General features: G+C 46.7%; 1 protein-coding gene across 2 annotated transcripts; it reads left to right on the top strand.

Annotated features, from left to right (window-relative positions):
- The first annotated feature begins 15,929 nt into the window (after positions 1–15,929).
- Positions 15,930–70,392, top strand: Rcsd1 (RCSD domain containing 1). Of its 2 annotated transcripts, XM_051186163.1 has the most exons (7): positions 15,933–16,147; positions 56,216–56,317; positions 57,691–57,780; positions 61,739–61,810; positions 63,766–63,969; positions 64,668–65,357; positions 69,071–70,392. In XM_051186163.1, exons 1-7 carry the CDS (start codon positions 16,142–16,144, stop codon positions 69,101–69,103), a joined length of 1,197 nt encoding a protein of 398 aa, XP_051042120.1. In that variant the 5' UTR covers positions 15,933–16,141; the 3' UTR covers positions 69,104–70,392. The 2 variants fall into 2 exon arrangements, with proteins under 2 accessions (XP_051042121.1, XP_051042120.1); XM_051186164.1 differs by lacking the exon at positions 57,691–57,780 and having other exon boundaries at positions 15,930–16,147.
- Positions 70,393–71,877: the final 1,485 nt, after the last annotated feature.

The raw sequence follows: 71,877 nt of genomic DNA, 5'->3' as shown, positions 1-71,877 counted from the left end.
GGCAGCTTCCTGCTCATCTATCCTGCAATGGCTTGAAGACACCAAACAACAAGCACTGTGAGGGTGCATGCAATTCTTCACCATCTCAGATTTCCTGAAGGATAATGTGTTTGATGAGGGTCTGTTGTAGAATATTTGTTTATACTATGAACATAAGTCTTTGCCAAGGGACCTTCTGATTGGTTTAACAAAAAGCTGAATGGCCAACAGCTAAGCAGGAACAGGTTTGGTGGGACTTCCAGAGACAGGGAGGACGCTGGGAAGAAGACAGGTAGAGTCACCAGCCAGGTGCAGAGGAAACAGCATGGGCAGTATGGAGAGATGAGGTAATGAGTTATGAGAGCTAGTGGGACAAGCCTAAGCTAAGGCAGAGCTTTCATAATTAATAAAAAGTCGTCATGTTGTTATTTATATGGCGGACCAAAGAAAAACCCATCTACAAGGATTACGGTGAGATGGTGTTGTGAATTTCCTGTGTGAACATCACATCATAGGCCATCCATATGGGTCATCTTCCTAATGAGCCAATGATATGGGAAAATGCTCTTGTTCACAGTAGAGATTTGTCACTCATACTGGTTTAATAAAACACTGACTGGCCAGTAGCCACGAAGGAAATATAGATGAGGTTACCAGGCTAGGAGAATTCTGAGAAGAGAAAAGGCAAAGATGGAGTCGCCAGCCAGACACAGAGGAAGCAAGATGAGAACGCTATACTGAGAAAAGGTACCAAGCCACGTGACTAAACATAGATAAGAAATATGGGTTAATTTAAGTTGTAAGAATTTGTTAGTAATAAGCCTGAACAATAAATAGGCCAAACAGTTTATAATTACTATAAGCCTCTGTGTGTTTACTTGAGACTGAACAGTCACAGGACCAGCCTTCTGCAACTTGTAGAAACTTCTGTCTACAAGCCAGTCCTTGAACAAGCAAATTTCCTAGAATTGTAGAAATCCATAGCAGAAGACTATGCATTCAAGAGGCCTCACCAAACAGACTATGGTAGCCGGCATAAAAGTCTTGTATCTTGCAGTGGGGTGGTGATTGAAACACCACGCATACGTGCTTCAGGGAGGGTGAGAGGGAGTTGGGGATGGGTACAGAAAATGAACAGCAAAACTGTGACTACAGCACCTTGCTGGGAGTTCCGAGAAGACCCAAAGCCTCAGGAAGAACTTCTATTCATCAGCAGCTGAGCTTGGTTGGGTGTGTGGAGCAAGGGCTGCTCATTACGATGCTACCTGTGTTGTCTTTCTTAATCCTGCATTTCGTTATTAATTGGTATGCCAATCATTGTTATTCAGATCACCCAAGAAGGCTGACAAGGAGAACTTAAGGATTTGGTATATGCTGTGGCTTCAGCAGCTAGTCTCAATACCTAACTGAAGACTGAGATGGCATGCAAAGCCCAGGGCATTCTGCCTCTCCTTATACCCCTACCCAGTCTGATCCAGTGGCTCATTTCAGAATCTCCATGTTGGGAATTACCTCTAAATTCAAGCTATTAGACTGTATCACATCATGGGTGACAACTCTGATACCCCGTAGATGATTGACTGAAGTTGGCTTCATCTCTCCTAGCCAGGGGGCTTCAGTCCTGAAAATACACATCTTCATGAGACTAAACAGAGACTGTACACATTGGGTTGGGGGAATCTCATTTGGGCTGGAGAGATGGCTCTTGAGAGGACCCAGGTTCAGATCCCATAGCTTATGGCTTGGCATTATAATGGTTTGTTGTTTTGTTTTGTTTTGTTTTTAATCAATGTCATATCTGTTTTCTTAGAAATTTTTTACCCAGTGAGTCATATGCCTGCACAGAAGACTGACACTGATGGTGGCAATTTGTGGTCAGGCATATTCAAGAATTCAGTTTAACACTTTTCTTATTGCTGTGAGTTTTGGTTTTTAAAAGCCCATAGCATAAAAGGCATCTTCTTAACCATTAGTTTTGAGTGTCTAGAGATTAGATTAAGATGTTGTGTGGTAGCCCTCAAGCCTAGCACAGCAAACAGGCCTACAGTCTCAGCTCTTCAGGAGATGGAAGCAGAAGCTTCACTTGAGTCTACTGGTTTGAGTCTAGCCCGGGCAAACAGTGAGACCCTGTCTCCAAACTCAACGATGGAAGTTTATCAAGTGTTTCTGTTGGCTAAACAGAGACTCTGTACCCATTGGGTGGGGGGAACTCTCATTTGGGCTGGAGAGGTGGCTCTTGGGAGGACCCAGGTTCAGATCACAGCACCCAGACAGTAGTTCACAACACCCTCTTCTGGCCTCCTCTAGCACACACACACATCCTGCACGTGCGTATATGTAGGTACTCACGCAAACACATAAAATAAGAATAAATAGATGTTGAGACAAACTAAACAAAAGCTTCCTTTGCCCAGCACTGGTGACCTCCGTTCTTCTGCTTTTACAGCTCTGAGTATTCTAAATACATAGCTGAAGGTATGTGTTCATTTTTGGCTACATAAGATTCATCAGTGTAGCATCCAACAAGATTTTCTGCTGCTTTGAAGCTGTGTGACGTTCCCTCATAGATCTATCTGTGGATGTTTGAGCAGCTGCCAGATATTGGCTACTGTACACAACGCTATAACAAATAAGATTGTAAATTTTTTTATTCTGTTTACAAAACATTGGGGAATTGCTGGATCACGTGATAGTATGATTTTGGATTTCTTTTTGCAGTGGTGTGGATGGAACCCACCACTTTCTGCGTACTAGACTAGTGCTCTACCATGGAGCTACATCCTCAGCCTTTGTCTTTACATTTTGGGGGAACTCCATACTGTGTTTCCCAAGGACTACATCATTTTGCATTTCCACTGGCAGAGCACGGGATTCCATCTCTCCACACACTCTGTAAGTGAACAGGGGGTGGGGGGGTCCCCTAAAGGTGCAGGCAAGCAGGGAAATGGACCATGAAGATATGAATGAAAACCCAGTTCAGATTGACATCGTCAACCTGGATCAAATCTTGGGGAGTCTTTGCAAGATATTTGATAACTCTATGAAAGGTGCTTTCTGATTGGTTTAACAAAAACTGTACCTAAATAGCTCAGTTGGGAGAGTGCTGGACTGAAGATCTGAACGGCCAGTAACTGGGCGGGAGAGAATAGGTGGGATTTCTGGGGAGAGAGAGGAACTGGAGAAGAATCTGAAACCTGAGGAAAGGTAAAGAGCCACCCAGCAGGATGCAGATTAATAGAAACAGGTTAATTAAAGAGCTGGTTGGGAACAAGCTTTAGCTAAAGGCCAATCTTTCATAATTAATAACGTCTCTGTATATATTTGGGGGCTGGAGGCCGGAGAAAGTCAGGTGAGAAAGTCTGACTACAGGAGTCTGGTGTGTGTGTGTGTTATTATTATTGTCAGCATATTTAAACACAATAGAATTTGGGAAAAAGTTTCCTGGTGTAATACAATCCCCAGTGCACAAGGAAGCGTAATTACATCAACACTCAACTCAGGGTACATGTCATTTCTTCCAGAAAGATGGGTTCCAGAGATAGGCTGCCTGTATTAGTTTAAGGAACCCCGGGAGGATGTGCCTGGTCTCAGGCATACAGATACTATAGAGGTCGTTCAGTCCTGGTTGTAGGAGCTTAACACGGCCTGGCCCAACAGGTAATGCAGATCACTGGGCTGTTAATCACCTCCAGTTCCCAGATTTCTGGATGGCAGAGCACAGGGGTTCCGATATCTCCACACCCTTACCAACTGGGGCGAAGTGGGCGGGGCAGGGCGGAAGGTCCCTGCAGACAGGGAGTGAACCAGGAAAGGTGAGAGTGAAAACTCAGATTGATTTTGACAACCTGGCTCAAGCCGCAGGGAATTTGATGGTGGGGTGGTGTTGTCAGCATATTTAAACACTACAGAATTTGGGGGAAAGTCTGTTCTTTGAGAAGCTAATCCTGTGCGTGTAACATTCCCGGTTTCCTGGAGCTCTCTGGGAACAAGGACCTTCGAGCTGTGCTCCCAACAGCTAGCCTTCTTTGTGTTTTGAATTGTGAGGTCATAGTTCATTGTGATTCTGATGTTTTTCTAATAACCAGTGGCATCAAACAGCCTTTCACACACTTGCATACATTCTTTAGGGAAATGTACACTCAGGTCCTTCAGATGCTTTTTAAACAGTGGGTTTTGTTGTGAGTAGAATTGTAAGAAAATTCTCTTTTTTGTATGTTTTTGTATATTCTCTTTTATATTTATATACGCATACATATGTATATGTAAATATGTATATAATTTTGTTTTTTGGTTTTCCGAGACGGGGTTTCTCTGTGTAGTGCTGGCTGTCTTGTAATTCACTCTGTAGTCCAGGCTAGCTTTAAACATGTCATCCTCTTCCCTGTGTCTCCTGAAGTTCCAAGTCTCTGTCACAAGCTAATTAATCTTTATATATAATGGATAAGGGTCTACCTTCATTCTTGGACGTATGAATATATAGTTTTTCCATTGTGGTTTGTCAGGGTTGACCCTTTCTCTACACATGTTACCAGCTCCGTTGTTGAAGGCCATTTGACATAGACATGTGGGTCTAAATTTGAACTCTCTTCTGTTCTTTTGGTCCAAGTATCCATTTTTAGGCCAGTAGTCATTTTGTTTTTTGTTTCTGTAGCTTTGTTATATGTTTTGAATTCAGGAAATTTGAGGCCTGCAATTTCTAAGATTTTTGGTAATGTGGTGTCCTTTGAAGTTCCATGTGAATTTTGCAAATATCTCTCTTTTTTCTTTTGTTGTTGTTTTTCAAAAAGCAATATTGCAACCTTGGTAGGAATGATATTGAATGCCTGAATAGCTTTGGGAAGAATGGCTGTTTTAATAGTATTGCATCTTCTGATTCATGAACACACAATGTCTTTCTATTTCTTTATCATTCTTTAATTCTTTCAGTGTTTTGTGGTTTTCTGTGCATGGTGCTTTACCTCCTTGTTAAGGTGATCCCTTCCTGGGCATTTTGCTCTTTTTAGTGCCATTTTAAATGACACCGTTTTCTTGCCTTCCTTCTTGGATTGCTTGTTTTGCACAGAAGCACAGAGTTTTATGTTATTTTTCTATCCTGCAACTTTGCTGCATTTATTACTTCTAGCAGTGTTTTCTTATGGAATCTTCAGGGTTATAGACACATAGAACCACGTCACCTAAAAACAAAGGTTTCTTCTTCCTTTCTGGTGTGTATGTTATCTCTTCTTGCCCATTGTTCTGACAAGAACTGAACACAAGTGGAAAGAGCAAGCTGGTTTATCTTGCTGCTGACTTTATAGAGAAAATTCTCAAGTTCTCACTGGTCAGTATGATGTTAACTGAAGGTTTTACCTTTCAAAATATAGGGCTTGGAGGCCAGCAAGATTGCTCAGTGGGTAAAGGTGCTTACCTCTAAGGCTGCCCACCTGAGCTCCATCCCTGGAGAGAACCAACTCCCTCAAGTTACCTTCTTGACCTCCACATTTATGCTGTGCCACATGCATACTCACACTCACAATAAGTAAACATAATTAAAAATAAAATCCAGGATTTGGGCTGAGAGTAAAAATGAATGCTTATGAACTCCAGCATTGAGGATGCTGAGACAGGAAAATCATAAGTTCAAGGCCAGCCTGAGCAAATTAGCGGGACTCTGTCTTAAGAAATAAAACAAGGCAAACTACACACAAACTTGGTGAAATATCAAATCTGGCAGGTGAGAGTTGGACAGTAGAAATGGCATGCTAGCTGAGGGTGAAGTTCACAGGCAGGGTTTACTTAGCATGTGTGATGCTCTGGTTTTGATCATCAAAATCAGAAAGGAAGAAACAGGGAAGGAAGGAGGGAGGGGAGGAGAGAGGGAGGAAAGAGGAGAGGAATGAAGGAAGGTGGGCAGGCAGGAAGCAAGCCCAGGATGAGCAGCTGACCAGCTGTCAATAAAAGATCTGTATCTGGATATATATATATATATATATATATATATATATATATATATATATATATATATATACACATACACACACACACACACACACACACACATATATATATATATATTTATGTGTGTGTGTGTGTATCTGATTTATCTTATGAGCAGTGTTTTCTCACACTTGGATTTGAAGGAACAGTGGTCATTAAGGCTTTACACAAGGAGCATATCTAACTGTATGACCTATGATAAGCCACTTTCCTGGGTGACCCTTAGAGCCAACATTGATACTTTACATATGTGCACTAATGGGACAGCTGCTACAATGCACGGGGACATTCTTCTTGGGTCTGTTGAGGGAGAACTTGGGAAGGGACAAATCCCTTCCCTAAAGTGAGGATGGCATAGAAATCTAATCTAACGCTTGAGGTCTTTTCTCTGTAGGCTCGAGTGACAGGCTGCCTTGCCCAATTGAGTCTTAACTCTGAAGAGCAGCAGAGCCGCCGCGCTCCAGGAAGACAGAAACATCAGCAAGTACTAAGACAAAAGTACAAGAACAACCACCGGAAGTGAAGAAACGCCACCCCCAACGGGCCCAAGCTGCATTTGGGAACTGCAGCTTGCTTTGTTTGGGTTTTGTTTATTTTATTCATTACCTGACAAGCTGCTTTGAGATTAAAGGACAGAGAAGATTCATTCACTCCAGTGCCAGCTGATTCCTGAGTGTAAGAGTGAATAGGGCACATGCTTAGTTACCAGTATAGGATGTGAAGGAGAGAAGACACACCCACATGTGAATGATAAGGGGTGAGCACTGCGAGGGAAGGAGACTTTATTTAGGTTTCCTCTTCAACCTTGACCGTCTCTCCTCAGTAATGATCCCGAAGTAGGACCAACATCTTTAGCTCATTAACTTCAATATTTCACTCCCTGCTGTTTTCTTAACATCCCCCTCCCTCCTTGCAAACCCTGGTCCCATTTGCTTGCTCCCATCCTGTTGTATGGCCTCAAATCTTGGTGCCAAAGTTTTCTCCATGTTTTCACTCCTTTGTGCATGGATGAGGGAGGAAAAGCACCAGACAGACAAAGTGATGGACCCAGGATGCAGAGCCAGAGAGGATCGGTGAAGCCTCAACACAGCTGCAGATTTAAAACAAAAAATGTCAAGGGAACAGAGTGTTCCAGCTGACTTAACTTCCTGTTGATAGTCTCTAGAGAGGAGGGGTGAGGCCTGGAGTCTTAGAATTGGAGTAGAGGGAGGGCAGGGGGCTGGTGAGGAGGGACTTGCTTTTTCATGGGTAGTCACCCAGAAGTTTGGTTCCCATCTGCAAGGCTGTTGACACTCATTTCCTGAGGCTGGCTATGGTTAGAGGAGGCGCTTGGAGCTCAATACGCCCAACCTACAGAAAAACAGGATGTGAGCTTCAGATCTGACTGAGCCATGAGATGCAAATTCCTCCCTGTCCCTGCACCCACCCCACTCCCCAGCCACTGCCACCCACACTATCCTTCTTTCGGCAGGAGAAACCATTCATCTCATTGTGTGACTTCTATCAGGGCCCCTGTGTCCTGTCCTTCCTAACTAGCCCTTCTGTGTGGGATCAGATGTAGTGCTTAACTCATTTCATCATGGTTTGTGTTTGTTTGTTTGTTTATTTCAAGGCAGGGTTTCTCTTTGTGTAGCCCTGGCTGACCTGGAATTCACCCTGTAAACCAGGCTGGTTCGGAACTCACAGAGATTGGCCTGTCTCTGCCTGCTGAGTGCTGGGATTAAAGGCACGCACCACTACCGCCCAACTTGTGTTGGGTTTTGATTTTAGGAGTTCCCTGGATGACTGATGAGAGTTCTCATCGAATAAAGGAATCAGGATGGTTGAATAATTCTGCTCTCTCAAAGAACTTGAGCCTCCAGTACTCACCTGGGCCCCTTTGCCTACAGGGCCTGCATTGGAAAGTACTGGATGTGACCCTTGCTTTCCTTTGCTCACCCTTTTTGCTTCTTTCTCTTTGTGGCCACTTAAAAGTCCTTCCCTGTGTGGGTGAAGGAAAAAGAAACAAAACAGAAACCAGCACACACACACACACACACACACACACACACACACACACACACACACACACACACCACCTATTTTCACAGGGGAACAGCAATGGCAAAATGTTACACATGTAGCTGACTCTCCCAGAGGAGACGAATCTCAGGCTTATGCCCACTCAAAGGCTGATGCGTTCCCTCTTTGAATACACACTACCAGCCTGCAGGCATCTGGAGCTGACCTCTGAGGAACACTCACATGCTCCTGCCCCTTGCTCCTCAAGACTCATAAGGTCCTTTCACCTGGAGTCTGTCCCCCACGTCATGAGCCTCCATTTTTCACTCCACCAGCCACATCTTGGTCCATTTCCTCTTCCTCTTGCCTCTGGGCTTTCCCGGACCAGTTCACCCTTGTCAACGGGGTCTTCTTTAGGACAAAGCAACATCCACCTGTCCACGGCTTCAGAATTATAAAATTTGATTGCCATTTCTGCTGCTGCTTTCTCAGATGAATGGAAGTCTTTTAAGTTAGGGCCCCCTGAGCTTGCCTCATGGTGCCTTCAGTGTAGGATGCCCATGGTGAGGAAAGTCGTAAGTGATAAACAGATGAGGAAATAGGGAATAAAATGAGGATATCTGAGTTTAGACAACATATTGCAACGTATCTTCAAAAAAAAAAAAAAAAAAAAAAAAAAAAAAAAAAACAAAATCATGCAGAGAACTTCAGCACCAAGAATTGTCAGTTTACATGGGGGAAGAAAGAAGAATAAGTAAAGTACTGATGTGTGGAAAATGTTAAGAAAGATAGACGATCCTGCTCACATTAGGAATAAGCTATAGCTATTTATCTGTGTGCTATTTAGTTCTTGGGAACCTAAAAATGGTTTCCAGAATGGGACTATTCAATATGACAAACTTTCTTCCAAACTGTGGCATCTCTCCTTCTCCTTCTCCTCCTCCTCCTCCTTCTTCCTCTTCTGGCATGTGTAAGCATAAGTAAAGAAATGCTTCTGAACTTAGAATGCTAATGAACCACTGTACAAAGTACAAAGAAGGAAAACTAAGCCTAGCAAAGACTTTCTTTCGAGACCAGGCTATGGCCAAGCACTTATAAAAAGTGAGTGAAAATCATAAGCAGGATGGATGGATTAGAACTGAGAGATGACCTAGGAATCATGTTGCTTATGAAGCCCCTGTGCTGCCTGGCCCTACCCTGGTATTAACCTTTCCTACCCCTGTTGTTGCTGAGGAGAGTAATTAGCACTCCCATGTGCCAGCACTACTGAGGAGTACATTTAGCACACCTATGTGCCAGCACTGTTCTGGGCATTCCTTACAACTCAGTGCAGTGAGTTCCCTTATGCCCATTTTATCAATGGACCCAAGAGACAAAAGAATGAAGTTTTTTAGTCACAGTTGGGCCAGAATGCTGGTGTCTGAGCTGACCCCCAAACTAGTGTGCTATTATGTACTCTCTATGTCACTGTTATTAGTCCATTTTTAGGGGGACATGCAAGAGCCAGATTACAAAACAAAGGAGCTATCTTTTTGCATGAAGCTAGTGTCCGTTCAGTCCTTAGTTCATTCACCCATTAAACTTGAAGTCAGCATTGATCATAAAACCCAAGAGAATGAAATATGCCCTTGTTAGTCTTGAACTTTTGATGGAGCATGAGTCAACAGGCAGTTACAAAGTCTTTCTAGTGTAGGCGAGGAAGGAGGTGGCACTAAGAAAGCTTTCCTACAGGAAGCTTCAACTGGGAACAAAGTAAGAATTCCAGGGACAGAAGAGAACTTTTGGAGGCCATGAAGCAATTCAGGGGACGTGATCAAATGATACTGAGGGTTCTTGGGGGGTTCGTTGTCACCCTGCTGTCTGTTTTTTGAGACTGTGTCTTGTTATGCAGCCCAGACTGACCTTGACCTAGCAACCCTTCTGCCCCTGCTTTCCAAGGGTTAAGACCAGGTGTTCTCTTGAGAAGGGGCTAGAAGTGTAAGTGTGGCCATGTCATGAAAGGGGACAAATGAGTCATGCAAAAAGTTCAATTTTATCATGAGGATTTCTGGGAGCCAGGCTCCCGTTTTAGAAAGATGGTTACTTGCAGAGTGCAAGGCAGATGAGGGCGATGATAAACAATGTTGGAGTCGAGGAGAACATTTGGGAAATATGCAGGTTTGGAAATATGCAAGCTTACTTATGCATAGTCATGGCAGCGACTATGACAGAGGGAGATGGTCACCTTGTAATGTCTCAGAGCTGTAATTTCAGGACTGACTGGTAAAGATGAGAACACAGGAATGTGCCTGGTTCCCATCAGAACACATGGATGGATAGAGAGACCACCACAGAACAGACAGAGAAACTAACAGGTTAAGGATGGAGGCTTTAGTAGACTTATGAGTACACTAGCACCAGGCCCCATCCCTCTATCCATATGGAATAGGGGCCAGGCACAGATAGTTTTTCAAGTCCCCTTGGGTCATAACCATTGGCAGCCAGAATTGAAGCTGGTGCACAAATGTTCTGAATGACCTTGGTCAGGCTTGAGTCAACTTGTTTAGTTGGCCAAATTCTACTCCTAACCCTAAGATGATGCCTCAGAAGGGGAAAGGAACGTCAGCTGAGACCTTCAGTTGCCTTTGGGTTAGTTTGTATGTTGTGTTGTGTTTTTTACTGCACTGTTCTTTAACCTGTTGTTTAGTCCTGTGTGCTGACTAGGCTCACCTTAGCCATTTTCATTCCCTGATGATGCCACCTTTAGCTGCTGTCCAAGCAGCCCTCCCTCAGAGCACATCAGCCTCCTTTTGGTTGGCCAGACTTTCTTCCATTCAGTGAAATCTCTTCCCGAAAATTATAAAAATGCAATCCCCAGCATCACATAAACCAGGTATAGTGATACAGGCTCTAATCCCAGCACTCAGAAGGTAGATGCTTGAAGATCAGGAGTTCTAGGTCATCTTTGACAACATAGTGAGTTCAAAGGCAGCCTCAGTGAGGAAAAAGTATTAACTCAATCCTCCGAGGCAGCACAAAGACTTACAAAGGTATATAATCTTATCTTTCCCATCTTGTCCCAGGTTATCCCTGAAGGCTGAGCTCCTTCTGTATTCACTGTCTGTCTCTGGGCCAGTATCACGAGGCCCTAGCACTGGGAAATGAAATGGCAGAACTGGGCCAGTCTATAACCCCCTTACCCCACTGCTATTTTTTAAAAATTGTTTAGTTCGAAATAATTTTTAAAATTCTATGTTGTCTTAGTTAAGGTTTCTATTGCTTCATCAAAACATCATTGACAAAAACCAAGTTGGAGAGGAAAGGGTTTATTTGGCTTACACTTCCAGATCACGTAGTCCATCATTGAAGGAAGTCAAGGCAGGAACTCAGGGCAGGAACCTGGAGGCAGGAGCTGATGCAGAGACTGTGGAGGGGAGCTGCTTACTGGCTTGCTTCCCATGGCTTGCTCAGCCTGCTTTCTTATAGAACCCAGGACAACAGTCCAGGGATGACACCACTCACAATGAGCTTGGCCTTCCTGGATTGATCAGTAACTGAGAAAATGCCTTACAGCTGGATCTCATGGAGGCATTTCCTCAGCTGAGGCTCCTTCTTCTCTGATGATTCTAGCTCATGTCAAGTTGACACAAAACCAGCCAGTACATATGTGTCTGTGTGTTTGTGTGTGCACACAATGAGGGTGTGGGTACCCACAGAGGCCAGAAGAGGGTGTGTGATCTCTGGAAATGATGTTGGAGTTACAGGTGACGAGCCAACTGATGAGGGTTCTGGGAGACAAGACCAATATGCTCTCTTAGCCATTTAAACTCTCTCTCCAGCCCAGTGATTTTTAAACTTGGAGAAAACTGCAAAACAAATACAAGGAACTTTCACACACCCTTGCTCAAGATTCCTTCTAGCTTTTCTAATTAACCTCTTCACAATTTTTGTATCATGCTTCTAGTCAAAGGAGCCAACTTAAAACTGCATGGTTAAACCAGTTGCCATGCGTCTCCAGCCCCCTCCAATCAGAGCCCTTCCTGGGCCTCTCCATAACATTGACATAGACTCTTCATGATTGTAGACCAGCCATTTTGAGAAATGCCTTCTGTGACATGAATAATAAAAACTCAGAGACAGATATTGGGGTTCAAGCTAAAGATCAGAGAAGCAAAGCAGCCAAGCCAGTAGCTCTTGCCTCTACCAAGCTGAAATGGCAATCCTGTCTCCACAAATCCTCAGAGACAACACTCTCTACGAATTCTCAGAGGCAAATGCTCTGAGTTCCTGTCTCTTCCTGCCTTATATTCCTTTCTCTGCCCACCATATCACTCCTGTCTCCACCTCTCAAGTGCTGAGATTAAAGGCATAAACTGTTACTCTTTTGGACTGATTCACTCTTGTGTAGCCCAGGATGGTCTTGGACTCCCAGAGATCCATCTGCCTGTCTCCTGAGTCCTGGGTTTAAGGTGTGTGCCAACACTGCCTGGCCTCTATGCTTACCTAGTATAGCTGCTGGGATTAAGAGTGTGTATCACCACTGTCTAGCTCTGTGGCTGTGGCTAGCTTTGTATTTTGATCCACAGTGGCTTTATTAGATCACAAACAATATATCCTTCCTATTGTTCCACAACCTTCCTACTGTTTGTGCAATGTTTCTTCCTGATTAGACTCAGGTTGATCCCTTTTGGTCACAGTATTACAGAAGCAATGGTATGTTCTGTGTCTCATCAGGCAGCACAGGGCGTGATTTGTCCCCTCACTAGTGGTATTTGGTCACTTGATCAATACAGCACCTGTGAACTTTCCCGAGTGCTGGGATTAAAGGCATTCTTGCCAGGCAGTGGGGGTACACACCTTTAATTCCAGCACTCAGGAGGCAGAGGCAGGGGATCTCTGTAAGTTCAAGTCTAGCCTGATCTACAGAGAAAACCCGGTCTTAAAAAAAATGTTTTCTTCTAGTTCTAAATAATAAAAGTAAACAATCAAGCCAGGAGTGTTGGTGGTACACACCTGTGATCACAGCACTGAGACAGGTAAGTCTGGGGCACAGAGAGATGATGCTGCCTAGTCTTTGCTATCAACCTGACAAAATCTAAAGTCAGCTGAGAAGAGTCTTAAAGAGGAATTACTTGGCTGGACTTGGTCTGTGGGCACGTCTGTGGGAGAATTGTCTTATTAATTGACCTGACCCACTGTGGGCAGCACCAATCTCTTGGCTGGGCTAGCCAAAGCTAGCTGAGCAAGCAAGCAAGGATAATGTGTGATCTGGACTGTGGATGTGATGTTATAAGTACTTGCCTTGATTTCCCCAAAATAATGGGCTGCAACCTAGAGTTGTAAGCCCGTAACCCTACCTCCCCTATGTTGCTTTTGGTCGGGTAATTGTATCACAGTGACAGAAATGAAACTATAACAGACACCCTATGTCAGATTTATAAATTAATTAATTAAGTGATCAGCAGGACAAGAAGACCACTTACACAGAGGTCACTAATTGGAGCCCCTTGCATTTCTGCTTGTAATCAATCAGTCTGGTTACCACGTATGGCTTTTGATGATTGTCTCTTCCATGAGGTCATTTTTCCCCTGGGACAGAGTACAGGTGACAGTGTAATCACTGAACAACTCTGCCTTATATTTCCATGCACACATCCTGCCGGTCTGCTTTGCTCTTTTTTCTCTCATCTTTCTACACAGTCATATTCATCAAACATTTGTTGACAATCTGTGTGGGAGGGCTGCCTGTATGCATGGGCTCCTCCTCTTCCACCCTTCCCTACCCCAAGCTGCATTTTGGGGACTCCATAGTCTCTCCTCTATTTCTTGCGTGGCTGGTGTAGATTTGCCGGGAGTATGTAAAGGGGAAGCCCAGGCTGAGTGTGGAGGAAGTGGGTCCCTCTGAGCCAGCTAGACCCTGGAAAGTGGAGAGAGAAGGACTAAGACAGCCACTTTCTCTTCTCCTTTGTTGTCAGAAGAGTTGGGTGTTTACCAGACTGTCTACCTCCAGTTGGCTTCTGGTGATATTCTACATACTGACTGATTGCTGATTTTCCATGCTCCATTCTACTCCTTCCCTGCTGGGACAGAGCTCTGGAGCAACAACCTACTTTGTACTTGGTTCCAGGAGCATGAAGAAGCTGTGGTGTTTGCTCTGGGGATCCTCTGTTCTCAGCTCAGAGGGCCCCATGCAGGGTGGGGCAGGAGAGCCGCTGTGGATCACCTTGGTGGCTGTGATATTATCTGGGCCTAACGGTTTCTTCTGAGAAGGCATTTCCGCCCTCCTGCCTGTGGAGTCGGAAAGACTCGTGCCTCTGTCTCTGAGTGGAAAGGAGTACCCAGCTCTAAGAAGAAGGGGAAAGTCAGCCTGACCTGAAGTCACACACCTGTCACTCCAATATCAGCGAGCTGTGGCAGGGGGATTGAAAATTCAAGATCAGCAAGACATTCATTCCTCTCTTGCTTCCATCTCTGTTCTAGAAGCCTCCTTGCAGCCGTGTAGATAGAATATGGAAACCCCAGAATGCCAGGTTCTAAATAAAAGTGTTATGGGTTGCTTATCCATCTGAACCCTGTGCAGGAAACTAAGCACTATTAAAATAGCCGCTCTTTCCAGAGCAGTGACTATACTGTAAAGATGCCTCACATGAAGATCAGATGAGTGGGTCTTTCTAAAGGAACACAACTAGAAAGCCGCAGACTAGAGCCTAACCCTTCATCTGCTTCTGAAAGCAGAGGTCTTGCCCCTATGCTCTCTGAGTTCAGTGAACTAGAGTCTGCCCTGACATCGTGTTTTGCAAAGTAAGATTTAGAAGGCCTGTGACCTCAAAGTCTACAGACCAACTGAGATGAGAAATAGTCAGGACAGCCTTTTGCAGCTTGGGCCAGTTCTCTGCTGGTTTTCGCTAGTGGTTTCTCTTGGGCTGCTTGTACAGGTGCCCCACCAATGTGCACCTGTCTGATGGTCCAGCAATGTGTTGTTTCTCTCTCTCCCTTGCATAGCAGCAGGTCCTGGCTTGGAGGACAAAGTTGAGGGATGCAGTAAGAAGATGAACAGGCATCCTTTTCAGCCAGTCCTCCTGAAGACATTTCCCCTTGGAAATGGGATCCAGAAGGAGCACCTAGAATTATAATCCAGTAGGAGGCAATGACCCTGGCACAGATTCAAAATCACTATATCCCTCCCACACAGCCTTTTTGCTGTCCCAAGAGCTGTACAAAGTGACCTCCCTTGGGGAGAGTTGCTAAACTGAGCCTTATGTAAATCAGATGTTTAGGACTGTGCCCTTTGCTATATTTAATAGGAATTTAATAGGAGAAAGGGTCCTTTAGCAAGCAGTCTGTGGAGCAGATATTCCCACAAACCCCAGGCATGCACGCATCAGGGCAGATGTGAAGAGAAGCTTGATGCTACAGGAAACTTGGAAAACCTTGCTTGGGTTCCCCCTCCCTCCTCCTCCACCTCCTCCTCCATCACAGTTAGATAACAGATCTACAAACTGATAGTTGTTTTCTGAAAACTGAATCCTGGAAGGTGGACAGGAAAAGAGGTGTCAAAACAAAGGTGTTCTTTTTAGGCTACTAAATCCAGGAGAGCTAGGTACGTGGTTTAGTAATAAAAGGAAGGACATGGAGGGGGGAAAGGATGAGGCTGGAAAAATGGTTATAAGAAGAAAGAAATGGCAAAGAGGAAAAGAATGAAAAGGCAATTCTAATTTGAGGGGCAAGTAAAATAAAGAAGGCAAGCTAAAAGAGGGAGAGTCGAAAATGTGCAAAGCCCGGGGTCCTGAGAAACTTCGCGAGAAAGGGGGCGCGGCGCTGCCCAGCCATGTTTGGGCAGATTAATGGAGTCATGGCTCGGGCTCTTGAGTCCTTCCCTGGGAGGGACAGTATCTGTTTAGATTTGTGTCTAAATTTAAACCCCGATCCGGCCTCCCTCTCTGCTCCCTCCATTCCCCTCCCCTCCTCCTGCGTCCCTCGGTCCCTCCCTCCTCCTCCTTCCTCGTTCTCTGGCGCAGGGCCCCTCGGCCAGCCGGGGCAGTCCCGCAGTCGAGCGCAGCCAGGCGCGCGCCGCCGCCCACTCGCTCTGTGCCCGCTGCAGCCCGAAAGTGGCCCGGGCTGGGAGCAGAGGGGACAGCGGGGATAGCGAGCTCCTGCCCGAGCGAGCTAGCGGGCGTACCCGCCGCCTGAGGGCTACCTGGAGGATATGGAGGTAAAGACCAGTGGAAACGCGGGGCTGGGGTGGGATTCGGGGTGGGGGCTGCGGGGAGAGTGAGGTCAAGGCGCTCCTGTCCAGGTCGCACAACAGGGACAGCCTGCAGCTCCAAAGTCACCAGACCAGCTTCAGAGGTTGGTCCCTACCCCTGCCTAGGAATGGTCTTGTCAGGAAAGGATCTCAAGTGGAAGGGGCGGCGGTGGCTGAGGAAGGGGGAACGGGGGGGGGGCGTCTCTTTTTAAGGATTCAGAGGTTTTGACTGTGCACATACATATTCTTTTAAAAATACAGTTAGGTACAGCTAAGGTCATAAACTGATGAAGGTGTGAGCCAAGAACCCCGAAACAAAAACCCCAGCAACCCTGACTCAGAGGCACTGAGAAAAAGCTGGTAGTTGAGGCTGGGACTGAGGGCATGGCTTCCTCTTCCACTTGTGGCTTGGCCTTTCAGATCAGTTGTCCTCTTGCTACTGAAGTGTCCCTTGTGCCTGGAACGTCTTCTTTCATAACTTTCTGAAAGACTCCCTTCAATGTCAGTCAAATAAACTTTTTCTGAGAAACTAGAGGCTCTCCAGGATATCCTGCCTTCTGAGGCTGTGTGCACCTTGGGGTGTGGTAGCCATTTCTGAGGGGGTGAGTCCCGGACTTAAGCGCTTCTGAGAGGAGACTGGGGACTTTCTCTGCACTTTTCTAACCTCAGTGGAACAGATGCCACTGCTTTCTATCTGAGGAGTAGCTTGGGAGTGTCCCTTCACCTAGCTACCTTCTCCACGCCTACAGACTTGCAAAGATGCCCTCCTTCAAATGCGGACCAGCTACAGGTGGGCTCCAAGGCACAGCATGGGCAAGGCCCCAGGTTCAAACCATAGTGCCACAAAAGAGAAACTGTGACCATTTATTTCATCTTAATCAACCTCAGCAGGACCTGGGGCTTTCAAAGAGGGGAAGCAAGGTGAAATACCACAGGCCTTTAAGGTGATCCCCACTCAAAAGGAAACTGCTCCTCCCTAGACCACGGTCTGCAGTGACCCCAGCACACAGAAGTGTGATCCTTTCCAGGCCTGATCCCACTGGCCTTTCCTGTCTATTTGCCATCTCTAAAAGAACAATAGGTTTGTCCTGGATATTTAGCTCAACCAGTTGTCATTAAGAAACAAGGATTGCATTCTGGGATTTAAGTACCTGGGATGCTGGGGTCCAAAATGGACCTTCTGTAGTAACATGTGCAAGTCAGAACTAGTGGATTAGGGTCGATAGACCACAAAGCATTGCAGGTGGGCTCTCAAGTCTACTCCAGACCCTGAAAACTCGAAGCAATAGGATTCTCTGAGCTGGCTACTGCCTCAGGACAAAGGAGGGAGATAGTTCAAGGGACACTCAAGCTACTGGTTGGGGACAGACCCACCAAGAAACAGCTGTACTTGTAAATTCCCTCCTCAGGGAGAACTCAGGGTGCTTTGGGTGCCAAACTGGGAACTTGTGGGATCACCAGCAGAACTGTGTGGACAACAGGACTTAAAGCGGGTTGCTGCTTGAAGGCCCAATACAAGTCCTAACTTTAATCTAGGGAAACACAGAGGGGCTCCTTCCACAGGGACACTTATTTCTCCCTCAGCTGAGGGAGACGCAGAGGGAGTCCATGGCCCTGAAACTACCAGCCCAGCAACTTCCTGTGTGGCTTGGTAAGCAGGAGGCATGAGAAGAGATCTCCCAACTATAAGCTGATTTATGCAGCAACTGAAAAGGGATTGGATGGAGATAGCCAAATGCCTGTGTGCCAAATGCTGGACCAACACAGGGAGAGATTGCCTAGTCAACCAGAAAGAATGCAGGGCAGATCTGCTTACAACTGTCTTTAGGTATAGGCTTGCTGTTTGGCAGCGACTGCTTTTGAAATTTCTTTGGCAAAACCCAAACAAACAAATAAACAAGCCAAAACACTGCAACAGCTAGCACTACTAAAGGACATAAAGAGAAAACAGGGCTGGAGAGATGGCCCAGTGGTTAAGAGAACTGGCTGTTCTTCCAGAGGCCTTGAGTTCAATTCCCAGCAACCACATGGTGGCTCACAGCCATCTGTAGTGAGATCTGGTTCCCTTTTTTTGGCATGTAGGCAGACATGCAGACAGTACACTATATACATAATAAATAAGTAAACAAACCTAAAAAAAAGAGGAAACAGAAGACAGAGGAAGTGACGATTCTCAGGATGTGAACTCCTGTGATAAGGCAGATTACCTACCTGCTCGTGAGTGGAGCTAGGGGCAATGAATCGGCCTCATGAAGGCGCTGCTTACTTTATGTGAGAAGAAACCAAGTCACATCATGTCCCCATATCAAGCATTCAAGCCTAATCTGTAGGACTTGGCTGTAGCTCTCTAACCCACACTTACCTGCTGCAAATGTTACGAAAATCTTCATATCACTGCATAATACCTCAGCCTACAGGGAACTCTCTGGAATAAACAAAACAAGGTGGCACTTGACCCCTGCCTCTCAAACACTCCCAATTCAATAGAGGGAATGGGACTCGCATATCCTGTCACATGCCACTCTTTGGTGGTGTGTGCTAAGTGAATGCTTCTGCAAGTATGCCTTGTACAGTCCAGGGCCAATGCCAGTCAGGAGAAGCCATGAGAAAGAGTCAGCAATCAGGTAGGTAGAGGAACTCAAGGACAGGTGCAGCTAGAACACACCAGGAAGGCAGGACAGTTGGTTGGAGGGGGTCACTAAAAGGAGAAAAGTGAAAGTAAGAAGATAAAGGCATGTGATGTAGGAGCCACAGGCCAGGTGGGTGAGCCATCGGGAGCTGAAATCTAAGCCACCCAGAAGACATTGCCTTTTCTTCATACAAAATCTCCTTGCCTAGCTATGCTCCTAAGTAGTACCTTCTTCCAATTTACCATTTTCAGACCTTGAAGGCCAACTCATGAATAGGCCTGGAGTCTGCTCTACAGACAATAGAAAACTGAGAGATGTGTTAGGTGGCAGCCATGATGTAGCAAGGTGCTAGATGCTGCCCATGAGTAAGCAAGGCACTCAGGCTGTGGGGCCCCTTTGAGACCTAGGATGTAGTCTGCAAGAAAAAGACAAAGGATAAAGAAGTGAAAGGCAAGGCCGTGTGCTAGAGCAGAAGCAGGAACCACGTCTGCTATTGCATAGCATGTGGGGCCCTGGCTTTGATTCCTAGCAGAGGGAGGAAGGAAGGGAGAGAGAGAGACAGAGACAGAGAGAGAGAGAGAGAGAGAGAGAGAGAGAGAGAGAGAGAGAGAAACTCAGTGTAGGAAGGGCTGTCTCCATGAACCAACATAGTATCTATCACAGAACCCAAATTTCCCAATAAAACTTGCTTGATAAATTAATAGCAGTTGTCGGTAGCACAAATGTTACCACCTTTGGAAGCCTTCCGGAGGCCCTCAGCCTCTACAAAGTACTTAACTAGCCCCACTGGGGCTGGCTCTCTGGCTCCCTGTTGGGAGGAACCATACATATCTGGGGCCTCATGGGCACCAAACATTGAGTGGATGTGTTATGGGAGATGAGAGCAATCAGACTTTTAAAACAGAGAGAAGGAGAAAAAGAAAAATAAAGGAAGGTGGGGGGGGAAACAGACTTTAGTATGTTTATTGGTTGGTTTGACAGTTCTGGGCAATAACTTCAGCACGCTGAGGCATGCAGACTCTTCAGATACAGAAGTGATTGTCTCTAGAAATCATAATGGTTAAGTTATTGTAGATAGGAAACCAGGGAAAACCCCCTCCTGGTCTTTGAGGGCACTAGCATGAATGTGTGCATACAGATAAATAATATTTTTTAGAGTAAGTCATATAAACTGACAATGGTGGCACACACCTTTAATCCCAGACCAGCCAAGACTACATAGTGAGACTGACCCTGAGTGTGTGGGGGTGGGGGGTAATCAAACTGAGTGTGATGATCAACCCTCTAATTGCAGCACATGGGAGCTTGGAGCAGCAGAGTCATGTTAAAGATCATCTTCAGCTGCAAGTGAGTTCCAGAGCTCACACGCACAAAACAGGGCTATCTTCTTTTCATTCTCACAATATCAGCAATATGAGTGTGTGTACGTGTGTGTACATACTGATATATGTATGATGTATTCATTTTGTATGCTGTCCTAATTCATGTATTTTACCTTGTTAAACATTTACTATTTTATTTTAGACCATTTTAACACATTATTTTTGTTTAATTAATGAATTATTGTTATTGTTGTTGTTGTATATATGCAGCATGAGTAGGGAATCCTTGAACCCTACACTGTCCATGTGGTAATCAGAGGACGACTTTCGGTAGTCAGTTCTCTCCTTCCAACCCGGGTCAACCCAGGTTATCTGGCTTTTCCCAGCAAGTACATTTACCCATTGACCCATCTTGTCTGCCCCTCTACCTTATTTTTATTTTATTTATTTATTGGACTGGAAACTCCAAGTCTTGGGAAGAAAAATAAAAAGATTACTTGGGGATGTCCCCGTGAACCTCGCTGGTTTTCCCCCAACCTGTCAACGAGTCACAGTGTGCTGGTTGAGGCTGGTGGTCATAGCGGACACTATTCAGCCTCTGAAGTGGGAGACAGGCTGGATGAACTTGTAGGCTCGCCCGAATATCCACTCCTCCCTCGCTCCTGCTGGGTGGAACCCTCGCAGTCACTCTGGCTCCACTTAGCAGACATCTTCCATTTGCTGGGCTGTGAGAACTGGAGTAGTTTGGGTAGGCACGCTGTCAGGACCCTGCCCTATCGCGGAGGGCTGAGAGCATTCCTGGAGGGGAGTTGGGTTTCAGATCCTGATCCACAGCAGGCTGCCCACAGCTAGGAGAGCCTGAGCCTGGCTCCCGCGGTTCCGTGGGAAATCTGAACGCTGGCAGCTCAGCAACAAGGTAATCTTATCAGAACCACAAGAGTTCCAGAGAACTCTCAAGGCAGCTCTGCCCTCCTCTAGTGACAGTGTCTTGAAGTTTGCAGAGCCAGTCTGGCCTATCTAATTCTCTAGAAAAAGGCACGCAGCTCTGAGAGAAACAAGACAATCGCTAATTCTCCAGCCTTACTGGGAATGAGCAAACCAGACTCTGAAGTATGCCCGGGCTGTGGTGCAATCGGACCTTTGGAAAGCAACAACTCGAGTTTCTCCTGTCATCTGGGGAGTAGAGTTAGCCCACTCAGTAAGAAGTCGGTCTCATAAAGTTTCATTGCAACAGCAGCATGTGGCTGACATCCACTTTCAGGATGTCAGGTGGACACATCTTTCTGTGATACCATGGGCAGAGCACAAATGTTAAACCACTAAACCACTCCCCTCAAATGCATTGCCTTAGGGCCCTCCTCCAGCACATCTCCCAGACAGACTTACCAGAGCCAGAGCAGAAGGACATTGCCTTTGTTCTTTGTCCTAGGGGGGTGGGCAGGGTGCTCCCCCACCTTTTTCCTTTTGTGGATTTCTGAATACTGGCTATGGGCATTTGTGGAGACTGACTGACCAGTGAAACCCATGAGGCTCACCAGTAAAGTCATGCATTTGGGTGGGTCAGATCCTGTTCCAGGAAGAGGGCTCCAGGTATTGCCATTTAACACTGGGTAGATCCCTAGGAGAGGTGAGGCAGACATGCAGGACCCTAACCCCTGTAAGAGTGCCATGAAATCCCATCCTTGGTGAACAGTAGGAGTCCCCAGCAGGAAACTCTCAGTTCTAGACAGTGGAACAAGAAACGAGCCTCTCAGAGCATCATAGATGCCCCTACCCTTTGTTTTGGATCTGCCTGCACCACCTCAGGGTCATCCTCCTGGCCTGTGGATGGTAACTGTGACTCTTTCTCCAGCTGAGTCTTCGATAATCTATTGGTGGCAGTTTACAAGATATTGATAGCAGTTTTTGTTTGTTTTTAATTTGTGTGTGTGTGTGTGTGTGTGTGTGTGCATGTATATACTTGCTAAAGTACATGTGGAGGTCAGAGAGGTCAACACTGTCTTCCTTGATTGCTCTCCACCTTGCATTTTGACAGCCTCTCACTAAATCTAGAGCTTGCTGATTCCGATGTGGGCCACCTTGCCTGACACACATACCCTTTTAACCTAAGAGCTGGGGATTGCACTACAGTCTTGGTGCTTACAGGGCTAGCCTTAACTCACTGAGCTATCACCCCAGCCCACACAGCTGTTTAATTAGGCTTAACCAACACATGTTGGTAACTTACTGCCTGCCAGGCACTGGGACTTTAGCTGTGACCACATCTCTCACCTTGCTGGCCCTGTAGGACCGGAAATAAGCACTTAAACCCTTAATTGCAGAACAGGATGAACATGCTTGCCCCACTGGAGGAGGGGTGACACACCCAGCCTGGGGTGGAGTGGGGGAACTTCCTGTGACAGATGACCACTGAGTTGAGTGTTGAGGGAGGACTAGGAGTTAACCAGCGGCAGAAAATTAGAAAGAGTACATTCCAGTCAAAGGCAAACAGCACGGTATGCGTGGGAACTAGATGCAGTTGGTTCCTGGAAGGTAAAAAGAGATAACAAGATTTGAGAGGGAGGACTCTTGAGGTAGCAGAGAAATGTAGAACACAGTTACTACCTTAAATGGGCTCTTTCGTATTTGGAGAAACAAGGTCTACAGGTATGACCAGCTGTGGTTTGATAAGCTGTGAGGTGTGTGGAGTTCTGTATAAGAGAGAGAAAACAGGCTTCCTCCCTAGGCTTCCCTCCAGGTGTTTCCTGCCAGTCCCTCATCTGGCAGCCTTCGGGCTTCGGTCCCAGTGAGCTCACTCCTGTCTGCCACTCCTACTAAGTATATCAGTTTGAAACTGGATCTTGGCCCCAAGGTCAAGCCCACCAAAGCCATCGTCAAGGCCCTTTTGCCTTGACTAGAGGCCTCAGAACACACACACACACACACACACACACACACACACACACACTTTGTCCAATTCCACCAGCAGCCCCACTCATTCCTCCCATCATGATTGCACACCCTGCTCATTCTGCAAAAACCCAATGTTTCTCCTAGTCTGCATCCAGACCAGGGATGAGCCAGGTGGATCAAAGAGCAACAGTAGACCACACACCCGTTAGCCCCACCCAGCTAAAACAGAGCAGCGGAAACGAAAGCCTGTGGTTGCTGTTGCACAATTCAAGACACCCACCGGAGAGAATATTTCCATCTTTTAAAATGCATGGAAGGGTTCCACCTCCCCAGAACCTCCCTCCCTGCTCGACCCTCACCCCCAATAGTTCATTCCAAACATATGAGCTACAAGGCCATTTATTCCAGGCCACGGCCCCACCCCCAACTCTCCCAGTTCTCTAGAATACATTCCTCAGCCTCAGGTCCCTGGCTTGTCATGCTTTTGAGATATGAATTGATGGATAGTGGGGAATTAATTCCGTGCTGCCACAGCAATGGCAGCATGGGCAACATTTAAAAACTGCCCTCATGGTGATTATTGCAACATGTTGCATACCTACTATATGCAGGTGTTTTCCATAAATTTATCTCTTTAATATTTACAAAAATCTTACTGCATCTGCTTTCTGGGTAAGGAAGGTGACGGTCTATGTTGTGGTCTGTGTTGCTGGAAAACCTGGAAGATGATCTCCACAAGAGCCACAAAGTAACCACTGTGGGGGTGGGGTCCTAGAGCTTCAATTCTTTCTCCTTCTTGACTTATCTTCCTACAGCTTGTCCTGGACCAGATGGCTCCAGGCTTGGAAATTTTTTTTTTTAAAGACAGGGTTTCTCTGTGTAAAAGCCCTAGCTGTCCTGGAACCCACTCTGTCCACCAGGCTGGTCTCGAACTCACAGATGTCCACCTGCTGGTATTAGAAGCATGCACCATCGCCTCCCAGCCTAGGCTTGAAAATTTTAAGACTTGGCTTAGGTGAATTAATTCTGAATCCTCATCTAAAAGACTTTGGGAAGGCTCCATTCTGTCTCTGGTGGGGACAGGGGGCACTGGTGTCAACATTATGATGAAAACGGAAGTAGAAATTTGGAAGCTAATTTTTGTTGTTGTTATTGTGAAGCTTTTTGAGACAAGATCTCATATAGCCCAGACTGGCCTTAAATTCATGATCCTCTTCTACCTCCCAAATGCTGGCATTATAAATGTGCATCACTTCACCCAGCTTAACAACTGACTTTTAGAGCCTAAGAGTTTGCAAAGTAAAAGGCCTTGAACAGTGTCTCCCATGCCCCTTTATTTTAAAGGTAGGGTCCTTAACCACCATGTATTGATGGCCACACTTGAAGTCAGTCAGTGGCTGAGTCAGAGCCCTGGGGCACTGCAGGACACAGGACACATCTGACCCACACACCTCACTTCACTCAGGTGTGCTTTGTTGTCCCTGTCTTCCAAACTCTAGTGTTTGGTATCCCAGGTCCTCCCAGCAAGCAGTGTTCTCCACAGGAGATGGGAGGAAAGCAATGTTCATTATAGTTATTTTAACTAGACTCAGAAGACCCAGAGCCAAGGCTAGAAAAGGCCCAACCCCCACCCATACCCCACCCCACACCCCACCCTCTGCCCGCCAAGAGCAGTACTGGGCCTCCCTCCCTGTGTTGTTTTCCACCCCGAGGGAGCTTCCTCAGGGACATCTGTGGTCCGCATTAACTGGCCATGGCCATGTCCCCCAGGGTGACCTGGCTTTGAATACTCCAAGCAGAGTATAGATGATTCTACAAGTTTTCCCTGTGGAAATGTGTGGGAGGCTCCGTGAGATACCTAATGCTCTGGGCTACTGTGGAATAGCACAGACAGAGAAGCCAGAGTCAGGGGCAATAGCCAGAGTGTGCATTTGCTAGGCCTCTCCTGAGAGATGGCCACGGCCAGGCATTAGCTGGACCACACGCCCTACAGAGGCTCCAGGGAACAATCCACTTCAGACCTCTCTTCATACCTGCTACTTGCTGGTTCCAGCTTGGGGCCACATCCCTCTTGGTTCTGTGTATTCCTTACAGAGACATGTGTCACAATTAGGACCCTCAGTAATGATTCAGGATGATGGTCTCCTCATTTCAAAACCCTTAACTCCATTTGCAAATATATATATATATATATATATATATATATATATATATATATGGTTGTATTTACAGGTTCCAGGGATCAGGGAGTGATTATGCGTTTGGGGAGCCACTAATCACCTCTTCAAAGAGGTAGGGGGACAGGGAAATCCTTGGTGTCAGGTTATAGTGTCTAATGAATATAATGAATATTCATTACCACTGCTGTGTGACTAATTTCTTACACCCTTAAGTAGCTCCTTTCCACTCCTGTGCCCTTTGTACCTAAACTGGTGCAGATTTAGCTACAACTCTTCATGGGAAAAGCTGCTGTTGGGAAGGGAGGGCCCTAGGGTGCAGAAGAGCATCTCCATGAAGCATGTTCATCTCCTCTTGACCTCATCTCTTGCTCTTGAAATTAGGTGATGGCTTAGCAGGCAGGCAAGAGCTGATCGGGAAAGCAGGGAGCAAGTGTGGCAAGACTATAAAATGTCATCGTGCCTGCTCTCACTCCATGTTCTCAGTCTTGGTTTCCAATTCACCCACCCGTTCTTTCACTCTTTTATCTAAAGACATATACTGAGCAGTTAACAGGTGGGAGCTACTAAGAAACAAGAGTTGCTTTCAGGGTCTCCACCACGTAGGGGTGGAGAAGGGAGCAGAAGCAGAGGCAAGACAGATGGTAGATATTTAAATTGCATGAACTCCAAGCCAGGTACGTGTTGCTGTAGCAAAGGCCACAGTTCTAGTGAGTGGAAACAACCAATGTTTTTTCATTTCTGACTCATGCTGTATGGTTGTCGCAGCTTAACTGGGGGCTCTGCTCCACCTTATCATTTGTCCTTCATCTGAGACCCTGAAAGGTGACAAATGGCCACACAGCTCCCCACAACCACAGGGGCCAGAAAGCACAGGCCTCCCACTGCCTCCCATGCTGAGAGCTAGAACTGCTGTGGGAGTTCTTCACAGCACTGACCCTCTCTGAGCTGGTCTGGAAGCAAGGCTGTGTCCTTCAGGCTGATGAAGGCGGGGATGCCAAGGAAGGTGGCAATTATATGTTCACTCAGTTCAGGCCCTGGAGACATGGAGAGCTCTGTGTTCAGATCTGCCCTTCCTGACTGAAGTGAAAGTTACTTTGCCAGAAGAAAGATTGTTCTCAGTGATACCAACTGTTCTCTGCGCTTGGGGAATGACTTAGGAAGGCAGTAAGCCTGGAGGGGAAGTCAGCAGTACGTACATACCCATTTCTATAGGAAAATATTGGAGACATGTATACTCAAGCCATTAGGTGCAGCTGTTTGGACAGTTTCATAAGCATTTTGGTCCTGGGACAGCCCGTTCCACAGAGTGTGCCATCAGGAGATGCAGTTTATAGTTTATTGGCTCTTGGGATTTGAAGAGCTCTTTGCCTATTGCTGCAACACAATGCTGGATCACCCAAAAGGCTGATTTTAGAGCAACCCCCACCCCACCTCAAACAGGGAACCTAAACCCTTTCCCTGCATGCAGTTACGTGACACTGATAATGACCGTTCCTTTCCATGACTCTTGTTCATAAGTCCTGCATTTTGAGCCCATGGAAGGGATTAATGAAGGTCAAAGGAACTTTGCAGTAAAGTTGCCAGAGACTGCCCTCTTGTCTTCATCTAATCATTAGACTTAGGGGAAGCCAAGGAGGGTGCTGCACCAGAGGGAGACATGGAATCTGAGTTTCAGGTTCAGGGGTAACAACAACCTCAGAGTCCACTCCCCATCAGTAAAGCATACCTCTTTACCATACAGACTGTTTTTAAAGGCAATATGATCATGCATGTCATAGATAAGATAATTGATGCAGTTGACCTGAAAAGCTACAGAGCTACAAATTCATGGTGGCGGTGGTGTTATTAATACTTAATAAGCTAATGGTTACAAAATTGTGTCAACCCCAAATAGGTCTTATAATATAGGTGCTAGAAGAGGGAGGGGGCAAAGAGGGAGACATGAGCGGAGCTTTGAGACAATAAGGCTTCTAATATAAGCAAGGACACTTTCACAGCATAAAAGTGGCTCTGGGGTCAGAAATATACATTAGTTGATAGAGCATTTGCCTTTCATGCGTAAAGACCGGGGTCGGTCCTGAGCACCACACACCAGCTATGGTGGTGCATATATGTAGTCCCAGTACTTGGGAAATGAAGGCAAGAGGATTGGCTTCACTGTGAGTTGGTAGTCAGCTGTCCTAAAACAAAACAAATCAAGGTTCTGGAGCCAGTAAGATGGCTTAGCCAGTAAAGCTCTTGCTGCCCAAGAGCTTTATGAATACGATCTTTGAGTTCCCATGTAAAGGTGGAAGGAAAGAACCAACTCCACAAAGTTGTCCTGTGACCTTTAAATGAATACTGTGGCATGTATGCACCCCCATACACATATCTTAGACATTACAATAATAACAGTAACAAATACATTCTAACCTGTGCCGTGCAAAACACCTTCACTACTCTCAGGAAGCTCTGAATATCTTGGTTATGGAGCCTAAGATGACAATCATACATACACAGCATGCCCTTGTCCCTGAAGGCAGGAATCACAGGTGTCCTGTGGTCACATTCGAGATAGCACTGCCCATCAATGCTAAAGAGCAAAGACCCAGGAGCCAGATGTCTGGGGTTCAGTCTGGTTTTGCCATTTACTAGACTGTGATCTCCTGAGCTCTTGATTTTCCCATCTGTACAGTGGGCGTCTTAAGAGCACACACCTCTGAGTTAATGTTAGTGAAAAGTGCCCGTGTGAATGGTGAGTCTTGAGGGGGGGAGGTTGTCATTTGGAAGAGAGCAGCCCCATTCGGTTGGTGCAGTTTTGGCAGGGACACCAGGACATCTGAGGTTCTCCTCTAGCCCCAGGGTCTGTGACAGACAAGTAGTTATCGCAGTCCACACACCAGCCCACCTCTCTGCACCACTACAGACAGCTGGCCCTAATGAGGATAGCAGATCAAAGCTGTAAGCTCCCAGGGTAGCTAAGGCCTGCCAGGGGAAGGGAGACTCCTTGATTTAATAAATGTATTTAGGGAAGGGGAGGGGAGGGGCAGCAAGTGTGTTCCATGCATTCACCCTGGAAGAGTGGGTAAGGGCGGAGACAGGGGATGCCTAAAAGCGCAGAGTGGCACACCTAATAATCTAGTAATTTAATGTCTCCCCTCATTTATTTATCTATTTACCTATTTATTTTTGAGGCAGGGTCTCACTCATATTTCAGGCTGACCTGGAACTTCTAGCAATCTTCCTACTTCAGCCTCTCAAGCACCGAGATGGCAAGCATGACCCAACCAGCCTGTCTCGCCTTTTCTATCACAATAACAGCATGTGCTGTGGCCATAACTTTTACAGTGTGAGGCACAACTGCAAAACCATCAGGCCTTTGCTTTGTTTTTCTTTCTTGTTCCCAGTGTCAAAGACAGACAGTTCAGTTGTACAGAGAGCTTTGGTGGCCTCAGATTATGATTTCCTTTTTCCTAGCTTATTGAAAAATGTCCAAGCTTTTCCCCCGCAGGAAGTACCTCATAGCTTCTCTGTGGATATCTGAATCATCCTCATGGTCGATCTCACACTTTGGGGCTATAACCAAGTGAAATGAAATTGCTTGAACATGAGCAGCAATGTGACAGTAGATCTGCTATTAGCTGGCAGGCAGGTAGCATATACAGCATGGCTATGCTGGACAAAGAGAACATAATTTGTAACTGGTGAGTTCTTTCTTTCTGGAAGTTTCCATTTAGTACTTTTGGATTACAGTGAGTCACGGGTAGTTGAAAATAAAGAAAATATAGTCAGGGCTAATGGAGATGATAGTCTGGCCCATCTCAGCTTCTGTGCACCCCCCTCCCCACCACACTCCACCCACCCCATCTCCCTGCTGGGAGGCCTGATGGGGAGCAGAACAAAGTGGGGTGCTGAGCCTTAGGAGCAGGGTAGGGGTGGGAGAGTAAGAGTCTAAATACTCCCCGTCCTGAGGCCATCTCTCCCTCACAGCTGACATCAATCAAGAACTTCTGACTAGATTTAGAGAATCAGATGTTTTCATATACCAACAAAGGGTGTTCTGATTTCTCAAATAGTCACACTACTTATATCTACTTATATTAGAAAGGATTTTTTTTTTTTGGCAAGATGAATTCAGGGTAGATTGAGCCACCCTGTCCAAAATATCCTCATTAAGGACCTTTGGTGTTTGCCCAGGACAGTCCCCAGGGGCAAGCCACAGCATTCAGTCCTTGGCACTTACTTGTTAAATATTATTGTTAACGATTTGAATGAAACCTAGAAAGAATCCAGATGACCCACAGCTGGGATACTTAATATGATATATGACACATTCAAGTTGAAAATGATTTATATAGGATGGGACACAGGGCCAAAGCCAACATAATGAAATTAAACAGAGATAAATGTGAAGTCCTCTGCTTTGCTTCAGCGTAGGACAGACCTGGCTTAGAAATACACATCTGCTTGCTCAGCCACTCTACAATAGTTTTGCAGCCAGCTGCACCAAGAATGCTGTCTGGATTCATGGAGAGAGTAAAATGTAAAGACAGAGAGCTGGAGGTTTAGTGGTGGCTGGAAGTGATGTGCCCCTAAAACGAAGCAAGGAATCGAGGGATCGGTGTGCCGGGGTGCTGTGAGTGTAGTGAGGCCATGGAGTGGGAGGACTTACGGGGAAATACATTCTCCATTGACGCAGCTGGAAGTGGTTTTTGTTTTGTTGTTGATGGTTTTTTATAAGCAAGTAGCAATGGTGAAGAGATACCGGCGAGAGACTGCAGGGTCTCCGATGTGTAGGGTGAGCACATGTGGCCAGTGGAGTGCATGAAGTGAGTCTGTGTGCTGATTAGAAAGGACAGCACGTATCTTCTTCTGTCTGTAATGAGGGTCCTGGAGGAGAGGTTCTCAAGGCCCCAAAGCCACGCTGACAGACTCTTAACTTCACCCGGTGTATTGGGGTGAAGAAAGGAGATTGGAGGGGCTGAGGCACTAGCGAGAGCTGGCCTTGGGATTGGGATGGCAAAGACATTGCAAACACAGGGGAAGGATGGAGATAGAACTCCAGTCCAATGCTTTTCTTCAAAAAAGAAAAGAAATGAGAAGGGGGAAAGTGAAGTGGAGGAGGGGAGGGGTGGGAGAGGGGGAGAGGGAATGAGGAAAAAGAGAAGGGGGAAGGAGGAGAGTAAAGTAAGCAGGGCTCATCCTCAGACTTTATTTCCACTGCACAAATTCTGCACCTATTAGAGTTTCCTATCCCACCCAGGTGACCCTGTGATCTGCAGAACCCTTTCTCCTTCCTCTCAAACTCCAGGATGGGGGCTCAGGGGAAACACCATCCTCAGGACCTCTGGGGGATGACCCAGAGGCTGGAGAGTGGCAACCAGATGGAGAGCTCAGTAGACAGAATTATTTGTTTATTATGCAAATGCCCTCTGAGTGATGTTGGTGGCTGTCAAGCTATAGTCTTACACAGCAGATAGTTTAGAAACCCACCATTGGATACTGGAAAGGTCCAAATGAGGCATTTTTCCATTTTTATATTCCATGGTAAAGTTGCAATGGGTGGGGAGGTTCCTTCTAGAACTTTCCTTAGTTTCTAGTCACTTAAAAAAATTAATTTATTAATAAGGGCCTGAAGTAGGATCATCTTGAGACTGAGGTCAGCCTGGCTAAAGAACCCAGGTGGGTCTCTCCACCTGTTTTGTTTTTATCTTAGGGCAGAGGTGGGATGAGGAGAAAATGATGATTCCACTAAATATAATTGCTTCCAAATTCATGTGCCTTTATTATTCTTAGACACATGGTAATCCTTTTAGAATTGTTATTGCTGTTATTTTATTGTCTGCATATGATTTTTTTTTTTTGCATGTATATGGGCGCCTGACAAGGCCAAAAGGCATCAGATCCCCTGGGTATAAAGGATCATGAGACAGCACATGGGTGCTGGCAACTGAGCATTTGTCCTCTAGTGCTCTCAACTGCTGATCTGTCCTTCTGGTCCCTACTTACCCAATTGTAATAAGCATATATGCATGCAACTGTGCACTCTGTCTTTTCATTTAAAGTGGTTTGCAAGACAATACACTTGTTCTTACAAAGCTGTGTTTTCATTCAAAATGTCTGTGTGATAGTCCGTTGCACAAATACACCATCATTTATTTTTATCATTTTTTTTTTCTATTTTCGGTCATGACATTTGCTTCTACTTTCTGCATGTTATAAATAACATAGCTATAAAAAGTACATGTGTCCTTTTCTTCTTTTAAGTAATTTCTTTGAAGCAATTTCCTGGAGTGGAATTATTAGGCCAAAGGATATGGATATTTTTATGACTCTTGATAATCATTGCTACATAAGCCCCCAGCCAGCCTGCCTTCCACACAGCCTAGCTATACCTGGTATACACAATTGCAGGCTCAGCAGGATAGACCAGGGAGGGAATGTAAAGTGAGAGGGACTCAGCTTACCCTGTAAACAGTACTGTCCTCCCAGTGCCCTGCTGTCCTGTGATTTGCCTCTCAGCTGGGAGGGGAGAGCAAGGCAGGGCAGGAAGGGGATGTGGACACTCTGGGAAATGAAGCAACCATTTGGTACTTCCTGCTGAAGCATCTGCAGATGGGCAAAATAACATACCTGTGTTTATGCGCGTGTGTGTGTGTGTGTGTGTGTGTGTGTGTGTGTGCGCGCGCGCGCGCGTGGTGAGCCTGCAGGCACAAGAACTTGATTTAATCAGGGATAGAGCAGATTCTCAGCACTGTGGTAATAAAAAGGGAATGTCTTCTAGAAAAGCCTTCACAGCTGCAGCCTGGTGTGGTCTGGGTGGGAGACGACAAACAATCACTGGCTCAATCATTCACTTGATAAATATCTGACAAGTACCCAGTATGTCAGGTTCTTTGCTGGGTCTGGACTCAGAGGGGAAATGACTTGGCTCCTGTCCTCCGTGGGAGGCAGGAGTTGCTGTCTACTGAGGGAATCAGAAAGGTATCACATGATCACTGCAATTTGATCAAGTGTCCAATAGATATGACCTAGGTATCCTGTCTAGGATAAGGAGCAGATGGGGTGTTTTGTAAGGAGAGGGGTTACTAAACTCAATCCAGAAGGACAGGTCAGGGACGGGTTGCAGAAGGATAGAGAAGGATGTCCAAGCTGGAGGGTATAGAGCATGACAGTGTGACATACAGCTGATTGCAGACCATGAGAGCAGCTTCAAGGCTTGAGCTGGGAGGATCCAGGATTTCTGCACAGAAAGTGCTGTGGAGTACACAGGCTAGCCTCAGAGGAAAGTCTCAGGGGCTAGCCTTAAGTCTGTGCCCTCATAGCCAACACACCCTTCCATATAGCTTGGATGTTCAGGGATGCACATCGAAGTCACAGAGCAATGGGGCTGGGAACTGTACAACCACACTGTTTTAGCTAAGCTCCTTGAACTGTGGCTCAGAGAGTGGGTGGAGATTCAAGGCTGTGAGAACCTTTGGGAGCTGCTCAGGCATCCAATCCCAAGGCCAGGAGAGCTGGACTTCAGCAAGGTTTGGGGAGGGAAAGGTAGGGAAAGAAGAAAGGAAGTCCTTCACTTATTGGGACAAGACTTTTCTATATGAGTCCTAGAAGACTAAAGATCCTGGGGAACACCCAGGTGCAACCTTAATTTTAAGGATGGATGAATTGGAATTCTTGTTTCCATAGCAACAACAGCTCACCCAGGGGTCTCTGGGCACACATGCATGTGTTGTTGTGAGTGAATTAGAGCAGAGCCCAGGGGTCTTTAAAGTCTAGTTTAAGCCGGTGGTACTAACAGAACTCTATCACTAAAGTGCTGTGGGATACTAAATCAGATATGCAAGGTCTGGAGGCTTTGCCAGGGTATAGTTTCCTCCCTGCCCAGCAAGCTGGGAGAGTTAAATGAGATAATACCTTCATAGTCAAAGATTTGGAAGAATACACGTGCAAAGTATTGTCACCACTGTTCTTTTAAAAAAGCCGAGAAATATCTGGAAGTGATTCAGTCCCTTAACAAGAAGCATGTGCCCCGGAGCATGGAAAGGTGTTTGGGAGTAGGGATAAAGCTGTGGGGCTTTCGCCTCCATTTGGGGCTCCGCATCCCCTCTCCTCCCCTTCTTATGGCTTCCCTTCAATGTTCCAAGCTGTTACAGATGAAAGGGTTGGGTAGGGTTGACAACTCTCTCAGAGGATGAAACTGAAGGTATCGAAGAGTGAATGCCAGTGCTTTCTGACTCTCCTAAGAAGGTTGAACGCTGGTGTGAGACATGCAGAGATACCTGTTGCCCAACCCTTAAGGTCCACTGCCATCCAGCCACAAACTGTCCCAGTCACCGCAAAGATCAATATCCAGGCTAGAGATCCCCTGTAGTTAAGGACAGAGTGAGAGAGGCAGACATCCAAAGTAATAGCCCAGCCAAGGGCTTTGCCTTTGTGAGTAGCGTTGGAGACTGGAGCCAGCAGAGGCTGGATCAAGAAGGTCTAATGTGGGAGGGGCAAGCCAACACACAACTCCTGTGCCAAGTGGCTCAGCCATCAGAACCTTTCTCCTCATAGTTCTGGAGCTGGAAGTCCAAGATGAAGGTGGCTGTGAGTTGTCCCTTCTGAATCTCCACTTCAGGGCTTTCGTGTGGCCATCTTCCCACTGTGTCTTCACATGCAGTCTGTATTGGTTACCTTTCATGAGAAAGTACCTGATACAGGAGGAAGGATTTGTCAGAGATTACTGTTTCAGAGGAATCCATCTCTCCTGGCAGGGGTTGAGGGTGGGGCAGATCCTCTCACAACAGCATTACAAAATAGAGCGAGACACAGGAAGGAGCCAGGGACTAGTTAGGCAGATCACCCCCAGTGATCTATTTCTTCCAACAAGTCCCATCTCCCAGAGTTCCCAACTCCCAAATGTCCTAAGCACCAAACATTCAACACAACACAAGGAGCCCAGGGAAAATACTTCATGCTCAAGCTACAAAGGTGGGTGTCTATAACATTATCTTTTTCTGTTTGGCTTCCTGTGTTAGCTCCTTCCTATGTTCCTTTGTTGCCTAGCATGAGATAGCAGGCAAAAAGACCACCCTTAGGGGCTAGAGTCAACTCCCTAGCCATTGCTACCGCTTCTGCCTGGCAGAAGAATGTCAAGGGCTCTGAATACCACAGCCCTTGGAATTCTTTGACCTCTGTGGCCTGGGGACACCTGTCACTCACCAGCTCCTGTCATGTGTGTCCCCTGCCACATCCTAAGGGCACAGACTCCAGGCATGGTTTCCATCAGTCACTTCCTTCTGGGTCGATAAACTGGTGACTCTGTGAATAACGCAGGGCAGAGTGCAGTGCTGTGGGCAACATTTTCTAATGACTGAGTTGAAGTCCTCCAGGCTGGGCTCTCCCTTGTCAACACCTGACTCTGCCCTCAAGGTATCGTCACGATGTTCTTACTGGGATTTTATTCCCCTGTGATTATTTTATGTGAGAAACCCTGCCTTCCCATTTAAGACAGAGAAGAAAGGAGTACAAACATGGGTAGGACACACAGGAGGAGCGGTAACATGAACCAGTGGCCCAGATGGTTCCTGTCACCCAGCCATCCTCAGTGCCTTTCCCAGAGGAGGCCATAGCGGGGTTATCAGGTCCAGGTGAAGGAAACTCTCCAGCCCTTGGCTCCCACCTCCTCTTAGCTTTTCATCCCTCATGGGGCTACTGTCCCTTTCTTATCATCTGGATTAGAAAGAATTTAAGTAGAAAAGTAACTAAACCTCTTCAAAGTTGAGTTCTCTCCATGGCTGGATACTTGAGGATATTTTCAGCCCCCAGGACCAAGGTGAAGAGCTAAGCAGTTGTCACCTGAGCCCATCTGGCTCCTCCCCAGAGACAGCCAATAGCTGCTGCCTCTGGTAAAGACAGTTTTCCCAGTGATTCTTTTTCCGATTATGAGAGGTGTGAACAGCCCCAAGGCTATTAAAAATTTGCCATTTTTGCCACTCTTGCAAGTCCTCTTCCAGTCTTTGCTGATGCTTGATGCTATACCCATCGTGCCCAGTTATTCTCCGCACTGGTTATGGATTTTCCAGCCATTTTTCTGTTGTTGCTGCATATCCATCTCATGGTGCTGGAAATATTGCATGTGTGTCATATTTAATGGGAGAATGATAGTTTATGACCTTTGTGCTCTATAGCTGATGTCAGCTCTTCTCCAAAACTTAGCATTCGGGTGGCTTCTAATTTTTCACCTTTATGGTGTGCTAGCACTTCTCTGCACAATTTTGTGTAAACAACACTCTTTCTCTACCTCCTTAGTATATATTCTAAAATTACAGCAAAGCACTTCAAACGTCTTACGATATTCTTCCAGATTACTGCACCAACAGAGGCAGAATGAATCACTGTGTAATGCTCCCAGCAATTTTTAAGGAACCTACTCTCACCTTAAGCTTTGGATTCTTACCACAATGATACTTTTTCTTTTCTTTTCTTTCTTTCTTTTTTTTTTTTTTTTTTTTTTTTTTTTTTTTTTGGCCATTCTGACAAGCTGGACAACAGTACTGCATTGCTTTGCATTTTATTAGTAGTGTTATTGGTGCTTTCCTGGGGGGGGGGTGCATGGACAGACACAGGACGGGACTGTGTGACTTGGTGTTTCCTGCTTGAGAAGTTTTTTTCTTCTCTGTTGCTTTCTAGGCTTGGTTTACCCAGACCTTCACACACAGAGACATGGGAATACCCTGAGGAGCCTTAGCCTCCTCTGTCTTCTTTAGACTCCAGCAATGGTGCACACGTCCAGATGTATGTTAGGAACTATAGGGAAAGTTTCTAAAACCTCCAAGCCTAGAAACTGTTGGAAAGAAAAGAAGAACTGAGCAGATAGAAGGTCTCAGTTAATACATAGGGAACCAAGACACAGTAGCCCGGAGCCTGGATCCCAAAGACAGAACTTCCCGGAACTGCTGCTTTGAAACCAACTGATTTTTGTTGCATATCTGTTATATGTCAGTCTCTCTTCTAGAAGTATGGGGAATCCAAAGTAGAGCTATGGTACCAACCTTCATGGCACATTTACAGTCTTAGTGAAAGGGACAGAGCTTCAGTGTGGCAAAGCAAGTTCTGGGAGAGCAGATGGGGGAGGGGTGGTGATGATACAACTCAGGGAGAAAGTCTGTGAAGGGGAGCGAGCAAGGAGCTGGACCTTGGAGAATGAAGACCTATCTAGGTGGGGCAACAGGTCCAAGGCATTTGAGGTCAGGAACAGCATGTGCACAGGGCCATGGAAATGCGTACTGTGTTGGGAGAGCTGGAAGAGGCACATGATGGGGAGCTCAGGGACCTAGAAAGAGGTTTCGCCACAGCTTTGGGACCATGGGCAAGTAATTTAGCCTCCCTGAGTTCCACTCCCAACATACCATCCATGTGGTGATCAAAGGGCATCAGTGAGGGTACCCTGGGCTCATCTTCATGGTTCCTGCCACATGCGTTAGCTGATACTACTGAGGAAGAATGACCTTCTCAAGAGGAGAGATGTGTTCTGAATAGGTCTAATATCCCTTGTCAGAAATGCCTGGGGCCAAGATTGTTTGTTAAGATAGATTCTGTTGTGTGTGGGTGTGTGCTTCTGAATGCAGGTGCTCACAGAGGCCAGAGGAGCTAGAGTTACAGGCTGTTGTGAGCTGCCCGACATGGGCACGCTGGGAGCTGAACTCAGTTCCTCTGGAAGAGTAGCAAGTGCTTTTAACCACTGAGCTGTTATCTCCAGCCCACAAAATTATTTTCAACAGCTGGGTGGTATCGGTGAAGGCCTTTAATCCCAGCACTTGGGAGGCAGAGGCAGAATAATCTCTGTGTTCTAGGCCAGCCTTGTTTACATAACAAGTTCCAGGAAGGTCAGTGATAAACACACACACACACACACACACACACACACACACACAATCTTACATTCTTTCAGATTCAAATATATGGCTATCTTGAGCTATTTGGGATACAAGTAAATTATAAAGATGAAATTCATGCAGGCCAATGATAAGAAAAACTGAAGCAAGAAAACCAGTTAGATGACCATCATCAGTGACCACAACTGAGTCAATAGCAGGGTGAGGGTCAATGGTCATGATGTCGTGGAAGCTAGGTCAGAAGTAAATGCTAAAGACAAAAGCACTAGGCTTGGTGATTTCTTGAAGTGAGACACAGAGGAGCCAGCATGGTCTATTTCTGGATTGTCACCCTCAATCCACTCCTGAGCTCAGCCAGGTCCTGCAGAGACAGCATCATGTCCTTTCTAGATAGGGTTGTCATCAACACCCTTTGTGACCCTAGGGACAGACTTCCTGGGACTGAGAAGACAGTGGAGGAGGGACACAGCTTACCTCTCCCCAAGAAAACCCGGTTATCTTCATTTTCCCTGATATGCCCTCCTGAAGAAGATGCCCCAAGCCTGGACACTGGGAACCTGTTCCAAGCCTGTCACTGATAGGAACCATCAATTATCAGGATGTCTTGGGCTGCTAAAATGTGTGGTCCAGGCACATCTCTGCCTGGAGAGGAGTGTGCTTTGCTGAGAGGAAATGCCTTGAACCAGATACCGCTTTGTTTGTTTTCCCTGTGAAGAAAAAGAGACCGTTTTTCCTCTCATCTTTTATTTATTTTTTGGGGGGCAGGCAGATATTTTTAATTCCTTTAGCTTCCCGCCGTGTACAGGTGTTTCCTATGGTGTTGCTATGGAAAGGGCAGATTCCATGACATAATCTGCTTTGTTCCCAAGGACTCCCAAATCCCTGCTAGGGCCAGTGTGGCTGCCTTGGACCGCCATTGGCAAGGTGCATGACTACAGTACTCTACTTACCCTGCACCCCTCCCACCCCAGACCCAAAGTTCCCACTCCAACCCCTCACCCCAAGCTGTCTGGAGGCACAAAGGGGAACCTCCAGGCCCAACAACACACTGGCTGTGGAGTCCCTGAGGACAGGGGACTGGGCAGAGGGGGGGAGCTGCCAGGCACCTGGTAAAGCAGGTCTTAACCTCTAACCTGCAAGACAACTCACCCATAACTTACAGGGCAGGTGAGACACTAAAAACATTTAAAAACAAGAAGTCACTCAAACCTAAAACTTTTATGGATAATACCATGTTTTCCATGTACCAGAGAAGCCTGGTGTGTGTGTGTGTGTGTGTGTGTGTGTGTGTGTGTGTGTGTGTGTGCGTGCGTGCGTGCGTGCGTGCGTGCGTGTGTGTGTGTGTGTGTGCTCAGAATGTTAGGAGGGATAATTGTTGTTAAGGGATAGGAGGAGGATTTGAACAAAGGCCTTTCATCTTGGTTGGAGTTTTATATTATAATTCTAGGAATTCAAGGAGGAAGAAATAATACCTCTGACAATAGTTAATACTAGGAATATATTACAAACATAAAAATTAAAAATAAATTAACATATTAAGGCATAAAACTATCAAATGTGGGTGGTGTATGTATGATTTAAAAAAAAAAAAAAAAAGAGAAAAGAAAAAAAACCTGGCTTGGCCAAATGTGGCATTTCCTGCCCGGAGAAAGTCTCTTTCCCATTCCCTCTCCTTATGCATTATAATCTTCAATTGAGAGTCAGATCGAATTGATGAGTAGCAGTGGCCACATTCATTTAGATGGGCATGAGTTGCCCACCCATTCCTTATGTCATTTGCCTGGTCTCTAAAGAGCCTGAGGTTTACTGTGTCTGCCTCTGCCCCATGATGCTTAGAGAGGCTGCGAAAGTCATTACCTCAGGCTCAGAATGAAGCGCATATATTGGAGAGATCCATTTCCCACCTATTTGGAAGTGGAGCATTACTCTCGGGATTGAGCTACATCCTTAGAGTAGTATCTTCTGTCCATACGAAGACATGTGGAATGGAAGTAAACCTTAAAAATGTGAGGTTTGCACTTGGAGTCAGACTCAGCAAGTCTTCATCCCAGTGCCATTGGTCCAAATGCATGACCATGAGAGATCACTTCATCTCTGTGATTTCCCAAAAGTAGTACCATGCACCTCCTAGGATGCAGAGAGAACTAAGAGCAGATGTCTGTAATGTATACACAGGAAGTAGTCCATCGATATTGGCTCCTGTCTTTTTTTCCTTTCCCAAACTAATGACTTCATGACCTCTGCTGAAGATGTAGTCTGTTTACTGCCAGGAATATGAGTTTATGCTGGGTTATTCAAGGCTCTTAGGAACTCAAGGGTATGGGGACAAACGGAAGTCACCTGTACTGCTACTTCTCTCTGGAAATCAGCTTCTTCTGAGTGGATGGTGAGGTCAAGTGGCTGTTTAATTGCTCCCAGGAGAAGGAAGAGGTAGTATTTTAAGATGTGTCTGAAGCTACTGTGAATTGACTTGTTTCCATTTTCTGAAAACCGCCTTCAGGGCATGCATATGTACACTTAGTACCAAAATATCTTTGTGCAGCTATTAGTAACTTCACCTCCTCCTCCCCTCTGGGCATGTATGCCCTTTCCGTAGACACCTGGGACTTGGAGCTGACATTTGAGAGGGTGTCAACTCCCCCACTGTGGTGTTTTCCAGGTTTTGTTCCCACGTTCAAGCCACACCTTCCTCAGAGAGCAGAGCTCTGAAATCTCATGTCAACAAAGTCAGCTTTTTCTTTCTATATTGGATATTTTATATTTTAATATACCTTGGACTTCATACATCAGCTCTGAGTGCTATCTGGTGACACATGCCAGCACACATGTGCTCGGTACATACCTCCTTACATGACAGGTAATTAGACCTACACCCTGGGCTTGTGCTTCATTTTAATGGTTTCCCTCAGATCAGCTCTCTTCCCCACAGCCCCTAGAAACCTCATGTATGCATTGCTGCAGAATGTCTGTGTCCATATAGCTAGCCAGTTGTGTGTGTTTATGCACATACATACAGATGCAGGTAGACACACATAAGGGGCAGCAGGTTTTACATAACTGGGACCATATATCGACTTCACTATGTCTGTGACAATACTTTTGTGGAAGTTCAGAATGTTCTTTCATTCCTTTTAATGGTTTCATAATAGCCTGTTATGTGGATAGACCGTAAACCATTTCCTTTTTTATGGGTATTCTCTTTGTCGCCAGTACTTTACTGCTGTAAACAGTGCTGCGGGCGGCCTCTGTGCCCATATACATGGACTTTTTACATGTCTAGGAGGTGGACAGAACATGAGACTGAGCCAGGAGGATTTGTATAATCTAGTTTAATAGATGCTGCCAGATTGCTTTGCCAAAACACGGAAACAACTCATATTTCTCCTCCAGCAATATATGAGGGCTCCCCAATAGGCTCTGGTCCCTCCACCCCCTCCTTCCTGCCCATGCAAAAGGTGCAGCAATCTCAGTGCTACTTAAATTCACACTTCCTTACAATGAATAAGTCTGAGCATCTTTTTATGTAGTCTGGTATTTTTACATCTGCTTTTCTGTGACTGACATATCTGTGTTCTTCGAACATATGTATGTATGTATGTATGTATGTATGTATATATACTGTTCTTTGTCGTGCCAACATGCTTTATATGACAGATGTTGCTTCCCTTTTGTCTGTGTTACAAGTTCTTTTCCAGATCTACTGTTTTCCCTTATTTGTAGTATTTGTATCTTGCAAGTTTTTAGGGACAGGGAAGATGGCTCAATCAGTAAAATGCAAGAATGAGGACCTGAATTCAGATCCTTAGTGTGCACTTGCACACTTTCTTCCCAGCGCTGGGGAGGAAGAGATGAGAGGTCCCTGGAGCCTCCTGGCTAGCCAGTCTGGCTGAATCAGTGAGCGCCAAGTTTAATGAGAAACCTTATCTCAAAAACTAAGGAGAGTGATCAAGACAGACATCCAACATTGACTGCTGGTCTCCCCATGGGTACACACTATGCATACATATGTGTGTACACATACACAAACAAGTATACATATACCACAAACCAGAAGATGTTTCAAAGGTTTTGATAATTACAGGGAGCTTTTGTTTTTTGAAGGTTTTTTTTTTTTTTTAATAGCATCTAGGATCTCTGTCTCCATTTAAAAAGAGAAGCATGTCATATTGATACTCATGTGTCCTGCAGTATGCTGCTCCATCAATTAGCCTTTGAAATCCCAAGAACCCCAGAACCAAGTGCGGGAATTTAGCAAAATGTGCTGAGTCCTAAGCTGCAGCTCCTCTCAGGCCTCGCTGAACCCTGTGGCTGCAGCTTCCCTTGGGCTTGAAGCCCATTCTCTGACCAGATCCCATAGCAGATACCAGTCTGGAATATTTCTATGTTTTAGCTGCTGTCTTCCTGTCCCTCCTCTGCAACCCCTCCTCCACACACTCCTTAAATGGAAGTCTCCGCTTCCCAGCTCTCTCCTATACTTTGCCCTTTGTGTGGTGGCCTGGACATGGAATGTCCCTGAACTCTCCATGCCCTTGCTCCAGACACTCCCAGTATTACAAGGTCCTTTCCGGTAGTCTCAGTAGGGTCACCCTACCTTCCCTGGACATTCAGCACTCTCCGAAAGAATGTCTGCACCGCTCTGTGATCTGCCTTGCTGTCTTGGCTTTTACAGTCCCTCCTTGCATGGTAGGGATTCAGGTCAAGTGTTTTCCCTTAAAATCATCTACAGTTTTCATCCCTTTAGGATAGCTTCCAAATATTTTGGCTTCCTGTTTAAAATCTTGCATTTAAAGAATACTTAGGCTGATAAATATTTTGCACATTCTTTCATTTGATTTCTTTAAAAAAAAGATTTATTTATGTGCATGAGAGTTTTGCCTGTGTTTGTCTGTGCACCATACATGAAGTATGGTCAGAGTCCAGAAGAGGGTGTGGACTTCCTTGAAACCAGAGTGATAGACTGATAGGGGCCACTCTGGGGTGCTGGGAACTGAACCTCAGCCCTCTGCAGTATACACTCAATGAGCCATCTCTCCAGCGTCCTCATTTGTTTGTTAGACAAGTCTATGGTGGTAAGAGTTACGTCTGCCCTTTACAGACGTAAAGCCCTGAGAGTTCCAGAGGCAAAATCGTCCACCCACAGTCATGTTTAGAATCAGGCTTTTCTTTCCACAGCTCTGTCCCTAACCACCTCAGGCCTGTCTCAATCTCTCTCCACTTCCCCTTTCTGGGTTTGGGAGTGTGATCTACTGATATATCCAGGTTTTCAGTTCTTAAAAATTTAAAGGAAAAAAAACTTTATTTATGCATATGTAGGTGTGTCTGTGTGTGGATACCACATGTGTGCAGGTACCTGCAGAGGCCAGAAGAGGGTGTTGGATGCCCTGGGTCCCAGGCAGCTGTACGTCACCCAGTGTGGGCCCTGGGAAGTAAACTCAGCTCCTTGGAGGAACAGCAAGCACTCTTAACCACTGGGCCATCTCTTCAGGCTCACACAAGCTTCATGTGGGCTCTGAAATCAAATCCGAGTTGTTAGGCTTGCTGGCAGGTGTTTTTACCCACTGAGCCTCCTCACTGTCCCTTCCCCCTAGTTCTAGCTTCTTCAGTTTTCCAGCTTTAATTCTGCCTTTCACAGTTTCAACCTCTGCTCCATCGGTTTGTTGTTGGGCTGGTCTTTAGCCTACACTTGCTTCACATGTCTCCAGTTGGAACATCAGGGCTATGGTTTATTGCCCTGTGAACACTCCCCTTATTGAGTTAATTGGCTGTTTTTTATCTGTCAAGAAGTCTTCCTAGTCTCCAGGAAAAAGAAATGATATTTATTCAAGACTTTGCACGTGTATTGTCTTAAGTCTCAGTTGTCTTAAAATATCCACAACCACAAATTTACAAAAGTCTGTGCTCAACAGTTAGCAAGCAGATTCTAAACACTTTGGGGTCATAGTAAGTAAAACCAATCTAGAATAGGAACACAATTTTGGGGGTGCTCTCAATATTGGTTTTTAATTCCCTCATGCACATTACTTCATTTAATATTCACAATGATCTTAGGCACACAATGCCATGCATACAGCCTCATTTTGCAGAGGAGGAAAATGAAATTCAAGGGTCCCTGGCATGGGGACAGGTCCTCTCCTTCCCACTGTTACATACTCCTGGCCAGATCTTATCAGCCTCTGCCCAGATGTCAGTCTGACTACATGCAGGCCAGTCCAACCTCACTGCCACCACTATCCTGACCCAGGTGAAAATGAATCCCATTTCTACTTTGTGCTTCCGAGAGGGTTCCAAAGGTCATTTTTCAACTCCAGGTCCTCTGTGTGAGAACTAAGCTAGCAGTTCTCTTCTGGAAAAGCCACATTTGTGACCATCCTGGTACTGCGCAGACAATAAGGAAATGTGCGGTGCGCTCTAGGGTGATGGCAACGAGCATTGCCTAGATTGCCCACTGATCCACTGTTGATTTAGAAAAAAGGAAGGAGGAGCAGGAGGGAGGGAGGGAGGAAGGAGGAAAAAAAAATCACCTTTGGGTCACCTGCCAAAGTACCTATGTATGGAGCAGGTTGCTGGACTCCAGCAACAGATTCCGCTGGTACAGTGGCAAGGGGTTCAAATGTAGCTACAGGAGGCTGGTTTGTGTCTTAGCTCTCATGGGCATTATTTCTTGGGTTGGAGCCAGTTTCTTTCTGGGTTCACTACTGGGAAGGCCTTCTTGAGTCTGGGATTCCTATGAGGAATATGATGTACACATGGGTCTGCCAGATGCCAGCTCTTCAGCCCTGGGGCAGACACTGCCCTTCCCTGGTAAGGGATCCAAGCCCTCTTTTTCCTCAGTCCACTCCTTGATGAAATGGGTAGGGAAGATATGAAAGAGCTTGCGGAATATTTGATCACTTAGTTGAAGATTTTAATTAAGTCTTCTAGAGAAATGCCCTGTTCTAGGTTAGCTATGAAAAATCAGAGAAGGCAACACCCAGGGAAGGAATATGAGATTGTAATGGATTTCTTAGCTCCACATAGAAACAGGGGCTCCAATTGTTAAGCAATGGATGGATCAGGGGACATTATCCAGTGGCCCTGATGAGCTGCCAGAGTTTAAAGAAAATGTGCAAACTGGCTTGCTTAGAAGAGTCCCCATTGACTGTCTCTTTCTACTTTCACTGTAAGCTGTTGATCTACATTTATTAGACCATCAGCCCTTGTCCTAGCTTTTCATTGTAGCTAAGGTGAGACCACTAATCTGTAGGACAGAGAATTCTCTACACATTCCCCAGAGTGACTCCAGAGAGCATTGCTGTCCCTGCTCCGGGAGTAGAACCTGTTAATAGCTCTCCTCCTCCATTTCCCTAGCCATGAGAAGCCAGCGTTCCTCCTTCTAGTCAATAGGATCTATTGTGTTGTATAATGTCTATAAAGCCCCGTCCATAGATGGGCTGGCATTTGGAAGGTGCTCGGGGCACGGTAGCTACTGGAATTACCAATAGGTTATTCTGCCTATGAACTGGGTCCACAGCTCAGATGGGGTCTTAAGGGACTCCAGGGCTCAGCAACACACACTCCTGTGGACACCCTGAGCATGGAACACCCTGAGAGTCTCCCTGAATAAAACTCCCACCCGTGGCTGTGCTGGCTTCAGCCTTCAGGGAGTCAGGAGGACGCTACTGTAACAGGAGAGGCAGCAGCTGACTGGCAGGCAGGCCTGGTTCTTGGGAAATTTGTTCTAATCTTAGAAGGTAGTCTCCACCTCTGCTGTGGCCTGGGGGACAAATGTCACAGACCTCAGCTACTCATACACTGTCACCACTATGGTCCCCAGAGAAGGGTTTTTGTGGGTCTCTCTAGGTGCCTGCCCAGAAAACTTCAGGCATACAGCATGAGGGACTCTCCAGAAGGTCAAGGATATTAGTAGAATTTCCAGGGTGAGCCCAGCACAGAGCTAGGAGGTTCTGAACAAGCTTTGGAAAGAGACAGATTGTGTATTTACTTGTTGATGAAGGTGAATGAATTGTCTGGGAATCAGGTGCATCTGACTATCTGACTCTGGGACATGATGTTGCATTTACAAAGTTTGAAGTCAAGAATTGTGCAAGTGAGTTAAAAATAAAACAAAAACCCCTCGTAATGTTTTAAGTAATTTTGTGTCAGATTGCATTCATAGCTGTCGTTCGCTGACTATGGTCTATGGTCTGTGTGTGACCCTTCATTCCCACCTGTCTGAAGGCTCTGCTGTCTGTCACCTTGTAGAACAAGTCACGATTCAGCCCCAGGAGGCTGACTCCCTCAACCCCACACTGGAGCTGCTGGGCCCGTGTACTCCATCTCACCCTTTCTGAGCAACGCTTCCTGTAGCATCCAGTTTCTTTTCCTCAGCCCTGCCTCTCCCTGGACCTCCTCTCAACAACACCCTCGTCTACCCAGAAGCCTCTTGTCTCTAACCTGAACCTCCCCTCTTCCCTTCCCTCTGCAGTCACCAGGCGGGATGCCCTCTAGCCAGACCAAGAGTGTCTGCTGTGTATACCTACTGTGGTGCCATCACACCAACCTCAACTAGATGCCTCTCTTTGCCTTCTCATCCCCTTCCTGGCCTCATGAACACAGGTGAAGGGCAGCCCCTTCCCTCCCAGCCTCCATCTGTCAGGCTGACCCATCCCACTGTGTTCATGGTGTGCCACTCACAGGCTATGCATTCCCTTGCTGCTACTTCTTTCCATTGATCCATCTGTTTTCTCCCTCTTCTCTCCTCCCCCTCCCTCCCTCTCTCTTACTCACTCACTGTGTGTGTGCATGTGCATGTTCGTGTGTGTGTGTGTGTGTGTGTGTGTGATCTTCCTGCCTCCACCTCCCAAGAGCTGGCCTTACAGGTGTGCCCAGTACATCCGGTTCATGATGTGCTGTGGCTTGAACCCAAGGCTTCATGCACACTAAGCAAGTGCTCTACCAACTGAGCGGCACCCTCAGCCCCATCATTTCTTTCTTGTGTGTTCTCCAGTTCAAAAGCAGGGACTTCTCTTAGCGCCTGCATTCCTAGGGCTCAGTAAATACAAGGGTGTTTGTAGATACTTAGACAACCATCTGGCTACCTGTAGCAAATTATCACCAACTTAGATATTGTTTGGGAGTTCAAAAAGTCAAAGTGGGTCTTAATAACTGAAGTCAGTCTGGAGACATGAGGACAGAAACCATTTTCTTGTCTTTTTCAGTGTCCAATGGCTGCCTGCGTTTGTTGACTTGTGGTCCCTTCCTACATGGTCAAAGACAGCAACAGTGGGGGAGTCTTAGCTCCAGTCACTAACTCTGACTTTCTCTCTGCTATCCTCCCTCCTTTAGGGATCTTGTGGTTACACAGGGCCCACCCAGACCATACAGAACATGCCCGGTTTTAAGATCGGCTGATAGGCAACTTTACTTCCACCAGCTGCTTCCTCTGCCCTTTACCATGTGACCTTACATGGGGACAGTTTCCAGGGACTAGGATGTGGACACATTTGGTAGGGCCAGAGGAACATTAATCTGCCTCTTATGATGGCTGACCTATTTGTTATACTTTAATACTTGCTTCCAGAAGTGCAGATTGCCCTTCTCCTGTCCAGCTGTGCACTTCCCCCAGTGAGCATCTTCAGTCTCTGTGTCCTCAAAGTCTTGTGTACAAAGCAAGCCAGGGCCCATTCCCATGTCATAGATGCAGAGGCTGAGGTTTCAGGAGCTCATGTGACTTAGACAGAGTTACCTAGAAAGATGAAGTCCCAGGAGAAATGAGCATGCCTTAGAAATGAGGCTAGCCCATAGGCTATCCTCAGCCAGTTTACTCTGAGAGTATCCTGCAGTAGGAATAGTCAAAACCAGGGAGATGGATAAGGAAAGGAGGGAGACAACAGCAATACATATATCTTTTTAGTGGTACTGCCTCCAAAGAGTGACCTCAAATTACCTCCAATTGCCAACATCCCCAAGACGAATCGAAATATTCAGCATTGTGGCTGCAGAGATGGCTCAGAGATTAATAGCACATACAACAGCCTGGTGTAGTGGCAGACACCTTTAATCCCAGAACTTGGGAGACAGAGGCAGGTAGATATCTGCATTCAAGGCCAGCCTGGTCCACAGAGTGCGATCCAGGGCAGCCAGGGCCACACAGAGAAACCCTGTCTCAAAAAAACAAACAAATGAGTGCATACAACTCTTGCAGAGGACCCTAGTTTAGTTCCCAATGCCCACATTGGGAGACTCAAACCTGGTTACACTCCAGGAGGGGACCCAACACTCTCTCATGGCCTCTGCAGGCATATGCATTCATATACACACAGGTTTTTAACAACAAAAAGACATCTTCAAAACAAAAAGAAAAACCACTGCTGCCGTGTCTGCCTTGAGACTAAGCAGCTCCTTTAGCATTTCTGTCCACATCAGCGGAGCCCATGTTCCATTCGACAGCATTCACTTAGCACTCCTCATGTACTGAGTGGGCACTAAAGGAATGAGCCTGTCACCCAGGAAACTCATCACAAGCGCTGGCTGTGACAGCTGTGACACGCTATCACTTCCTCTGTGAAGTTGTCCCTGGTGCCTCTTCCCCATGCTTCTGGAACAGGGTAGTGTGTCCCACCCGCATAGAGTGGCCCTTCTCATCATGATATGTTTTATCACCAACCAGGCCTTCAGGTGGACCAGAAGCTCTCTGAGCCCCGACACCTGTAGCTTCCATACTTCACCATTGTTAGGCACACAGCTGGTGCCCCAGCACTCAGTCCCTGAGTGGCAAAGCCCTCTGCTGGTCCTGGCAGCATCCTCATTCCAGGGTTTGGTACCCATTTTATAATCATCTCATCAGCTCCTTTCCCCAGCAACTGACTGAAACAAACTCCTCAGATGTGTCTGCAGCTACCAGGCAGTCTGGGAACAGGAGGATCCTGTAAATGGAGAATGCAGGACACAGGGAAGAGTTCAGGACTATGGCAACAAAGTCTGTTTTCGCTCCATTAGACCCTTTAGGCTGGGGGTTAAGGACTTCCTACCTTTTAAAGTAATAACTTGACAGAGATATAATTGACACACTATACAATTTATGTATTTAAAGTGGGCAATTAGTACTTGCAAGATGGCTGGAGAGGAGGGGGAGCAGGCAAAGGTCTCTAAGCCTGACAACTTGAGTTCAACCCCTGGGACCCACTTAATGGGAGGAAAGAAATGACTCTAATTTCCAACATATAAACTGTGGTACCTGTGTATGAGTGCACAGATGCACACACACACACACACACACACACACACACACACACAGAGTACATAAATAAAATTTAAAAATAAGTGTGGTAGTTCACACCTTTAATCCCAGCACTTTTGAGGGAGAAGCATATGGATCTCTGTGAGATAAAGGCCAGCTTAGTCTACAAAGTGAGTTCCAAGACAGCCCGAGCTATTACAGAGAGAAACCCTGTCTCAAATAAATAAATAAATAAATAAATAAATATTATAGGCAATTAGAACTGGCATGTTGGCTCATGCCTATAATCCCAGCACATGGGAGGCTGAGGTAGGAGGATACATGTTAGTCTGATACCAGCCTATGCTACAGAGTGATACCTTGTCTCATAAGTGTGTGTTGGGGGAGCAACAAAAACAATTTGTAATATATCCACAGATGGGTGAAGCTGTCATCAGTCAACATTAGAGCATTTTCATGCTTTACCCACCTCCGTAGCCATCACTCCAACTTCTATTCTACCATCCGCTCCAGGCAACTGTTAATCTGTTCTCCATGTCTATAAATTTGCCTGCTCTGGACATTTCATACAAATAGAAACAATTGATAAGTGATATTTAGGGCTTCCTTTTGTTTAGTGTAATGTTTGGTATAATTATCTATGTCCCACTTGTATCAATATTTCATTCTCTTTTTTTAAAACATTATTATTGTGTGTGATGGAAGGGACTGTGCATATACTTTGGAGTACATGTGAAGGTCAGAGGACAACCTTGTAGAGCCATCTCTCTCCTCCCACCTCTTCTTATATCTTAGGAGCTGAATTCCCTAAGGTTACCAGGATTGATCTACAACCGTTGTGAGTCATCTCACAAGCTCCTACTTTTTCATTTCCTTTACAGGTGAATGTTATTCCACTGTGCGACAGTGTTGCAATCTACTGCTCCATTCATTGGCTAGTAGACAAGAACCTGATATTTTAATTCAAGTGCTTTGATTGACTTAAGGGTCACATAGCTTAGATGTATGTTTATGATTCCTGTGAAATGTTCCTGAGGATGACAAATGAGTAAAGGATGGATTAAGAGTATCTGCTGTGCACCCACCTTGTGATAAAGTAGCCCATCATAATGGTTGGCACAGGATGTCCCACATGTAAGGGAAGAATGTGGTGTCTTAGTCAGCTGTGCCTTCTGTGCTACACAAGTAATAGAAGAGTAAGTAAGAGAAGATTAGGCCTAACTCTGAACGTTCCTTAGCCCATTCAGGCAAACCTCTAGCCTCATAACCAACATCCAGCAATAGGGAACAATTGCTGAACCATTCCTACATGCCAAGTCCTATTCTAAGCATTTTTAAATGCATAATTCATTAAGTCTTGCCAATGGCTCTATAACATAGTACTATCATAATAATTCCCATTTTACAGATTGGGACCCTGGGGCACAAAGTTTGGTAAGCATTGCATCCAATGTGGCAGTGACTTGGCCTGACTATGGGTATGGAGGGAATGAATAAAGGATAGACACATACCCAGAGAAGCTGGGGACAGGTAGGCTGTGCAGACTCTGATGGAATAGTACCAACAACCACTACAAAGCAAAACCTCAGCATAGAGTTGAGGTGGGGTTTAGCTAGTCTGGGTAGGATGTGTTTTCTAGGGAGCAGTCTCCAGCTGTAAACTTCCAGGATAAGGAAGCCGCAGTTGTAGTTTTTGCAAACACTGATCACACTTTCACAAACACTCACATTGGGCCAGAAGCTTTGCACAATCTTAGCCTGATCCAGAGGGGAAAGGCTCTGTCTATTCCCTATGAGTCAGAGGGTTTGATCCTTGACATGGGCAGCTCATGTCAAACAATACACATTCACTCAGGACTCGGCTGGCTCAGGACTTCGCTGGCTTCCTACAGTTAACATGTAGGGCCACAGAAAGGAAACTGCAGGGCTAGTAGTTGGACTCAGTCGATCTGAAGCCTGACCTGTGCCCCACACAGAGCATGGTAAATCTATCAGTACACCCTGCCTGGAACACAAGGCTCATTCCCAATTGAGTAGGGACTCTGTGGCTATTAGTCTGCTTCTTGCTATCCATGAGAGAAGGGTGGTACAGCCACCAACAATCAGGACACAAGGTACAAACTGTGTTGCAGCAAAGGCTGATTGATAGTAATAACTTCACTTACAAAATGGGAAAATAAGGGAATGCTAGTCTGCTTTCCATTGCCATATCAACAAACACCCAAGTTAAGTCAACTTTAAAGTAGGACAGGTCTGTTTAGGTGTGCTATTTCTGAGTTTACAGAGCCAATTGGCCTTGTTGCTTTGGGCCTGTGGTAGCGTGATACCTCATGGGGGAGTGTACAGTAGAGGGGACTTGATCACCTCATGGCAGCTAGGATGCAAAGAGAGAGGAGAGGTCAGGGTCACAACATCCCCTGCTAGGGCATGTCCCCAGTGACTTAATGCCCTAACACTAGACCCGACTTCTCCAAACACCTGCCTTTGGACTCGTTCCCATTCTCACCCACCTTCCATAAGCAGCCTCTTCATGTGTAACCACTCACTCTGTCAGAATGGAAAACAAACTGCTTGTGATGGTGTATCCACAGGGGCGGCCCCACACTCACTCTGACCAATCCCTTACTTCCCCATCCAACTCTGGTGCCCAGATTGTCTCCACCTCATTTATCCCTGTTGTCCCTCATGCTGTTCCTGTCTGTGATTCTGCTCAGGACACCTTCCCTCCCTGTCTCTTCCCTGCATGGGATTTAACAGAGATACTCCTTTCTCAGAGATATCTCTCCACATCCTCACAGAAAAGATGGCCTGCTTTGCCTCTGCCACATCCCTTAATAATCCTGTATCACCTTGCTGTTGATCTATTCGAGTCTTTCTTGTTGTTTTCTCTCACATGAGTAGAAATTCTGGAAGGGCAACAGTCTGCCTTGTTCACTGTTATACTAAAGCCTAGAATAGGGTCTGTGATGAGAGGAGACAGAGACACACCCTCCAGTGAAGGGGTAGGGTTAGTGGGGCCGGCCAGCAGTGTGGGAAGAGCTGACATTCCAGAACCCAGGACGTTCCCAGGCCATCACTTAACAGAAAGTTACTCTGCAGAGTGTATAGTTCCCATTTTCTCCTCTAGAAGAGGTAAAAGTCAGACAGTCTGTCACTGCTCTAAGAACAGTACCCACAGAAGCAGGCAGGATAAGTGGACCTGCCTAATCTGATCCAGTAGCCTCTCCATCATCCCAGGATGGCAATGAGGGAAACGTTGGGATAAACAGGACAGTTAGGAACAAAGAGAACATCCCAAGATGCCACTCTGATCCTTCCCAAGTGACGGTCAAGCAGCTTCGTAAGGGATGGAAACTCTTCCTAGGAGATAGCCTTGTCTTAAGGCCCTTTTCCTTTCTGGAGGACCAAAGCAGCAAGCATCTTTTATGTCTCTGAAGCTCTGGGTTCACTGTTCTAATGAGCAAGAAACCTTCTTATTGGATAAGAGGAAAAGATCCCCCACCCTCAGGCACAGACCTCTCATTGCCACGCATGATCAGGTTTCTCAATATACTTTGTTTCCCTAAACTGTGGCGCAGAGACTGTTAGGCACTTCAACTTTGGAACAACAGGGAGGGTGGAAAAGCAGGGCAGAGCCAGAGGGGTAACAGGGCCTTCTTCTGGCCCTTATACAACGGTTCTACTATTCGGATGGTCAGCAGCTCCAAATTGTATTTACTCGGCATGGCAACGGCATCCAGGAAGTTCCACACAGTCTAGACACAGGCTCCTCAGTTCTCAGAAAATCCCACAGACATGGAAAGAAAACACCACAGGTGATTTTGTCCTGGCCTCAGCAGAGTCAGACATTCTTGAAACTGTGGTCTCAAAGGTAGCTGGCAGAGCCAGGCTTGCTTGGTGGCAGGAAGGGTGTGGCAAGCAAGATTCAGGCCCAGAAGAATGTCGTGGAGGCTGGGGCTGCAACTGGGTGTGGTCCGCAGGGTGAGTTAAGGGTGTCGATGACTGTAGGAGCAGGTGCCCAGGTCCTACACTGGCAGATAGGGCTGAATGAGAGGGGAACGAAGGAAACAAACTCTGATGAGCACATTCCACACTTTAGGCCTAGCGCTAAGTACTTAATGAGCCAGAAGAAAAAAAGATATTTATTCAGGGAGGCTGAGGGTCTTGGGACTGCCTAGAAGGAAGTAGAAACATTGAAGTACTTTTTTGTTTTGTTTCAAGACAGGGTTTCCCTGTGCAGCCCTGGCTGACCTGGCACTCATTTTATATACCAGGCTGGCCTCAGACACACAGAGATCCACCTGCCTCTGCTTCCCCAGTGCTGGGTTTAAAGGCATGTGCCACCACTGCCCTACTGAAGTCTATCTTAGAACCAAGAATACATGGGTTGCAGACATTTCTCAGTTAGTAGAATGCTTGCCTAGCATGCACAAAACTCTGGGTTCATGAACAAGGGGAAGCTTATGGACCCCAGTCTGATAGCTGGGAAACCAGCATAGGACCGAGGACCGACCCAGACCCCCCTGAACATGGGTTTCAGTTAGGAGGACTGGGCAGTCTATGGGGCCTCTGATAGTGGACCAGTATTTATCCCTAGTATATGAGTGGACTTTGGGATCCCATTCTACATAGAGGCAAACTCTCTCAGCCTAGACACATCGGGGAGGGCCTAGGCCCTGCTCCAAAGGATATGACAGACTTTGAAGATCCCCCATGAAAGGGCTTACCCTCCCTGGGGAGCAGAAAGGGGATGAGATGGAGGTTGGTGGAGGGGGGGGACCCGGGGAGGACAGGAGGGTGAGGGTGTAAAACAAGCTTGTTTCAAATTTAAATAAAAAAAAAATATCAGGGCTGTTACACAGAGAAACCCTGTCTCAAAAACAGCAATTTGGTTTAAGATCATCTCAGCTACATAGCTCGTTGAAGGGTAGCCTGAGAGTATAGCTGTACTGGTAACCTCAAGGCTCCAGCCAGGGATGGGCTTGCAAGCCATTGCACCCACTGAAGGAACTTTGTGGCTAGGATTGCAATGCAAGATGGAAGTAAGCCACACATGGGCTGAGCCACCAGCCTGAAGATCATGCTTCCTCCATTGCACCTGTGTGACTCGGTGGCTAATAATAATTGTGATATTTACATAATAGCCCTTTTCAGTTCTTTAAGCGCTTTCACAGGATATATTACTTAACTCGGGGCCCTTGCAGGGTGCCAGAGCCAAATAGTCCATGGCTAATTCCATTTGGTTTCTCCTGTGTGTCTTTGGTTAAATGATGGGTGCCTCTGGGTTTCAGGGGGCCCAGCACTTACCTGTCAGTATTCGGAAATTTAGAAAATGAGGTGTTCTGGAGATAGGTGGCAGTGAGAGGCCTTGCCAGTTGAAGAAAACTCAGTACCTAAGGGACTTAGGGAAGCAAACTCTGTATTAGAATCTGCTTTCACCCAACCTGGGAACCCTAAGTGCTTCCAGAAGCCTTCCGGTCCCCTGCTGCTGAGCCCCTTGCCAAGCACATCTTGAGCCGGGAAAATTCCGGTGTTTTTGATCCCTCTGTGGCTCTATTTTTAACTGGAATGTCTCTCACTGCACCGCCATCCTTCAGCGCCTGGAAGCTGAGGTGGGTGCACCGTCAGCAGGGCCAGAGTCATAAATAGCAGTGGACAGCAGCCATGCTGGTGTGTAGCAGGAAGCTAGACAGATGGACAAACGGACCGCTCCACATCTTTGCCGAGGGCAGCTTGACTCACCACCCTCTGTCCCTGAAGCCTTTCTGATGCCCCAGGATATTGAAGTGTGTGTATTTGACCACTGCTCACGTGGCCAATGGGAAGATCAGACAGGGACCAGTCCTGAGCCCATCCAACAGCCTCTTCGGATGGAACATTCAGACTCCCAGGGCTCTCCCAGCAACATCTGGCATCTTGAATAGAGGTGAATCATTTGAAATTCTCCTTGAAGTCAATGTTAGTGTTTAGTGACTCAGCAACAGGAGTGAAGTGCCTGACTTTGGCCCCAGAACAGTCATTCATTCACATCAGCAGGCCTGAGGGGCCATTCATTCTTTCCTACCTCTGCACAAGTTTCCTTTCCAACCAGCTGTTTACTCCAGGTGATTGCTGGGAGGTAGCAGGGGCCAAATCAAAACACTTGGAGACAACTTTAGTACCAAAAGGAGGATGGTGAAAGAGTCTGTGCACAGGGATGTAAGCGGCGTGGTGATGTATGTCTACTGCTGGAGTGGGGCATGAGCCAGCTCAGACGCCATGATACCCACGGAGGAGAGGCAGAGGTGGGATCTCTCAAACTGCTACCCACGTCCTTCTAAGGCAAAGGGAGAGGGAAGAAATGTCACCATCATGGTGACAAAAAACAAAACAAAACAAAAGCCTAATAGCTGGAGGATGGAGTATACCCACCAAGAGGTGGGACCAGTGAGTCAATAGTTAAGGATGTTTGCCACCAAGCCTGACAACCTGAGTTCAATTCCTGGGACACGTGGTGGTGGTAGTGGGGGGGGGGAGGGGACACACACGGACTCTTGCAAGGAGCAGGCAGAGTGAGGGGGCTGTGGGAACTCAACCACAGACTTGATCCATCTCTCGTTGCTTCAGCAGTCCGTGTTTGGCAGGGCGGTGCCAGTGTGTCTCTCATTAGGCTGTCTGAGTCTGGTGACTATTTAATGGCTGTGGGGGTTGGGAGGGACAAGGAGCAGGGTTGTTGTAATTACGACTGGCTATGGGTCCAGCTTACAGTTATGCAAGTTGTTCTCTGACCTACACACACACACACACACACACACACACACACCACAAGAAGCTGGCTATAGTGGTGCATGCCTATAATCCCAACAGTCAAGGAAGAAAAGGTAGAAAGGTCATGAGTTCAAGGTCAGTTTAGTTTACAGAACAAGAGTCTGTATCAGAGAGGGAGAGAAAGTAAATCCAAAACCAGGTCATTATGTGCACCGTGTGTATGCAGCAGAAAAGGTGCCATTTCCAAGGCCAGTAACCCACCCTCTGTGTCATGGTGACAAGTGGCACACGGGATGGACTATGCCCTTCAGGCATCTTGGCCTGGAACATCAATAAACTAATGGCCAGGACTGAAGGCTGGACCCGTAGCCAGTCATAACAACAACCCGTTTCTTGTGGCCCCCCACACCCACAGCCATTATATAGATTCAGTTGCCAAACCCAGAGCAGCCTAATGAGTCACACTGGCACCACCCCTGCCAAGGCTGGACCACTGAAGCAGTGAGGGGTGGAGCAGGTCTCTGAGCCCCAGGGACCCCTTTCTCACCCTGTCTGCTAATGCCTCGTGCCATTAATTGACTGAATAAATGGTCACTATTACCCAAGGCATTCACTTAAGTAGGAAAACCAAAATCACGTACATTTGGATGTGAAAATTCTAGAAAGGGCAAGTGCTCTCTCTCTCTCTCTGTTTCCTACAGACAGACACCCTGGCTCCAAATGCATTTGCCACCCCACTGCACCCCCAATTTTCAGAGTCATTACACAGGGGAAGGAGTTTGCAGACTGTTGTTGACACTTCCTGTGTCTGGCGGGTCTTTGCAGAGTGAGAGACCCTGTCCTGACTGCTTGCCATCCCTCAGCTCCTGTCTAGGACAGGGCTTTGTTTTTCTTGTCCCCAGGGGCACACCCAAAACCCCAATACATTGTAGGTACTCACTAAATGTAAATGACTGAATTGTGTGTGTGTGTGTGTGTGTGTGTGTGTGTGTGTGTGTGTGTGTAGCTGTTTTTAATCTTGAACTTGGATATAGGAACAAGTTGCAAACTACTGTTAAAAATATCTCGTCACAGAATTCCTGATGGACCCGCAAAAACAGGTGCCTTTCATGGCATGCCATGTGATCCTCCGAAGAGTAGAGTATGCATTCACTGACTAACGTTTGCCTCTCCTTTGTTTGCCAGGAAAGATCAGCAGAGAGCAACTCCAATGTGGACAGTTCAGCACAGCCTTCCGTGGCCCAGCTGGCTGGGCGGTTTCGGGAGCAAGCAGCTATGGCCAGGGAGGTAAGTCTGGAGGCGTGGTGCATCCTCTTCCGGGAGGGGAATGGAAGAAGGGGAAGCCTGGTAGGCCCTGAGAAGGAAGAGGGCAGGAGGAACCTTGGCAATTACCAAATTAGGAAGAGAAGCCGGAGAGGGTCCCTCTGAATGTGAGGAATGTGCCACCACTGGCTTGAGCTTGGGCAGAATCCTTCCCTACAGAGTTAGGCTCCCACTGTGGAGGGGTGAAAATCAGGCAGAGTGTGGGCCCCCTTTCATCTTGAGCTTCCACACACAGAGATGGGTGCTGTACCCCCGTGTCCAGCCTGGATGGGTTCAGAGTAAAGAACTCCTCCTCCCCACACCCAGCGCCTGCTTCTAGCCTAGGAAGCAGGATATACGCAAGGCTGCATCAGATCCAGAACTGGGGATTTGGAAGGAAGAACATTCCAAAAGAAAACTAGGAATGTAGGACCAAAGGATTCTAGAAGAATCCTGCGGAAGGGGGGGGGGGGGGGATAAAGTGTTATGACTTTGGACAGTTGGATTAGATTGTCTCAGTCATGTAGTGTGTGGCTCCCATTAGAACTGAGCTGAGTCTGGGCGTTGGTGTGCACACCTTTAATCCCAGCACTCAAGAGGCAGAGGCAGGCGTATCTCTGTGAGTTCGAGACCAGTCTGGTCTACAGAGTGAGTTCCAGGACTGCTAGAGCTACGCAGAGAAACTCTGTCTCAGAAAACAAAAGCAACACAAAACAAAACAAAAGAGTAAGCTGAGGCAGGGCGGAGCTGGTGGTGAGCGCCTAGGATAGGGCTACAGTGTTAGATGAAGGTGGACCAATACTTGAAGGTCATCCCGGGTGCATAAGCACTGCAAGGCTAGGTCTCTGTCAAACAGCAACAAAAAAGGAAGGGAGAATTCCCCCCCCCACCCCCGTGGAAAGGGTCTACCATGGCCCCACGGGTCGGCTGGGGTCGGCTGTGACAGCGCAGCTGCCTTGTTCTTTTTCATACATAATTTTGCACTTTTCTCAATTAAAAATAAAATCGACCCATGGTATCTAGACAGAGGAATGCTCCAAAGGACAAAGGAGGTGGCATTGATCTAAGGGACTGGTTCTGACTCACAGCCACAAAGGCAAACTGTGGATGTCATCTTGAGAGGCTGGCTCGGGTCCGGGGACCTCAAGTACAAGAGGACGTTAGCACTGAACAGGAAGGGGAAGGAGACAATTCCTTCAGCAGGAGGACAGTCCGGAGACAGCCATCCATCACGATCCTTCTCCTCTAGCCATCCCTAACTATTCCTAACACAGGTTTCCAATCCTTCCTCTTCCTCCCTATTGCATGATTCACTGCCTCTCTCTTTCTCTCTGTGTCGTCTGTCACTCCCCCTCTAGACACCAGCCAGTAAACCAACAAGAAGGAAACCGCCCTGCTCCCTCCCCCTGTTCCCCCCCAAGGTAGAGCTGGGCCAGAATGGTGAGGAGGTAAGTGCTACCCTGGGATCAGAGATGCTGCTGTGGGGTTTCCTCCTCGCAGGAGGAGCCACAAACATCACACGTTTAGCCCTTGACATCTGCTCAAGGGTCTCTCCATCTCAGATACAAGAATGAGTCTCCCTAGGTCCTTCCTGGATCTTTTACCTTGGAGGCTGGCTTTCTCCAGTCTCTTACACCAAGAGCCATGGTTCAATCTTAGAGAAATGGTGGCAGAAGGGGTGTGGAAGGGGTAACAGAGGCTGCGCTGTTAGAAGCAGAACTATAATGCTACAGAAGTTCATGGTCTCTGCATACCCTTGAAAAGGCTGCCTATTGTTCGGGATCAGTGGAAGACAACCAGAGCACACAGGAGCCCTCCCAGCCCTCAGATATAAATAGCCGGTACTGCCAACAGAATGAAGGCTCTGGTGTCATAGATCATAGCCAGTAATAGAGTCCCAGCCTGCACGTTTGCCCGGTCTTATTTATCTAATTGTAGCTGTTAGAGTGGCTGCTGCAGGCCCCAGCCCAGCAGCCCATGAACTTTTTACTGTGGTCACAGCCATGGCCATGCCAGAAACCAATTTGCACATTGTCTTCAGGCCTGGGAGGCCAAGCCCAAAATAGAGCAAGCAAGTCACATAGCTCAGTTCCCAATTCCCACTTGAGCTCCCTCTTTTCCCCTTCCCTTCTTTCTGGGACCAGCATCCTGATAAAAGGCACCAAATACCCCTGTGAACTCAGGCAGGCCTACATTCTTTCGCCTATGAAGTGAAACGGTCGATGTAGATGAATGGTTTTTCAAGCCTTTTTGTCAACCCAAAGCTTGTAAGTGCATCAAAAAGGAGGACTCAGGCCAGCAAGGTGGCACAGCAGGTAAAGGCACTTACTTGCCACCAAGCCCGATGACCTGAATTCAGTCCCTAGCAACTACATGGTGAAAGGAAAAAAATGACTCCCAAAAGTAAGCCATCCTCTGACCTGGATACACATGCTATGACATGTGTGTGCCACTTACACTCCATTCACACATGCGCGTGCATACACACACACACACACACACACACACACAATAAACAGACAGACAGACAGACAGATGAAATTAAAAAGCAGTGATCTTGGTGCTTGGGATACGGCACAGTGGATAAGAGCACTCATTGCTTTTCCGGAGGACCTGGGTTCGATTCCCAGCACCCATATCACATGATGGTTCACAACTATCTGTAACTCCAGTGCCAGGGAACTTGATGCCTTCCTTTGGCCTTTATGGACAATCAATCATCAAAACACCCATACACATAAAAATTTAGTTAAAAATAAAATTTAAGAAATGTAAAAGGCAGAGAACTCATAGTTCCTCCCAGTCAAGTAGGGGTAAGGTCTGGGGCCCATCTGCTCTGGGAATAACTCCCTCCCCACTGAACAGGGTAGTCCTGTGAGCTGAGAAGTTTAACAAAATGGGTTTTTTTGGTTGGGTCTTCTCAGGCACTAGCATCATGATGCTATGACTTTCATGGTATTCCCAGACAATGCAACCACCACCACCTTCTCTTTACAAAGGTTAACTTCTCCTTGTAGCTCTTCCCTGCTGAGCTTGGCACCTCTGCTGTGGTACAGGGCTGAGGCTGTGGCCATCTGAGGCTGTCCCCTGATAACCTAGGCTTGCCCCTAGAGGAGTAATTCCCCACACTACTTCTTTATTCGTAAGGAACTTACCAGAAGGGGAGGGGGGATGGGGAAGCTTTGCTCATGGGAATAGAAGCAGATGAATTGGGTCAGGTTTGTAGTGATTGGGTTATACGGCTTCATTTCATGGGCTTTATAAGAATAAACTTTCAGCTTTTATCCATGGGGCAAGAAACCTAGAAGTTAAGGCATGCAATGGCCAAGGGGTAGAATGAAGAGGAAGGTGGGGTTTAAACCAACAACCCCTCTGCAGAGAGACACTGTGTGTTCTTACAAACAACACTGCCCACAGGATCAATGACTTCCTCTTTGCCTTGACATTCACAGAGTGGGGTGTCATGGCACACAATCCTAATCCCAGCCTTCAGAGAGTGGCACAGACTGGTCTATATAGCAAGCACCAGGCCATCCTGAACTTCAAAATGAAACCTCTGTCAGAAAAAGTGGGTACAATCTGCCTGGTAGGGCTGGATGGAGGTGTTACATAGCTGTGTAGCCTCCTGGAACCTTGATAGCCTTCAGGTTACCCTAGGTTATTCATGCACAGGGACGGGAAGGGTCGCTTCACTTTTACTTCCTATGCCTTCTGGGTCTGAGATGTGGGTTCAGCCACCAGGATTTCACCTGCTGACTGTAGGCAAAGTGACAGATTACCTTTTCTGAGAGAACCAGATGACTGGATGTTAAAAGGACATGAAAACTACTCCATCTGAAGCTATCATGTACACAAACTCTATATGCCATATTACATTGTTGGAATGTCATATTAATACACATAGACATAAATGTACGAATGTCAAGTTGGTTCATCTCTGAATGTTGTCTTAGCCCCAGCCACTGGCCTGGAGCCCAATTAAATTATAAACTAAATGCTGCCACCTGCTGTCCATCTTGTTAACTGCACTAGAGGTTGTACAGGACTCCCTGGTCAAACCATTAAGAATTAAGAGTTCCACAGTCCATTCACCTCCTGTCTGTGGTCAAGAACCACTGTTAGTTGGATTTCCACTGTCTTCAAAAGGAGTTGGGGGAGTTTATAATATTATCTAAAGTGAGATTTGGAAGGAAAGATTTTTGCTGCAGTTTATGAACCAGTGTCTTCCAAACACAAGACATTCTTTTGTGACGCCCAGAAACTAAGAACCTCCCAGTTAGGGCTCAAGGATAATGATGCCCTAGGAACGTGGCTGGCAGTGGAGACTCACAGAGACAGAGGCAATCTAGAGCTTGAAAGAAAGCCCTCTGCATCCTTTGATATAGCCACAAAATGTTGGCAGAGCGGGCAGCCGTCCGGCCAGCAAAGCTGGAGTCAGGAGGCCGGTCTCTTTGTCCCAGCCTCATTGCAGTGTGCTCCCCCTTAGAACCAGCATCTGAAAAGGCCCCAGATCAGTTGAGTCTTTCTCTCTTCTTCTACAACTAAAATATAATCAGACACCTCAGAATATTAGCAAGAGATGTGCAATATTTTTCCTCTTATGGTTCCAGTACAGTCATGGAGATAGGGAAGGTAACACACATTGGTCCCAAACTATTGGAAAAATGCTTGGCCCTGTCTGTCAACATGAACTTCATCTTCTATTTCTCCACCATCATTTAACCATCATATGACTCGTCAGTTTTGCACAGCAGTGGGAATTTAGCATAAACAAGGATCCAATCTTTTTACAAGTATATAATCCGGAAACAGGAAAGATTCATGGTGCACATTGATCACAAAACTAATTAACAGAGCATACATCGCTGATAGCAGCCACTGACTGTTAGCTAAGGGAAGAGAGTAAATCACATTCAATTTCATGTATCTGAAAAATTAGGTGAATAATCAGTGTATGGGAAAATCATAGTATGTGGACCATGTCATTGGTGGAATTTTCCAAAATATTAAACCAATGAAGGGATTTTAATAATATCTCTGCCTGTGATTTATTGTTCTGTTTTATGACCAGTTTTGCCCCTTGTCTGTGAAATTCCCTCCAATTGTTGATTTGCCTTGTAGAAGGCCATGACGTGAAGGCCTTGATCTCCACATAAGTAGTTTTAACTCCTAATGACCATGAAGTCATTCTTCCTGGGACGGGAGGCGTCCTGTGGTACAAATGTCTGCCCTGACCCCTCAGCTCAAACTCAAGTGGTCTTGCTTGTGGTAAGATGAGGGGGGAAGGAAACAGGAAGCCTGTCTCATCCAGGCACGACGAGGTAAGTGGGTATGCAATGATGGCTTAAGAGACCATCCTCTCTCCTCCCTCTGGCTCACTTGGTTGTTTTTTTACTTGCTCTGTAGAAATCACCATCCAACACCAGCCACCCACCAAAAATCAAGGTGAAGAGCTCACCTCTGATTGAGAAGCTCCAGGTAAGTGTGAAATGCATCCTGCCTAGGACATCTGTGGTCCAGCCCTTCCCTGATACCCATCATATGATATTTACAAAAACCAAAAATAAGAACAAACACGGCCTAGACTTAACAATGCTGTCTTTTAGCTCCTGCATTTTCAGTATTTAATTCTTCCCATGATTTAGTCATATCTGTTTTTGCGCATTCATCCTTAAGACCACATACAGTAAATAGTGGCCATCTTCCTAAACATGTGTGTAGTGCCTTGTAGCCTGAGAGTGCTAACATGACTTGAGTGTCCTCAAGGTCATCAGTCTAGCCTGGGGGGAGTGCTGGGGGGTGGGGCATTGTGAGTGTGGGGTACTAGCTAAGCAATGCATGAGAGTAACCAGGAATCAGCCACAAAAGGCTGTTGGGGGTCAGGCCAACAGTGGGACAAATAGAGGCCCTGAGTCTCAGAAGGGTGGTTAGATTTGCTCAGGATCACATAGCAGCTACAAAGAGAAAGATCCTACATTAAATATAATTGCTTGTGTGGAACTTTCTGTTGCTCTGTCAGCCTTGCCTGCAGGTCACCTCTGTGAGAGGAGAGGTCTTACGTATGATCAGCCCAGTTAGAGCTACTCAACTGCATAGGTTTGGATCTATACAGGCAGGACAGGAAGAAGAGGTGGCCCCTAGATGACCCTAAAAGACTGTGGACCGATGATGCAGCTCAGTTCAGAGTTCAGGGAGCCCAATTCAACTCAAAGTTCAATTCCTAGCACCTCAAAATCTGGATGTGGTGGAGCATGCCTGCGATCCCAGCTCTCTGGAGGTAGAGGCGGGAGGCTCAGAAGTTCAGAGTTATTCCTGGCTGCATAGTGAATTGAAGGCCTGGCTCTGTGAGGCCCTGTCTGGGCTGTTACTACATAATCCTTCCATAGCCGTCTTCCTGCTCTACCATCTGTAAAGTTGATCTGGGGTCTCCCACCTGTTCCTCCTTGGAACATGTGGATGCCCTTAGGCCTTGGTTACCTTTGAGTAACTTTCCCTTTGGTCTCCCATCATACCCACTTTGATCCGGTTCCGATGTATTGAGATGCCCCAGAGGAGAGACACCCAGAAGAGTGCAGTGTCTACTATTGTGCTGTCTCCAAAGACAGAACTCTATTGGGAGGACTCAGGAACAAGCAGGCTGGCCATGAACCACCTTCCTATCAGGAGACCAACACTGAGTGTGTAGAGCGGTTGCAAAGGCAATAGCTGTATGCAGCAGATATTAATAGGCATATACAGCAGATACTAGTAGGCCCGTAATGCTATTGGCCAATGGGAAGATGACATGAGTGCCAAATACTTACTGCAAGAAACTGGGAGCTGAAGGCACTGCTAGCAGTTTCGCTTTGGGCCACTGTGACTACTCACTGAAGCTGTTCCACTTATCATCATCATCGTTGTTGTTGCTGTTGTTAGAGAAGTTCTCAGTATGTAGCCCCAGCTTGCCTAGAACTCACTAATGTAGACCAGACTGACCTCAAACTCACAGAGATCCACCTACCTCTGTGTCCTGAGTGGTGGTGCACACCTTTAATCCCAGCACTCAGGAGGTGGAGGCAGGCAGATCTCCGAGTTCAAGGCCACACTGGTCTACAGAGCCTGTTCCAGGACAGCCAAGGCTACACAGAGAAACCCTGTCTTGAAGAACAAACAAAAAAAACCACTCTGCCTGGCCAGGGCTGCTAGAGTATCATCTATTGAATCGAGTCTACCTCATCCGGATCTGAGCACCCGACAAGGCCGCCTGCTGCGAGGCAGGTAGCGGGATGTGTGGGCAGGCCATGTTTCCACAAGCAGCTGTAGTGTAATGGCAGATAACCGGTTGAGGGAAAAATACACAAAGTTTGCTATTGAGTATCCTCAACCGGCTGGGAGGCCAGTGAAGCCATACCAGAATGAAGCAGAAGCCCTCATCTTCTCCCCTTCCTTGACAGGCCAACTTAGCCTTTGACCCAGCAGCTCTTCTGCCTGGAGCTTCACCCAAAAGTCCTGGACTGAAGGCCATGGTGTCACCATTTCACAGTCCCCCTTCCACACCCAGTAGCCCTGGCATCCGGTCTCAGCCAGGAGAGGCAGAAGAGGTGCCTGTGAGCTTTGACCAGCCCCCGGAAGGTACTCACCTGCCCTCTTACAATAAGGTAAGCACTGTCTCCCTTGTATTATAGTGGTGTGCCCAAGGAAATGACTCAGGGTGTTCGAACTTTTGACTATTATAAAAAGACACCATGTGCCATGTTTGGGGTCATTCTCACTGAACCCAGAGCTCACCAAGTGGCTGGAGTGCTGGCCAGCCAGCTCCAGGGATCTGTTGTCTCAAATCCACAGTTGCCTTTGTTTTTTACAAAAGTGCTAAGACTCCACACTCATGCCCTCACTCTTTCACAGCAATACTCACTGAGCCATCTCCCCAGCTAATGGATGGAAAGCATGTGCATCTTCCTGAAATAAAAATCTGCAGCTTGCCCAATAGTTTTACAATCATCTAGGGCACTGGTCCTCAACCTTCCTAATGTTTCGACCCTTTCCTCGTGTTGTGATCCCCCCCCTCCCACCCATCCCCGATAAAAGAATTTTATTGCTCCTTCATGACTGCAATTCTGCTAGTGTTGTGAATCATAATGTAAATATCTGATATAAAGGATATCTGATGGACAGCCCCTGTGGGGTCCTAACCCACAGGTTGAGAAACACGGCTCAACACTCGATTTAGAACAAACAGCAAATAGCTCTACACCTCCTAGGAAACTTAAGGGCCCTGCAGTGAGTTTGTCCAGTACATACAGTCTGCCTCTTGGCCTTTTTTATTTTCATGATAACAGTCTTTCACATCTTCCAGGTGCGGACTAGAGGCTCAATAAAAAGACGCCCGCCCTCCCGGCGATTCCGACGGTCTCAGTCAGACTGTGGGGACCTTTTAGACTACAGGGCTGTGGAGCCATCTCAGGAAAATGGTGCCGGGGTAGAGAACGGGGATGACGTATTCCCTAGCAAGAGCAAGGCCCCCGGGTCTCCCCCACCCAACCAGGAGGCCACGGGAGACGGAGTGGAGGGAACTCCGGGGTCTGCAGAAAACCCTCCTGGAAAGAGCTTGTGCAACAGCGTGGAGAAGACAGAAGAATGGGTAGCGACCCCAGGTGAGGCCAGTGCAGGAGAGGAGGCTGGAAAGAATCCCGACACAGCTAGCCAGGGCGGCCTGGAGGCCCCGGTGCCACCCCGAACCTGCAGGACAGAAGCTGAGAATGGCTGCGGAAGCCCACAGGAGGGGACAGCCGCTGGAGAGCATACAGACACTGGGAAGGCCACAGAGGGGACAGCCTCTGAGGAGAGTGTGGCAGATGAAGAGGAAAGAGAAGGCACGGAGAAGCCCCCACCAAATTCTCCTGGAAGAGTAGAGGGCACCATTGTCCCAGAGGAGGAGACAAACCAAAAGGAGGGCGCACCTGTGGAGCCAGGCTGCCGCCCAGGGTTCGACAATGCCCCAGGAGAGACCAGCAATGAGATCCAGAATCATCAGGGAGTCTCCACGGTAGGTGGCCCTGACGGATGACACCGCACCATGGCTGGAGCTGCCCCCATTGTCACATGTCCTGTTCCTCCCAGTTTGGTGTTGAATCAGCTCAGCATGCAGAAACAGTCACTGGGCCCCTCTCCTTGTGCTGACTGCACAGAGACTAATGTGGGGCTTGTGTTCTGACTTCCAGCCGACTGGGTCAGCTTCAGGGAGGGCATGGAGAGAGCAGGGCTTGACAACAACTAATGCTGACAGTGTCTACTGGGGGGAGAGGTGCTGTCGGGGTCCCGAGGAGAAAGTCTGTGTAGAGAGCAGGGGTAAGGCATCAGGGATCCTTCCAAGCACAAGTGGCATTGGGTTGGGTCTTTAGAGGAGGCTTTGTGTGACACCCACTTAGCCACAGGCAATGTCCCGTATTACCTGAGAAGGGAAGCAGCTTGGCCCCTGCTGTTCTGCCAGCCCACACACCCTGGACCTCCCCCTCTACTAGTCTGCTCCCACCAGCTCCCAGAAATCCCCCTTAACTCACCTGTCTGCTTTAGGGGAATGTATGGTTCTGTGGAGGCTTGGAAACTCCCCGAGGACAACTGGGCATCTCTCCCCAGCCTGTTATAAACAGTTTCCTCAGCCCTGTTTTCATTTCGTCTTGTCACTGAATCAGCCAACATCAGTGTCCTACCGTGGTAACCTCTTGCCTTTCTGTCATCCTTTTCCTTCTCTCAGTAAGATTTGTTCTCTACACAGCAGCGGGTAGACGGATGTGTCTGTGGCTTGAGGGTGGCTCACTCCAATCTTTGTCGCCATCTCTGTGTGACCTTTGTATCTTTGGGTCTCAGATTTCCTCCTCTTTCTCTATAAGCCGACAGTCTTCAGATGCAGGATGTGCCTTGAAGCCAGTGTGGTGTCATCTTAAGATTCCCTCATCACATCTGCAGCAATCTGCTTTCCAAATCAGATCAAATTTGGTGCAGGAATGGACACACCTCTTTCCCTGGCTCTCCCTCTTCTCTCCCTCCCTCTAGCACTCTGATGTCCCCTTTCTGCAACATACCAGGTTCACTCCCTACCCCGAGCTCTACCTTTGTAGCCCACTCCAACTAGAACAGTCTTCTTTCTGATCCTCATATGGTCACTTCCAACCCATCCTTCAGGTCCCAGCTCAGCTGTCTCTTGTCACTAAAGCCTCTCATGTGACCACTCACTCAAAGAAATCTGCTCCCACTCCACAGCTACTCTCTCCCATAAATCCACTTTGTCATTTTCCTGGGTTTTGGTTGTTGTTTGTTTTTGGTTTTAGACTTATTTATTTTATGTGTATGCATGTTTTGCCTGCATGTATGTAGGTACCACATGTATGCCTAGTGTCTGTGAAGGCTAAAAGAGGGCGTTGGATCCTCTGGAACTGGAGTTAGGGATGGTTATGAACCCCCATGGGGTACTGGAAACCAATCACAGGTCTTCTGCAAGAGCGGTGAAAGGATCTTAACTGCGGAACCATCATCTCTCCAGCTCCTCTTCTCTTACTTTTATTATCTCGTATACTTTTCTTCCAGTATCCCCTCAACACTGTAGAATCTGGAACATGCTAGGTCCTTTAAAACTATGTGTACAGAGAATGAATGATTTTTTTTTTTTTTTTTTTTTTTTTTTTTTTTTTTGGTGCTAATCAATTAGTTCCTGAGTCAAGGTTTTACTCTATAGGTCAGGCTGGCCTGACACTCACTATTAGTCCAGGGAGCTTTGAACTCAAGGAAAGCTCCTGCTTTAGCCTGTTGAAGACTGGGCCACTATGTCCATCTGAATAGATGAAAGTCACTTGACTCCGAACGACAGGACAGCAGGCACAGGAGGACTTGCTGTGCTGTGAATGCCCCTCCCAGGCCCCGGGCCCCATCATACAGACTGAATTAGGGAGAAGAAAGTGTCCCGTGCACTCAGGAAGTACGGCACATTAATACTTCTTTACACTAGATTTGGAATGGACGGTCACTAGGTTCAGAATCTTCTAGAACCTGAAGATTCTAAATCCCCAGATTACAGTAAACGCCCAACCCCTTAGTTCTCTTGGAGTCCAAGTGGTCTCCCAACAGTGTCCCCCACACCTTACTGGCACCTGCCTTCCTGGGAGCCCTTTGGTCTTGCTGACAGCCTCTTCTAGTCCCCAGGAGTCTCAGGTAGAGGATGGCTTTCTGAAGAAAATTCAAGCCAGATTTATAGGGTGGGCTCTCTCTGGTCATCTCTCCAGCTTTAAACTCTGTATTCCTAACCCAGAGAGCCCTGGCCAGGGGAGAGAATGCCTCAGGGACAGCCAGTGGTGCTCCCAGCCAACAGCAGCTCAGATAAAGAAAGAAGACACACTGTGCCCCCCATCACTAAGAGACAAAACTTTAATACTATTTATCCCACCCTCCTGGTTTTAGAAGGGAAGGTACTGTGGGGCTGGAAATTGTCCAAAGTCACCAAGTCCCATCAGGGCTGACAGTTGGGCATGTTCAAGTCTTAAGAATAAACTGTGTATGCAGCACCTCTGTCTATGAGCTTCTGACCCACAAGGGATATTGCTTCCCATCTTCTTTGGTCCCTCTCAAGCCTGGTCCAGACTAGAGTCAGAATGCATCCGAACACTAGGGCAAAGGATTCCCCAGGGGTAGTAGTTAGAGGTGACTTGGAACTTCCACAGGCTCCCATGCCTCTCCTGGTTCTTTCCTGGAGCTGGCAGACACAGGCAGTGTACAACACTAAGTGGTTTCTCACTCCCAATCTAATCCCATTTTGTGCTTTGATCAATAGGAATCAATTAATTGACCAAATAAATTAATTACAGTTGCATCTGTTCAGTGGTCACCTAAGCCCGGATCGTCTTTACTGCCATGAGGGAGACACAGCAGCAGAAACAAGACAGAATAATGGGCTCTGCCTGCCAATAGTACTGTGTGAATGAAGCAGGAAGGATGGAGCGAGGCATTCTCCAAGAGAAAGGGGAATGTGGGGAGGGGGGAGAACTCAGTCAGGAAAGTTCTAGCCATGCAGACATGAGGACCTAAACTCAGATCCTCCACACCATGATTTAAAGGGGGGAGGGGTGACGAAGCAGTGCACGGTGGTACATGCCTTTAGTCCAGCACGTGGGCAGCTGAGGCAGGAGAATCGCTGAGGCTCTTCTGGTCTACATAGCTAGTTCCAGGGCTACACAATGAGACTCTGTCTCAAGGGAAAAAAAAGTAAGCAAACAAGCCAGATGGACAAGAATTTAGTAAGACATCCAGCATCTGCCTCTGACTTCTATACATAGATGTATACATTGCATGAAACTTTATACAACACACACACACACACACACACACACACACACACACCACGGAGCAGGGAAAAGTTACACAGACATTAAACTAAGGGGCTACCTAAAGGATTACCTTCCTTCTCTGTTAGCCCTCACAGTTGATTTGACGCCTCAAACTCTGCTTCCTGGGATTTTAAGTCTCAAATCTACTATTTGCTAGCTGTGTGACCCTAGACAGTCACTTTCCTCTTTCAATGCCTTAATTGTTTCACCAATAACATAGAATTCATGGAATTACCTAACTCCCATGGGTTTTTTTGGGTTTAAATGGTGTGTGAATAAATACATCAGGCACATTGCCTGCTGGCTCACTCCTACTTGATATTTGCCTTATCTCACATCCCCAAGGAGATCTGCTGAGTGTTGGTCTGTCTTCCCCTGTTCACAGGATGACATCCCCATTGAGGATACTCGAATGTGATGAAGAGCTCATGGTGCCAGTGATGAAGCCACTGGAGACATCTCCTTGGAAACGGCAGCATCAATAGTAGCAGCAGTAGAACATGAAGCCACTGCAGACACAGAATGCACTGAGCATGTGCAGTCAGTCCAGGATGCACAGTGTCCCATCCCCTGTAGTCCACAGCAAATGTCTTCATTGGAGATTAGAGTTGAGGGAAGTCAAGTTCTATCAACTTGAGTTTGTGTCATTTGATGGACGTGACTCAAAGTAAAACAGATGTAAAGCAATTGGCTGTGGTGATGACTGCTAGGCATACTGGCCATCCTGTTGATCCCCATCTCTTCCTGTAGCTGACCTCCCAACTAGGCTATGCTTGAACATCTGTAAAGTTACAGCCTTTTTATTGTTCTAAACTTTTTATCGTTGTCGGATGTAACTTAAAACTAATCTTAGGTAGATAAAGAAGATAGTCTTGTGGAAAATAAAGTGCTCTAAGTAACAGAAGACCTGAAAGCATATCAGAGCCCTCAAGACCGTCTTTCTGCTTACTCCAGTGGGGAAAGGGCCAACTGATTAAAAAAACAATGGACTCAAAGAGATATTTATTAAAACATGTAAAAATGTGTTCCTGTCTGTTCCAAGGGTGGGTGCACTTCCTGTCACATAATCTGGCTGATGACAACAAGGGAGGTGACCAGTCCATCTCATCCCATCCATGGTGCAGGAACTTCTGTGGAGAGGCAGGATGTTCAACCGTGCCGGCTCTGCACTCCATTTCCTGCCCTGAAGGTGTAACAGTGTGCCTACGTGATGTTTTGTGCATGGACTGCAGTCTCCTACTTGAACATGGGCTGACCTCTGGGAGGTGCCTTTAGTACCCAGGGTTCAGCTTACTCTCTGAGAGCATCCCTCTTAGCCTCTCTAGGAAGCTTTTATGTGTTTGTTTTTGATTTCTTTCTTTTTTAAAATCTCACCATGTAGCCTTCAACTCACTGTGTAGCCCAGGCTGGTCTTGAACTGCCTCTGCCTCTGAATTGTGGGTATGCATCACCATGCCTGGCTCTCAGTAAGCATTTCTGGAATCCAAACCCAAGTTCTTTTCCTGGACCCATGAGGTGTGAACTGGGGTCTTCAGCCTGTTTTCATCAGGAACTTTTGCTTGGTGTTCTTTCTGGAGATGAAGGAGGGTTTGGAAGGATGGGTATCTGTCTATCCATTCCTCTGCTCACCTCCGCTCCCCTCTTCATGCACTCCTGCTAAAGAAATGTTAACCTAAATAAATGATGGATCTTCAGGGTTGGTCCTTATTCTGAGTTGAGTAATTCTGTGTCTCGGGGTGTAGACCTCCTTCCTATCTTCTAGAGGGGACCATACGAAGTCTGGCTTCAGAACACAGTCTCACAGGCTTAAAAAGGCCAATGTCACTGGCAGCACCCTGAATTTTCTCATCTGGTTTATAGGTTTTCTAATTCCAAAATATTGTTACTATGTGAGATACATTATTTTTCAAAACAAGTTTTAAAATATAAGTGGTAACAAACTTTCGACCTGGTCAAGACTGACAATGTCATGTACATTATAAATGTTGGATTTAAACAGGATTTGGGGAAAAGCATGTCAGGCATTTCTTGATATCTGCATCTTGTCTATTTACTTACTTGCCATCCATCACCAGGGATGTCTGCCCCTTGAAGAACATGTGGTTTTATTTGTGCATCTCAGTGGATTGTTCCTACACTCAAGGGACTGTTTTGTGGTTACAGAGTATGATGACTGTGCTATTTTATGACTGTGTGCAGTGGGAAAGGTGTAAAGCAAGGGCAGGCTGTAAATGTGAACAGAATCTGTGTTCTCCTGAAGGCAGTCAGCATGTAGTAGATGAGAAAGGAGCAACTTTAAAATGTGACATTGTGACATTCGACCACAGGGACATGCTTGATGGAGTCAAGGTACCTTTGTCCATCCCTCTACCCTCCCCCCCAATCTCAGCCACCTATTACTTATGTCATTTGTTCTAGTTTATGAAAACAGCCCCATTCTTCATTACAACTTCATTACTAAGGATCCTCTTGGCAGGGTGTTCCTAAAGGGGATGCTTGCCTGTTCTTCTCTGGCAACTTGAGTTTTTCTGAAGCACCCAAGACTGAGTGCTATACTTCCAGGGTGGCTATCAAGGTGTGGGGTGGTTGAAACAGGTCTCTCTATAGTTCTGGTTGTCCTGGAACTCCATTTGTAGACCAGGCTGGCCTCAAACTCGAGATCCTCCTGCCTCTATCTCCTGAGTGCCAGGATTAAAGACATTCAGTACCATGCCTGCAAACAATATTTGAGTTTTAAAAAGATCTGAAGCTAGGCATGGTGACTCACACCTGTAATCCCTTCAACTGAGAAGGCCAAGGCAGGAAGGTTTCCCAAAGAGTCCGAGGCCAGCCTGGACAGGCCAGGAAGATCTTGTTCCATTTGGATTTCTTTAAAGGTTCAAAAGGAAACAGATTCTTCCACAGTGACAAACTCAAGATTTAGACATCCTTCGTGGCTTTTTTAGTTCAACTTGAATTTCAAACTGCATCCTTCCTACAGAAAGGGGGAGGAGGAAGAGACCTGCCCACATTAGAAGATCCTGCTTGTTCTGGTTTGCTTTTCTGTGCTAAAACATTCTGAGTAACTTGGGGAGGAAGGGTTTGTTTGGCTTTCACTTCAGGGTCACAGACCACCAGTGAAGGAAGTCACAGCAGGAACTCAAGCAGGAACTGATACATACATCACAGAGAAAGGCTGCTTTCTGGCTCCCT

The sequence above is a fragment of the Phodopus roborovskii genome, unplaced genomic scaffold (genome assembly GCF_943737965.1).
Source record: "Phodopus roborovskii unplaced genomic scaffold, PHOROB, whole genome shotgun sequence".
NCBI lineage: Eukaryota > Metazoa > Chordata > Mammalia > Rodentia > Cricetidae > Phodopus > Phodopus roborovskii.
The sequence above is the reverse complement of the archived record's forward strand: the minus strand, read 5'-3'. Positions and strand labels throughout refer to the sequence as shown.

Excerpts from the sequence above, each read along its gene's own strand:
- Rcsd1 (XM_051186163.1), top strand. Across the intron at positions 56,318-57,690 it reads AAGCAGCTATGGCCAGGGAG|ACACCAGCCAGTAAACCAAC; the intron begins GTAAGTCTGGAG and ends CTCCCCCTCTAG. Across the intron at positions 63,970-64,667 it reads ACCTGCCCTCTTACAATAAG|GTGCGGACTAGAGGCTCAAT; the intron begins GTAAGCACTGTC and ends CACATCTTCCAG.